The 60,948-nt window shown below is 52.6% G+C and overlaps 4 protein-coding genes across 5 annotated transcripts; 2 read left to right on the top strand and 2 right to left on the bottom strand.

Moving 5' to 3' along the window:
• The first annotated feature begins 22,163 nt into the window (after positions 1 to 22,163).
• On the top strand, positions 22,164 to 27,420 carry MEX3A (mex-3 RNA binding family member A). The gene is made up of 2 exons (XM_037132519.2): positions 22,164 to 22,617; positions 26,163 to 27,420. The coding sequence occupies exons 1-2, from the start codon at positions 22,164 to 22,166 to the stop codon at positions 27,266 to 27,268; spliced, it is 1,560 nt and encodes a 519-aa protein (XP_036988414.1). The 3' UTR covers positions 27,269 to 27,420.
• Positions 27,421 to 32,193: 4,773 nt separating this feature from the next.
• RAB25 (RAB25, member RAS oncogene family) lies at positions 32,194 to 38,947 on the bottom strand. The gene is made up of 5 exons (XM_037132520.2): positions 38,655 to 38,947; positions 35,555 to 35,750; positions 34,101 to 34,294; positions 32,946 to 33,026; positions 32,194 to 32,541 (listed from the first exon to the last, which is right to left on the bottom strand). Exons 1-5 carry the CDS (start codon positions 38,695 to 38,697, stop codon positions 32,414 to 32,416), a joined length of 642 nt encoding a protein of 213 aa, XP_036988415.1. The 5' UTR covers positions 38,698 to 38,947; the 3' UTR covers positions 32,194 to 32,413.
• Positions 38,948 to 40,068: 1,121 nt separating this feature from the next.
• Positions 40,069 to 43,012, bottom strand: LAMTOR2 (late endosomal/lysosomal adaptor, MAPK and MTOR activator 2). 2 transcript variants are annotated; one of them, XM_037132682.2, is made up of 4 exons: positions 42,860 to 43,012; positions 42,401 to 42,563; positions 40,477 to 40,566; positions 40,069 to 40,264 (listed from the first exon to the last, which is right to left on the bottom strand). In XM_037132682.2, the coding sequence occupies exons 1-4, from the start codon at positions 42,925 to 42,927 to the stop codon at positions 40,208 to 40,210; spliced, it is 378 nt and encodes a 125-aa protein (XP_036988577.1). In that variant the 5' UTR covers positions 42,928 to 43,012; the 3' UTR covers positions 40,069 to 40,207. The 2 variants fall into 2 exon arrangements, with proteins under 2 accessions (XP_036988577.1, XP_053522178.1); XM_053666203.1 differs by having other exon boundaries at positions 40,477 to 40,635.
• Positions 43,013 to 43,986: 974 nt separating this feature from the next.
• UBQLN4 (ubiquilin 4) lies at positions 43,987 to 58,847 on the top strand. The gene is made up of 11 exons (XM_037132607.2): positions 43,987 to 44,149; positions 45,633 to 45,784; positions 46,174 to 46,391; positions 46,883 to 47,145; positions 48,739 to 48,897; positions 52,845 to 53,070; positions 54,083 to 54,222; positions 54,729 to 54,812; positions 54,968 to 55,083; positions 55,278 to 55,464; positions 57,049 to 58,847. Exons 1-11 carry the CDS (start codon positions 44,042 to 44,044, stop codon positions 57,199 to 57,201), a joined length of 1,806 nt encoding a protein of 601 aa, XP_036988502.2. The 5' UTR covers positions 43,987 to 44,041; the 3' UTR covers positions 57,202 to 58,847.
• Positions 58,848 to 60,948: the final 2,101 nt, after the last annotated feature.

The raw sequence follows: 60,948 nt of genomic DNA on the forward strand, positions 1-60,948 counted from the left end.
GCAAAGGAAGGAGAGCTGGATAGGCCCTCCGTTCTGGGCTCTAGAGCTGGCCTCCCACGGACAAAGGGCTGGGCTGGGCTGGGCTGGGCCGGAGTCGGACTACGGCAAAGGTTCCGAGTGCTCAGAGAGGTCACGTGGGAGGGTGGGGCTACTCTGGTTCCTATCTCTAGGAGAGTGCTGGATAGTGTGAGCATCCAGGATGCATCCAGGTGAGGGATCCAGGTGAGGGACCCAGGATACAGCTTCCCCTCCTGGCAGACCCCTCCCCCAGGGTATAGGACCCACTCTTGGCTTCCCAGACAAAACAAAAAGTCTTGTTCTGCTTCTCCCTCCCCATTCCCCAAACCAGGAATGGAGGAGGGGTGGATGAGCCAATGAAATGTGAGGGCACCCCCTGGCACTGAGCACCAGCTCTGCCCCACCCAGTCCCCACCTCCCCCACCCCCCTGTCCAGCACTGTCTGGCTTCCTCTCCTGACTGGGGAAGCAAAACCACACTTAACTCTTCCTATCCTGGACCTTCCTATCTTTGGGGAAAAGAGAAAGGAGGGAGGAACCTCACCCAAAATTTCACTCTAGGCTCTTTCCAAAGAATCCCCTGCCTCGCCATCACCAAAATGACCTCAGTCATAAATCTGAACTCCAAAGTGGGCTTTCATCCTAAATATTCAATCCCAGCTCTGGACCCCAGGTGCCATCAGTCTGCTCCCCTCCTGCCAGGGCACACACAGATCGTCAGTCTCAGAAGAAGCCGAAGAAAGCCGGGAAGGCAAGCCAGGTGCGGAGCAGCCCTTCTCTGTTCCCATAGCATCCTATGCTTCCCCCATGACCCTTCCTCTCAAAGGTACTGTGGGGAACAGGAGGACCAAGTCTTGGCTATCTGTGTCCCTGGCACCTGGTACAGTGCCTAGAACACAGGAGGTGCTTGGTGTTTTAAAATAAACCAATGGCCCTGGCCAGTTTTGCTCACTTGGTTGGAGCACTGTCCTGTACACCAAAAGGTCTGGAGTTCCACGAGAGGCTGGGCAGGCCCAGTCAGGTCTGCCCTGGTCGGGGCAGCCAATCAATGTTTCTCTTCTCTCTCTCTCTTCCCCTTCCTCTCTCTCTAAAAGCAATGAAAAAAATGTCCTCAGGTGAGGAGAAAAAAAATTAAAATGAACAAATGCATCTGGCCCTGCCACTTTCGAGAAATTAACTCTGGGCAAGTCTCCTTATCTACAAAACAGAAACACTACAATGATTAAGTTATTGCAATACAAGCATCTGAAGGGAGGCTTCTTGGAGGCAGTAAAGTTAGGGGCTTTACCGAAGTGCGTTACATACAGATAAAGAATTCATTCACCCAACACATGTTTTTGAACACCTACTGCTCTAGACACTAGGGATACGGCAGTGAATACAACAGACAAAATCTCTGCCTTCATGGAGCCTACATACTAGCAGAGGAAGACAGTCAATAAGAGACAAAATTATAGCTTCTTAGAAGATGATACATTTATAAAACAAAAACTTTCATATTATGCTAATAAAATGTTTTCAAATCCAAAAAAAAAAAAAAAGACAGTGTGGTATTGGCCTAAAGATGAACAAATAGAACAATGAATTAGGATAGAGATTCCGGAAATAGACCTACGTAAATGTGGCCAATAGAATATTGACCAGGGTGCGCAGTTTGAAAACGAGCAGTGTTGTAATCATTGTGCACTAATGAGAAAAGATGAGTCCGGCCCACCTCACACCTGGTACTACGGAGAACTCAGAATGAATCACAGCTCTACATGTAAAACATAAACTATAAAGCTTTAAGAAGAAAAATAAACTGTTAACATTTTGGTATATTATATCTTTTGTAGTATTTTATTCGTATAAAATTTGTCAGACTGTATACACTGTGCTTATTACCAGATTTTGTTACTCAACATTACATAACATTTTTCCTTCTTTTTAAAAAAAGAAGACAGTAAACACTATGAAAATAAAAATATAAAGCAGGACAATGCCCAGCAAATGAAGTAACTTACACTTTTATAATCTACAGTTGTATGTTTTCACCTGCATTCTCAACTTGGTCCATGAAACCACTTCATGGACTAGAGTTTATTTTGTTATTTTACAGGTGAGGCTGACTTTCCTCAAACTGGACAGCATCCTGGTCCAAATCTGAGATGTGCTCCACTATCTTACACCACTGTGGGCAGAGGTGTCAGAGGTGATGGGTAGAGTAGGGCAGGAAGGAAGTCTGTGCAGAGGAGAAAGTGTGGGAGGAGGTGCAGGCTGGGAGAAGTGGGAGGGGAGGCAGGACCCGGTGCAGGGATGGCGTCTGAGGGACAGGATCTGGCTGATGGATAAGGCAGGGTGAAGACGCAGAGGAGGGGGGCATGGGGACCAGCAAGGGAGGAGTCAGAGGCACTGGCCTGGCAACAGGTACACAGAGTGGGCCTAGAAGGATGAAACCAGGAGGGATTCCAAAGCCTAATGATGGCTTGCGCAGGGAGCATTTGTAAGGACCTACTGTTATTAGATACTAGACACACATATTACCTAGTCAAACCTACACACTAACTCTATAAGATAGATACTAAGCCTTATTCTGCAGACGAGGAAACATCTTTACCCATTAAATGCCAGTAACACCTTTGCCCGTAGGTTGTGACAGTAGAAAATGTTCAGACATTGCCAGTGTCCCCTGTGAGGCAAAACCTTCCCCAGTTGAGAACCACTTGTCTAAGATCACAGGATTAGCAGCAGAACTGGAATTTTAAAATAGGCTGGCCTGAGTCAATGCCAAGATCTCATTGGCCTATAATCCTGGACAGGTGGGGTGAGAGAGAGAATTCAAATGCATCCCAGGCTGTTGGGGAGACACTTATTGTCCCCCATAGGGGTGGGGAGAGGTGATTCTTTGGAGGAGAATCTAGGATAGGGGAGTGATTTTGAGAGGCAAGGCCATGGTTTGGAAATCCCTCTTCAGCAAGTTCTTGAGGGAGGGTGCCTGTCTCGTTCACCCTTTGATCATCATGGTCTGATACAACACCACACAACTGTTAAACTGCCGAGTCACTTGTGCTACATGCACAGGTGATTGTTTTAACCTTGAGACATAAAAACTTGCTTGTTCTCTCACTGGCTGCCAAGTACCAGGCAGCGGCGCAGGGTGTCCAACCCGCGGCCCAGGATGGCTGTGAATGTGGCCCAACACAAAATCGTAAATTTACTTAAAACATTATGAGACTTTTTGTTTTTATTAGTGTTTGTGTATTTAATGTGTGGCCCGAAACAAGTCTTCTTCCAGTGTGGCCCAGAGATGCCAAAAGGTTAAACACCCCCGGCTGGGGGCTGTCTGAAACTGATCCCATTTATCACCTCAGCCTTATGAGGTAGGTATTGACTACGTTTTGTATCCCAAGAACCCAAAACTCCACTGATAGGTTGAGTAATTGGCCTGAGGTAGCAAAGCTGAATAGACTACTTTATTTCCTCCCGAGCTCAGCCGGGAGAAATGATGCAGGTTTACAGAGGATTCGCTCAGTTTAGTTGCAGGATGTCCAACCTTTTGACACTGGAAGAAGAGTTGTCTTGGACCACGCATTAAATACATTGTGTCGCATAATCACACAAAAAGAAACAACTCATGTTTTAAGTAAATTTACAGCTTCACGTTGGGCTGCACTCACCGCCATCCTGGGCTGCAAGTGGCCTGCAGGCCTTAGGTTGGACACCCCTGGTAGCGGGTAAGGCTCTTAGAAGGAGTGATCGACAGCCCAGAGAACTCTCCTTTGAAGGAAATCTCACCCATAAAGCCCAATATACTAAAGAGTCAAAGGCTGTCTAACAGGGGAGTTTGGGGGCTCCTGCCTGGTGATATTTTACCCCTCCACCCCCACCCAGAAGGCTCCCAGGGGGAATAAGCCCCACCCTCTCTTTACAAGTGGGGTTCTGAGGCCAGGGGAGGAAAGATTTGCCTAAAGTCACACAGCCAGGCCTGCTCAGAATCCCCCAAATAACGCTTTGACCTCCATCTCACTCTATCACAAGAGACAGGCCGTCTCTCTGGACAGATCTGAAGGGGCTGATCCACCTTGAGGGACCGGCACTAACATTTCTACCATGTGCAGAGGCTGGCTGCTCAGCCCAAGCTGCTCCAGCCTGACAGGAAATGGCTGGGTAGGTCTCCCTGGTAACAGCCTATACAGCCTTTCACAATCGAGATTACTACCTTGATCCTCTGAAGTCTGTTTGAGGTGCACAGAGCAAGCACCATTACGCCCATCATACAGATGGGGAGACTGAGATTTGGGCAGGTTAACTGATTTGCCCAAGGCCATGTAGCTGACCAGTGCCAGCAGCAAGCCCCAACCTCTATGTCTGCCTCCAGATTAACTACACCCCACCGCTCTTCTGCCTGGACCTCAAGGAGACCAATCTGGTAGCAAAATCTTGGAGTCTGCCCGGGAGCTCCCTCCCATCGTTTCAAAGCAACCCCACCTGCTGTTATCAAGCACTAGTTAGGTTAGGCCAAGACAGCGGCCCCTGCCCGGAGTCATAGGCTCAGAACTGTCACAGTACACAGTACCACCACAATACACACCAGGCCAGAGGCAGTGGGACGAATTCAGCATTGCTATCTCCTTCTCCCCTTCCATCCCCCTGCTTTGGCCCTGTCTCACCTGGGCGGGTGGGGGAAGGGGGTAGGCGTGGTTAGGGGCAGGGTCTGAGGACTGGCGAGTCGCTGGCACGTGGGCTCACTCGGCACTTGGGCCCAGTCGGGATTGCCCTGCCCTAGCCGCGGGCGGGTGGGCGGGGCTGTCGCGGCTGCTGACGCAGGCTTCTGCGTGTGGGCGGCTGCCTGCTAATCTGTGTGTGTGTCTGTGTGTGTGGTTGCTGGGGCCTCCCTGGTCTCCTAAATAGGGATTTCCTCCCTCTGTTGCCAAGGAAACAAACAGAAGCGCCACAACTCGTGGAAAGGGGCTGGAGGAAAGGGCCCTCAAGTTCTACACCCCTACACACTTCCAGGAAGTGAGGCAGAGGGGGACTCCCTTACACCTTCCCCTCCTCCAGGTGCTCACCTACCATCTGTGGGGCCAGGAATGAGAGCAGCCCATTGCCTGGGTCTGCAGAGCGCTGAGGAGGTCCCTAGGTTTGGGTGCTACACCGGGGCAATCCCTGGTGAATCCTAACAGTTGGTCTCCCTGCATGTTCGTCCAATTTTTGTAGGGAGGCGTCTTTAAAAAATATGAGAATATCTTTTTACAAATGTCACACGGATATCTGACCATGTGGAAACGTAGGCAGGCTCCTCTCATGGTCTGGGAAGGACCTGCACAACTCAGAAGCTCTGAAGCTTCCCCTTTGTCAGCTCTATAGTAAATCTCACCCTGTCCCCAGTAGCTGGAGCCCCTGAAGCCCCCAAGCTCCTCAGAGTCTCCCTGGGACTCAAGCCGCTGAAGTCAACTGGGAAAGTGAACCCTCATGAAGAGAATGGTGGTTAATCAGCTGGTGTCCTTGTTGGGAGGCAGAGTTGGCGCAAGGGGCACTTTCTGGAGAAGTGGCAGAGGATGACAGGTGGGGCAGGTGGATGGGCTGGGTCTCTGCCAGGTCAGAAGCTCCTGGAGGGAGGGCCTACGGGACGGGGAAGGGACTGCCTTGGGCCAGAGTTTTGTCATCAATTGCCTAGAAACCAGAACTTCTGAGCTAGGAGGAGTCTGAGGGCATCGTGCTGGCCAACCCCTTCATTTCTAAACCTGCCTCCGCCCAGCTCCCCAGGTCCTCTGTCCCTCTGTCCCTGAGACAGCCCAAAGGCCTGCCTTGGAGCGGCACCCCATTAGTCATCTTTGCCCAACAAGTCCAAAGCTTACGGGGCCCCGCTGACTTTGGTCCTCCACCCCTGACAGGTAATGGGGACCCACTGGAGTGGCGGGGGCAGCAGGGGCCTGGCTGGGAGGGGCAGGATGCACAGGCCGAGGCTGTCTGCTCTCAGGCTGCCCAGGGAGAGGCCACGGGGGCATCTGTTTCCTGTTGGCCATGCTTCCCTCAATCCTACCCCCAAAGGAGGTAAAAATGGTGCTGGCTTCCTGAAGCAGAGCTTCCTGGACAGATAGGGTGTCCATCAAAACATCCCACATCCCCTCACCCCTCTCCTGGAGCTTCAGGGGGCTGAGGTAAGGCTTAGGTGAGGGCGTATTTCCTCTTGAAACAGAGAGGTGAGGTCCTGGGTGCAATGAGTTCCAGTGATTATCCAGATCGATAGCTAGGCTGGGTCCCAGTGGGATGCGGCTGGGGAGAGGCAGGGGTGCTCATCTCACTCAGGCACCTCAGTGGGTCACGGGTGGAGGGTGGACCAGAAACCGTTGAGCAAAGAGGGGAAGTGGGATGAAGAGAGAGATGGTGGGTAAAAGGAGGAGGCTGGGGGGAATCTACCCCGTGAGAGAGGAAGAACTGAGTTTTGAAGTGAGGGGGGTGGGAATCACATTTGGAGTCTGGGCATGGGTTTGCGGAGCAGGGCAGAGGAGAGGCCCAGGACTGGGGAGCAGGACAGAGGAGATGCCTAGGAATTGAGGAGAGGGGCAGCTCCCCAGGCTGACACCACAGCTCCAGGCCGAGATCCTGGTGGGGCAAATATTTACCCAGCAACAGTTGCTAAGCAGGGAAGGAGGAGGGAGGCCAGTAGCCAGAGGGCCTTTGAAGCTCCACCCCATCCCTCACAAAAGACAGCTTAGAGAGAGGGAGCCACACTACTCTCCCACCCTGAAGGCTCATCTCTCCAAACACACATATCTTGGGGTCACCTCTACCCACCTCCCAACCCCAACCTGGCAACAGGCCAGAGGGCTGGGTCAGGGGAATTTAATCCCTGGGCTGCCGGGCCTTCCCCCCAGCCTGGGACAGCCCTGGGGACAAACCTTAGAAAATGCTCTGTTCCCAACCTGCTGTTCAGTAGAGGCTGGAAGGAGGGGTGGCCCAAGGAGTCAGGACACAGAGAGGAAGGAGATGTTAAAGAATGGAGACAAGATGTCCAGGGGATGGAGACTGGAAGAGAGGATGAGGAGGCTGAAGAGTGGGAGAGCAGTGACTCCATCAGAGGCTGTGAAGGTGCAGGTGGGGGATGTGGATGGGCCCAGAGAAGAGGGTCCTCAGCACTCCCTGCACTGGCCCCTGGCCGCGGGGGACAAAAGGAGGGACAGTGTGCTCAAATGGAGCCAGATGTGGCCCATGTGATGTGGGCTGTCGCTGGCATGGGCAGAGTGGTGGCAGGAAACACCACCGTTGCCAGGAAGGATTAGTCAGAAGCTGGGAGGGGGCAGGGGAGAAGGACAGCTAGTCCAGGACCCCCAAGGAAGCAGACGGGAGCTTTGGGGAGGTTGGAAAGGCTCACGGCCTGTGAGGAGGAGCCAGCTAGGGGCAAGGCTGCCCTCCCCATCCACCACCATCCTCAAGGTTCCCATCTATTCCCCTGGCTGATACCCACTTTCCATATATAGAATGATACCCCCTCCCAGGGCCCAAGATGTGTCCGGCACACAGGAGGGACAGATAGTTCTCTTTCTTATCTACCTCCCAGGGTGAGGTTTCTGTTCTACAGGGCTTCTTCCCGGGGTTGATAGGTTCTCACCTCTGCCACAGGCCCTCTGGAAACGAGCACAGGGTTGGGAGGGAAGGGTGCGGAGAGGACGCTGCTGTCTGAATGGGGCCGAGAGCAGGTCCCTGATGCTAATAGAGGTTCTTAAAGTTCGAACAGCGGGCAGAGCGGGCGCAGGCCCCACGAGTTCACCCTGGAAGGGGGTAAATGGGGGCGGGGGCGGTGGTCACTGTGAAATGACGCTGAGGAAAGACTGAAATTCTACCCCAGGAGGGACTTTGGGAGGCCCCTACAACAGCATGAGCTGGTCCAGAGGGGGCCCCCCAGGAAACACAGCATATCTAAAGGGTGGGTCAGGACACAACAGTTAAGACAAAACCTCCAGAAAGAGAACAAGGGACCCCTGGAGAGGCAGGTCCAAGCTGGCAACCAAAAGACTGTTGTTTTCCAAAGTCCCATCGGAAAGTTTGAAAAATACTCATGGAAACATGACTCACTGCCCCCTCCCCATGGCCCCACTTTCCTGGTTTCTGTGATTTTTCTCCCAAGAGTTAATTCAAATCACATTCTCACAGTAACCAAGCTTAATGAGGGAGGGCAAAGAGCTGCTGAAGGAGGCCAGGAGGCGCCAAGGGAGGGGCTAGAGATGAAGGGCTGGGCTGGGCAGGCCAGGCTCTGGTGACTGTCCACCGCAGTCACCTTGGGGGGCAGGGTACTCATTCACACCAGTGCCTCCGAATCTGTGGTGTGACCACCATACCCTATCGCCCTGTGTACCCCGGGACCAGAGGCTTGGCTTCTGGCCTTCTTTGGAACCCTTCCCAAGGCCACAACTGAGACCAGAGGCTGGGAGGTGGGGGTAGGGAGATCCCTGAAATCACCTGTCTCCACTGCTCCTTCCCTCCACAACGAGTCCTGGAGCATCCTCCCCTTGGGCTGGAGAGGGTCCCACCCCTGATGGTGTCTCTGAGCCAGGAATTCCCAGCCTCTCCCGAAGATGGGGAGCATGGCGCTTGGCCAAGGGTGAGTGGCCCTTGCAGAGAGTTCCTGGAAGAAGACTCTAAGCACTCCCAGGTCAGGGCTGATCCCCTGAGCTTGCATACTTGCCACCCCTCCTTGGATGTCTCAGATGTTTTCCATGTCCTCCCCCAGCACCCACAGCCCCAGTCTGTTCCTCCTTCCTCAGCCTCCCCTGCCCTGATTTTCCTTTGGCCAGTGAGTCCCCAAGTCGTGTAGATCCTACCTGCAAAGTCTGTCTCCGTTCTGAGTGCTGCCTCCAGCTCCGTGTTCCGGTGGCCCTCACCCCTGGCCAGGGTATCTGCAGGGCACCCCCAGCCAGCTTTCCTGCCCCAACTCTTGCCTCCATTCGGATCCTTTCTCCTCACTGAACAGTCACCTTTCCAAAAATGTCAACCTTGGCACGTTCCCACAAGACTTCAAACTAACCGTGCATTCCATTGTATTAGGGATAAAGTCCAAACACCTCAAGCAGGCTTAGAAGCCCTCCATGACCCAGCTCTGCTTGTATCTCCAGCCTCATGGTTTGCCCTCTAGGCTCCAGCAATCCTGACCTGTCTTCTTACACCTAAGGTAACCTGCTTGAAGTCGGCACATGCTTTGCTCTCTGACCAACTCCTACTCATTCTCCAGCTACAAGCGCCACTAAGACGGAGCTAGGTGTACCCACTAAGCCCCCAACATCTCTCATCATACTGTAGTGACGCCGTCTGCACACCTCTGTCTTCCCTCATTAGGGAAAATCCTTGAGGGTAGATGCTGGAGGAGGGGTGGGGGGTCTGGTCCTCTCCTGTATTCCCAGCCCCTAGAAAAGTGCCTGGGACATGGAAGGGGCTCTGTTCACACTTGAGCTGATGATCCTACCATAGTTCCATCATGAACCAGTGCTCTCAAAGTGTTCGCCTTCTCCCTTTACTTTTCCCACACACCCTGCTCTTTAATACCCCAGTCTAGCCTTACTTTCCTTCCATGTGCCCCTCACTGCCTTCCTTCATCAGAGCTCCCTGCATGCCCTGCATCTAGGCCTCTCCCACACCCACCCGGGGCATACTCACCACACCGCCTGCCTGTAGTAACAGCAGCCACTGTTTATAGAGGCTCACCCTGTGTCCGGGCCTGTCCTCCATTCTTTCCAGTCATTGGCTCGTTCGATGCCCAGCAGGAGCTAAACAGAGGTTGGCCCAAGAATCTGACTTGTCTGCAGCTTCAGGACAGATCTCTCCAAGAGCTCACATCTCAGTAGTCACTGTGGAAAGGAGATAGGGTATATGCTAGGCACTTAATAAATGTTTATTGAGGAAATTAACAATACAATTGCCTGCCTTTATAGCAGGTCCTATCACTACTGAAACATCTCCAGGCAGTTCTGGGAGGTGAGCATATCAAGTACATTATTCTCATTTTATAAAGGAAGACTCACTCAGTTCAGGTGAGTGAGGAGGGACCTACTTCCAGACACACCATAGTAATGGCTCTTAAATTTTAGCACCTTCAGGGCGATGCAGAGTGCCACGTGGTATGGGACAGGGAGCCACTGTGCCAGGGGGTGGATTATTGGAGTTTTCAGGGCTCAGGGCTGGGGGGAACCTTCGAGACCACATATCCAGTGGTCTCAACTCTCACTGGAAATCATAATGGATTGGGGGAAGGAGCTTTCAAACTGCCAATGCCCAAAATCTCAGATATCTTGATTCATTAATTGCTCTAGGGTGGGACCTGGGCATTTTTCAGCAAATACCACTTCAGTTCGTCATCTTTCAGATGAAGAAGCTGAGGTTTGGAGTGAGAATTACAATAACAGCTAGTATGTATTAAGTGCTTACAATGCCACACTCACCCACCCGATCCTCATCAGACCCTGCACGGAAGGGACTGTTATTATCCGTTCCATTCTGCAGTGAGAAAACAAGGCACAATGGTCCCCAAGGTCACACAAACAATAAGTGGTGGAGCTGGCTTTGAAGCCTTCACTCAACCTTGACCCCACAGCTGTCAACTCCAAAGTGGCAAAAGAGCCCACGGAGGAGCCGGGCCCAGAGCCCATGAGTCTGAGCAGAAAAGTCTAGAAGCTGGTGAGAGTGGGTAAACTGAGGTCAGAGAAGCCACAGTCCAGGTCGGAGGCCAGGAGGGTCCGGGGGGACTGCAGGAAGAGGGGCGGGGCAGCACAGCGACTTCCCCTGAGTCCACCCTTTGTGGGCCCGCCACTCCCCACCCCAGGGCTCTGACCAACTCCAAAAGAGTTGTCACCCTCCCAGTGCTGATGCAGCCTCCTAATTGCTGATCATGAGGAGGCAATTAGTTCCAATTAGGGAGCAAGAGCTAATTAGTGCTCAGCTTCCCTGTCCTCTGGGTCTGCAGGAAACTGCTGCCCTTCTCCCACCCCCAGGGAAGAGAATGGCTGCTTGTACTGAGCACACCAGAAGTTCACATTTCTTCCTTGTTCTTCCAGGGATCAAGGATCGAGCACTTCGGTTTGTCCCCCACCTCTGCACTGAGAGGCAGCTCTGTCTCCCAGGCTCACTGGACAAGAACATTCATGTCAAACCATAATTTGCACCTGCTGCCCACCATCCATCTCTCCTCCCCACACTCCTGGAGGTAGGGGACCCCTCTTTATCGCTGGGGCCCAGAGAGGATAAGTGATTTTCCAGAATCAGTCCACTCTGACCCCAGATCTTGTACTCCTGATGCACGTTTGTAATTAAGTCTTTCCGATGACCTCACCTCCATATTCCTGGTGTAACTGATCGAGATGGGACAGGAACTGCACACCTTCTTTCTACTGCTACACTGTGCGGGGACCCCATTTAATCTGCTGTCTCCCCTGTTCATCTGCTGACTGTTCCCAAGAACCCAGTGCCAAATTCAAGAGCCTGGAGACAAGGGATCTAGTTCTCCCTTCTGCTAGTTCACCCAGTAACCTTGGAGAAATTGCCTTTCTTTTTTGGGCCTTAGTTTCTTTACCTACAAAACAAACAGACTGAACTGGAAGATTTCCAAGGCCCTGCAAACCTCCATCCCTCTGCTGCAGGGTGAGAGATGGGGAAGGGCTGGGTTTCCCTCTTGCAGGCCATCAAAGTCCAGGGGTGGAATGGGGATACCCCTTTCATACTGAAACTGTGGGGGCCCCACAGCTAAATAAGAATGAAACTGTCCTGAGGATGACTGGGGCATACGGGGAACTCCCAGGCTCTCGAAGGGCTGCGAGTGGGGAGGGGAGGGTGAGTGGGCAGGGCAGACGTGATGCTCACAGCTGTACACACGCACGCACACACACATACATGCACTCCTGCACCCAGAACTAGAACCGGAGGAGAGTGAGAGGCAGGGGGGATCCCAGTTCTGGTCCACATGGGGCCATGCATTTTGCCAGCCTTCCTCCCCATCAGTGCTGGGCACAGAGGGCAGGGCAGGCAGGCATATGGGGTGGGGTAGGCCCCTGCACATCTATTCCAGAGTCGTATCCACACTCTAACTTCCATACCCCTGCTCTTACTTTCCTGTTTTCTGGGTCCTCACAAGCATGGTTAGAGTTACGCAGCCTGGGTTCAAATTCTGGCTTTGCCATCCATGTCCTGTCCTATCTGTGCCACCCTGGGCTAGGGCGACAGTTTCCTCTTCTATAAAAGGGGGTAACAGTAATTCCACAAGGCCGTTGTGAGCAATAAGTGAGACTCCAAATACAGTGAGAGCAGAGGGTGCAGTTCCCCTCCTAGCACCTGGTAGAGCACAGGCCCTGGGGCTGAGGCTGGAGGAACACGTGCTGATCAGGGAGAAGGAGCCCCAGGGCATCCGGTCCCCAGCACCCAGTCCCTCCGCAGCCTTCCCTTTCCTGTGGTGAGTCACAGTCCACAGACCCTGGGGACTCGGGAGTCCCCGGCTTGCCACAAACACTACCATTGCCATAGAAACCAGACCTCCCCTTCCTTTCCTGCTGATTGATTTCGGCACACCGTCCCCCACATGCTGTGTCTGGTTCCTAGATCTCAGCTTTTGACTCACTGATCAAACTGTCTCTTACTTCATGTCCCCAAGATTCTGTCAGCCTCACTGCCACTCCATGATCTGTGCGCCCCCACAGCCCCTCTGCCAGGGCCTTTCCCCAGCAGCCTCACACTCCCAGGCCAAGTTAGCCTGGGCACTCCCAAGGAAAACATCTGTCCGTGAGTGGTGAGCACGTGTCAGTGCCGCACGCCAGGGGCCTGGAGCCCCCTCAGGCCTCTGGAGCCCAGCTCTCCAGCCCAGCTGACTCCTCAGCTCTGGGACCTGAGACCAGCAGGGGCCAGGGAGGTGGCCACCAGCTGAGACTGACAGGCGCCGGCGCCATCTGCTGGCCTGGGGGAGACCAGCCCCACCCTCCCCCGGTGGCCATGTCCAGGCTAGCCCTGAGTGGCGGAAGGCCCTGGCTCTGCCCCCTGGGGAGAGACAGGCATCGCACCATTTGTTCATTCATCCTCTCACAGGTATTTACCATCTGTGTGCCCCAAATGGTCCTTTTTCTCGTGGAACAAGCAATTAAATTACAGCGAGTGCCTCAAAAGGGGCAGCTCGGGACGCCCAGGGGCAGAGACCAGCCGCCTAACCCGGGCTATGGCTCTGGAGCAGGCCTCCCTGGGGGAGAGGTGACTAAGTCCAGAATAATGATGACAACATCTGTTAAGCACTTTCTGTGTAGTCGGTGCTCTATCGGTACTGTACATGCCTCTTCCTGCTAATTAGACAACAATCCTATGAGGTAATTTCTACTATTATCTTCATTTTACTAAGGGAAACTTGTCCAGAGACACCGAGTAACTTGCACAGGTAGTGGGCAGAGCACCACCCACATCCCCGTAGCCCAGGTTTGGAGGGCACCCACACCGCTGCACACAGGGACAGGCCTGTGCGCGCCAGACGGGACAGACTACAGGCGTGGGCACCACTGGCCACGTGGACAGAGGAGAGAAGGGCCAAGGAGACTGAAACGGAGCAGGAAGGCAGAAGAAACAGCAGGGGGGAAATGGTGTGGAGAAGGTGGGGCGGGGCCAGCAGTCCAGCAGGGTCAGAAGTCGAGGTCAATCAAGAAAAAAACTGAGACCAGACACAGCCCCTGCTCTGAAGAACCCTGGTCAGCACAGGAAGGCGGGACACAGAAGCACAGGGAGTAGACGGTCTCTCTGCACAAGTGTGATGTCAGGGCTTGGGCCAGCCAACAGGCCTTGAGTAACCTGCGAAGGCTGCCTGGAAGAAGAGTTACCCGCCTGGAAGGCACAGAAGTACTTCTAGAAAACTGGAAATAAGTGGTACTGGGGAAGCCTGGGCACCAGGCAGCCTGGCACACAGAGTTCCTCCTCTCTTTAGTACCTCATCCGAACTTGTGCACAGCGGGAACTCGGTACTGGTGCGAATCACCAGTGCGCCCCCACAGGACTTCTGACTGATGGCTCCGGAGGGGTTTCTACCACGTGAACCCCTTCCCTGAATCACCACTGGTAACAGGAGTCTTGCATGTGGTACGCCCTTGAGAGGGTGAAGGGGTAGATATGCACAGGTCAGTTGCTCCTGCCAGGCCCCTCGGCCTTTGCAGGTGCTGTTTCTTCTGCCAGGAACCCTCTCCGCTCCGCTCCTCTTGGCAACCTCCTCGTCGTCCTTCAGAGGCGAGCTTAGGAGTTATGTCCTCTGGGAGGCCCCTGACCGTGCTGACGGCCTTCGGTGCTCCTCTTGCGTCTGCTGGGGCACCTGGTATTTACCTTTCACATATACTCAGCCCACAGTGCTGTCGAAGCTGGTTTACATGTTCTGCATGCTACACCATATTGGAAGCTCCCCCAGGACAGGGGGAATGTCTCTCCAAAATCCATCATAGGGGAGGCACTCAAAAATTTTTTGAGTGAAGGAATAATCAAATGAATAAAGGGAAGAAAATTACTGCGTGATACTGAACAAGTCACTTTCCATCTTTGGGACTCAGTTTCCTCTTCCATAAAGTTGGGGCAGGAGAGTGTGAAACAGTGATGTGCTTATACTTGTTTAGTAACTATGGTGGGGAAAGCCCTGGCTTGTGGCAGTTGCCAGTTTCCACTGTATAAATTCTCTCACTGTGGCTCATTTCAAGTTGAACAACAAGGTCTCACCAGCAGGTGCAAGGCGCCTCTAGCTCACCACTACGCGTGGGGCGGCTTGGGCCAGAGGGCCTCCAAGGCACTTTCTCTAGCTCAAGAGCCCCTACCAGGAGCCCGAGGGTCCGAGGTCAGGCTGCTCCGCACTCTCAGGGCCTCCCTAGTCCCCTCTGATTATCTCTTGTATCCAGGTCCAGGACCTGATGTCCTGTATTCCCACGGTGGGCTCAAAGCCCTGAAAGAAGATGCACGTGGCTAGAGTGGAAAGTGGGAGGAGAGCAGTCAGCTGGACAGGTGCGCAGGTCCCAGAACATGAAGGTCCCAGGTTTTAAACCACACGGGGGAGTTTGCTTGTGAATCTAATGGCAGTGGGGAGTTAATACAAGGTTTTAAAGAAGAGAGTTTCACGAATATATTTTTTTAAAGTGACCTCTCTGGCCACTATGTGGAGAATTGATTGCAGGGGCAGAGGAGACAACAGCAGAGGAGGGGGACCAGCCAGGGGCTACTGCAGACAGGGGACATGTCGGCTTGGGTCACGAAGGTCGCAGTGGTGGCCAGGAGTTGATGGATTTAGAAAATGTCCTGAGGTATAGTTGAGAGGTCTGACTGACGGCCTGGATGGGAGGAGTTCCAGAAAAGGCAGAAATCACAGGTGGCTCCAGATTCCTGGCTCGAGCAACCACGTGGATGGTGGTCCTTTACTAGAAGCTGGGGAAGGAGCAGGTCTGGACAGTTTCAGCAGTGCCAGGACTAGAAACTCAGGGCTCCTGGTTCCAAGCCAGGGAAATGGAAGCACCTGCCTTCCCTGTGGGGGCCAACGGGACCAAATGTGGAAAAAATGGGGACAGAGAAAGGGGAACATGGCAAAGTAGAGGGACAGAAGCAAGGGCACAAAATAACGGTGACAATAGCCAACACAACGCCAAGCACTGTGCTGGATGTGTGTCCAGTTAAATTCCCACCACAACATGACCGTCTTTTCACCACCTCATGTCTTTTTGCCCCCATATCCCGCTTTAGGTTTCTTCACAATGAGTGTCATGCCCAGAAACTGCATGAGCTACTTCTGTCCCGCGTGCCTGCCCCACCACAGACTACGGGCTCTGGGAGAGCAGACTTTGTGTGTCTCGCTCAGTCGTGTTATCTCCAGTGCTTAGAGCAGTGCCTGATGCAGCAAGTGATCAATATATATTTATTTTGACTGCTTATGAGGGAGGGATTATTACCACTGTCCTTCAGACCAAGACCAGTTGGACTCAGTGCCTGTTTCCTTAGCCTGTCCCCTGAACAGTGTCCCCCCCGGACCCGATGACAGTCTTAGGGAGGTGGAGGGGGCTCAGGAGAACCTGGGGAGCTCCTCTCACCACAGCAACATCCAAGTCTCAGCCACCTGGGTTTTGGTCCTGAGTCAGGAATGACTGGTAGCCTCTCTTTGTCCCCTACGTGTTGGATGCCCCGCCAGAAAAGGGCAAGGTGGGAGCTTGAGATGACAGCTGAGGAGGCAGGGCTAGGCACGGAGCCCCGGCTGGGCAGAAAAGAACATCTGGTCCCTGGTGTCAGGCCCAGAGGGTAGCCGCTTCCAGTAGTTGGTCTGCAATGCCACCTTGTGGCCGAGGTTCAAAGACCCTTTTCTTCCAACTGTCTCCTGCCCCTCAGGGTCCACGCAAACTGCCACCTGTCCAACCAGCAAGTTTTCCCTGGGAACTTCTGGCACCAACCTCTGGTCATCCCTCCAGTTTTCTTCCTTAAAATGAACCTCATTCATCCTTTAGGGACTCTAAATCTACTTCACCCAGGAAGCCTCTCCAAACTCCTCCAGCTTTAGTGGTCCCTCCCTTCTCAGCCCCCAGAAACTCACTGGGTGTTACTGTTTACCTCTGGGGTTCCAGGATCTGGGGTCAGACAGATCTGACTTTGAACACTGGAGTGTCCAGGTACCAGCTGTGTGACCTGAGCAAGTTACTTAATCTTTTGAGCCATAGGTCCCTGATGTTAAGCAGAGATGGCAATTCAAGCCTCACATAGTGATGAAGAGGATCAGATGAAGTCAGGTCTGGAGAGGCCCAGAGAGCCTGACAATAAGTAGGCACTTAGGAAAGGGCAAGTCCTCTCCCGTCCCTCTCTCTGGCTTCCTCTTCCTTCTCCTGAAAAAGGAAGCATGATGGTCGCAGGACCTGGGTTCTCTGGGCCTCAGTCTCCTCTGTAAAACAAGGCCATTAGGTAGGTGATGGACCTATTCATTCGTTCAACTTCAGTTTCACCTATGACATTCTATACTTAATTCATCTGTGCCAGAGTGTCTCATGCTTCAGTGCCCCCTGTTATTATCAAGCACAGTGCCTGGCCCAGAGAGGGCCCTGGAAAAATCCCTCAACAACCTACCAAGGGGATGTTTAATGCACCCCCCTCCCTGCCCCGAGAGAGCACCCAGCCCTGGCTGGCACCAGGAACCCCTCCCCCTCCCTCGCCCTGGCCCGAAACCAGAGCTGGCACCACTGGGTGAGGAATCTGGGGACCAACTGTCACAGCTCCAGTATCACTTGCCTCCTGGACGCCTGGGACCAGCCCTGAGTCCCAGAGGGGCCCTGTCAGCCAGCTGTCCGGGGGGACCCCAGCTCTGCCCCAGCCCCTCCGAGCTGCTCTCCCGGGGGAAATCAGAGAGTGCAGCAGAGCTGGTGGGGGGTGTTGGAGTGGAGGGGCAGAGGCGTTTTTCTGTACAGGCCCAAACCTCGGGCTGGGCTTCAAAGGAGATCGGGCACAACGACAAAAGGACCCGAATCTCTTCTCCAATCTCTGAGCCCTCTCAGTCCCAAGGACTGTTTTGCTCTCACATTTACTCCTATTTCTCCATGTTAACTGGGTCACACAGACTAGTTTCTGTGTCCTGCTGAGAGCAAAGATCAAGTTTGATGTTTCTTTTGTGTGTCATACAGAATTTTCCTAGGTATAGTCTCACTGATTGGAATTAATGAGTTGGGTGTATTCCAGGAACTGAGAGAGAACTGGCTGCGCTCTCAGCAGGAAGGATGGTGTTTAGATAGCAAGGTGGACTTCCCATAGGGAGGGGTATTAACAAAAGAAAACAGAAGCCCCATAAAGCATAGAAGAGCCCCCCCCAGGACAGATGGAGAAGGCATCCTGAGAGGAGCAGGGAGATGGGAGAGATGACCCCTACAAGGGCCAACCAGCTGGGCAGGGCAGCCTTGGGGGTGCCTTTGCCCTCCCTAGGGGCTCTCAGAACAGGGCAGAGGGTGGCGGGCATTAAGTGTGCGCCCCCTTCCCTTGGGACTTGGTGTGTAGATGGTGATAACAGGTGCCCAGGTTTGCTCAGAAAAGAGAACATATACAGATACACAGACAAGCAGTCCGGATCACCCACCCAGCTCCTGTCCTCTAGCCTCCACAGGAGCCTACGGTCACCCTCTCAACTGGGTCACCTTTCCTGCCTTGCAGCCAGGCCTCCCTACACCCACACACACTTGCACACAAACACATGCAGCACATACAACCAACTCAACAACTCCACAGGGTCCTTTGTTCCTCAGCAGCCTGGTGTGTGTGTGTGTGTGTGTGTGTGTGTGTGTGTGTGTGTGTGTGTGTGTGAAAGAGAGAGAGTTCACCTGCATTCTGGTGCTCAACAGGAACTATTCTTGGAATCATCTACTCTTTGTTTAGGATGATCTTATTTCTGCAAGTCTGCTAGATCTAGAACTGACTCCAGGTGACTCTTGGTGGGTTAGGATCCAGTGCCTGGTACATCCTAAGAGTTCAATAGGAAGTAGTTAGCTGAACAAATGAATTCATATTAATTAGTGAAGACCACAGTCTAGCCAAAATCACCTGCAAGGGGAGCACGACCAAGGGCCAGGAAACTGACATTGATTAAACACCTACAAGGGGCCGAGCACTGTGCTAGGAAGTGGGCTTATTATTTCCACCTTAGAGATGAGGACATTGAGGCTCAGCAGTAAATAAATGCCCAAGGGGCAGAACTAACAGCCAGTAGTTTGACTCCAGAAGCCTGCTGCTTCCTCTTGCACCATGAAGCTTCAAATGCGCAGTTACACTCAACACACTCTTACTGAGCTCCTTCTCTGGGCAAGGCCAGGGTACTGGCTAGATGCTGGGAGGTCAGGATGGGGGACAATAACAAAGATGAGAGACAGTCCTGTTCTCCAATGTCCTAAAGAGGAGAGATATGCCACTTACACACCTTTCTGGTCATAAGGCAGAGAGTAAGGAGTAGGATGCGGTGTGGGGAGCAAAGCCATCTAGCAAAACAGTTTAAGTAAGGCCTTGAGCCCTTATCACGATTCTATACTGAGCAGGCAGCAGAAGGGAAGAAAAGCAGGGCCATAGAGAGAAACCTAGCTTGGCCAGCACAGCTGTCAGTGGGAGAGAGGTGTCCGCCAAACACAGGAGGCCACCAGACTCTGGGAGAAAGGGAAAGACTCATCAACACCTTGCCCTAGAACAGGCTCCTCAAGGTGCCCACCCTTGGGCTCCTCTGCAGTTCGGACACTCTGGTGGTCCCCAGTGTGGATGGACACGGCCTGCAGGCACACATTCCCGTGTGTACGCCGGAGCCACAGACCTAAGCACACTCACACAGGTCCTGCCCTCCGGGGCCAGGTTCACAGTTGCCTCTCCCACCTTGGATATCTGGAGCCTCACAAGACACCTGAGGTGGACATATGAAGCATTAACACACTGATCTGTCCTGGCTGGACCAGGGAGGTAGGTCCAGCAGGGAGGACCACCTCCCCTGACCCATGCTTCTGTTTACCCTTTCCCATCCAGCAGCTGTCCCCCTCCTCACTCATACACACAAGTTTCTGTCCTTTGTTTTTTCTCCCTAGCCAAATCCCCAGGGGTTCTTTGGTCATTAACCTCCTGCTTTAATTAGCTTAGTGGGGAGGAAAGTGCAAGCGGGGCCAATTCAGTGATGGGTGTCTAGAGGGAAATCTCATTTGGGTGGGGACAGGAAGGCTCAGACCAGCTGATGACAAAAATGCCTGGCACACAGTAAGTCCTATGCAACTGCTTGCTATTCTATTAATGTGAAAAACAGTCACCTAGTCCACAGAGTAGGCATCTTCCTCCCAGTGAGAGCCCCAGAGCCCCCAGTACCACAGCTCCCCCCATTCAGGGTCCTGGGGCAAAAGGAGAAGGGACAAGAGTAGAGGACAGCCTACTCCCACTCTTTGTGTCTGTATTTCTTCCTCTCCCACTCTTGCTTGGAGGCAGTGGCGCCCAATCCCACAATGAGGTTTGTTGTTAATCTTATATGTTAAGTCCCTGATCTGGGGGTCACCCCTCCCCAACTCCAAGGTTTCCCAGGGGTTCTTCAGTCATGTCTCTCCTTCCCTGAATCCTCTGCCTTGCAAAGGAACAAGAGCCCCAGTATGCCAGTCCCTAACCCTCCCGAGATCCTCCACTCTGGCTCCCATCCTCCCTTGGTGTGCAAAGTCACTCTTTCCAACAATCAATTTAGGGACCTGGTTTGGTGGCTCAGCCCTCCCTCAGGGCCTCACAGTGCCAGGTCTACAAAGTCATCTCATCTGTCCCCCTGCTTCCAGCAGTACTTCAACCTCACAAACTAGTTCAGATTTTTTGTTTCCAAGATGTTCCAGAAAAAAGACACCTTACTACTGTAATTCACCACCCATTCTTATACAACTCTTGTAGGAAGTTCTATGTAAAGTCTGACCTCAAGACCTCATGGTGTAGTGTCATTCCTTCTCCTCTTGGGAGACTCGGGCATAAAAGGGGTGACAAAAGAAATGCTAAAGATGTAAGGTGAGAGGAGAAGAAAAGATTGCATTATACTTCAATTTTCCCAAACTCCCACTAAAAGTTCCATTTATGCCTTAAAAACGGTCAATTCGTGCCTTAAAAACTTATTTTTACTTTCACCAAATTTCCAGAGTCAAAGCATCTGAATTAATGAGTTTTCAATGGGGGAAGAGGTGAGTAAGTGGAATGATGGTGGAAGGTAACGAACAGATCACCTTCAAACTGTTTGCATGACCCAGACCTTAAGGAAGTCTGGGTCCCCAGTCCATCGAGTCTCTCTTCTCTCCTTCGGTGGCACCCAAAGCTCACGGCTCTCACTTGAAACTGTTCAGTCACATCATGTCTTTAAGTCTACTTCTGCCCCCGCAACTCTCTGCCCCCCACATCTCTCCTCTCCCTCCACCCTCTCATCCGCCCCACCGCCTCACTTCCACAGCCCTCCAGGCTCCCCTCCAATGATCTGAACGCGGTGAACTAACTCACCTCCCAGTAGGTGCCTCTCGGATCTCCGAGACTGGGGGGCGATTGGGGTAAAGGATGAGTGGGGAGGGCTTGCGGCTTGGGAATGAGGGGACCCCTTCTTTTGCCTGGGGGGTCCCACATTCGAGCTCGGCACCCCATCCTTGCCCCTACTGCGCGCAGAGCCGGGTTCTCCCTGCATCGCGGCTGCGGGCTTTGTCTGCTCTGCGGAGAACCTCTCCCAGCGGCCCGGAGCCGGATCGACTCTGGAAGAGCGGGAGGGGGAGCGGAGAGGGAGCACAGCAGGGAGGAGTAGAGGGGGGAGAGAGGGAGAGAGAGAGAGAGGGAGAGAGAGGGAGAGCCGCAGTGACCCAGACAGGACCGCTCCCCGCCCTCTGTCCCCCCCTCATTACCATAAGAAAGAGGGACCCGAGACCCGCCGGGACCGCGTGGGAGCCAGGCTTGGGAGAGGGGCGCGCTCCATTAGCCTTTTTTCAACCATTCAGTTTCTGTACACTGACTCCTCTATCCTAGCTCACAAAAAATTAGGGACCTTGACTTTCATCCCACCACCAGCTTTGCCTCCGAGCCCCGGGTAAAGACCGAAGGCACATCCAGATCCTCCTCGGGTCAAGAATTCGTCCCCGCGCCCCAAGGGCGGGAAACTACAACTCCCGGCATGCCCCGGGCGCCCCCGGCGCGCCCCCCTCCCGTCAGTTCCACGCTGCTCCATCCAGTTCATTTAAAACAAAAGAGTTTGAGCGCTGGAAGGGGCTGGGCTCTATTGGGGGCCACTGAGCGCTGCTCCTGGACTGAGGCTCGGTGCGGAAGCCTAAAGGGGGCGTCTGGACGGCGGGGTCTAGAGACTCCCGGGTCCGAGGAGGGAGGGGTGGGGGCAGAGATCCTGCAGCCCCCCGCCCCCCGTCACCCCCGGAGAGGAGAGGAGATCCGCTTTCTGGGTTTTGTTTCTTTTTCCCCCCCACCCCCACCCCGGGGGCTTGGGCGAGGGGAGTCGGGTTACAGGGTGTTTGGGGAGGGGGGCTTAGGGGGAGGGTCTATCTTTCTATCTCAACGTCTTTCCCCCTCCCCAGTTCTTTGTTCCCCCCTCCCCACACACCCCCTCCTCTCCTCTCCCCTCCCCTCCTCTCTCCTCTTTTCCCTTCCACCACCTCTCTCTCTCTCTCCCCCTCTCTCTCCCCCAGCTTTTGTTTCGCCATGCCTAGTCTAGTGGTATCTGGAATAATGGAAAGAAATGGGGGCTTTGGAGAACTAGGATGTTTCGGGGGAAGCGCTAAGGACCGAGGGCTGCTGGAAGACGAGCGCGCCCTTCAGCTGGCTCTCGATCAACTCTGCCTCCTGGGTTTGGGGGAGCCCCCCGCCCCCACGGCAGGCGAGGACGGGGGAGGTGGGGGGGGCGGCGCCCCTGCGCAGCCGGCTGCTCCCCCGCAGCCGGCCCCACCGCCGCCGCCCGCGGCGCCCCCGGCCGCCCCGACGGCGGCCCCCGCGGCGCAGACGCCTCAGCCCCCCACCGCCCCCAAAGGGGCCAGCGACGCCAAGCTCTGCGCCCTCTACAAAGAGGCCGAGCTGCGGCTGAAGGGCAGCAGCAACACCACCGAGTGTGTACCCGTGCCCACCTCCGAGCACGTGGCCGAGATCGTGGGCAGGCAAGGTAAGCGGGCGCTCGGATCGCGGAGACAGACTGGATGGGGGGCACCCCATCTCTAGCGTGGAAAGTTCATTTCCTTTCTTGTCCACCTCTGTCTCTGAACCTTAACCCACAAAGGGGGACCCGCCCCCTACCTGATTTCCTAGCGCCACAAAGTTCCCTGCTACCCCCAGTTGGGACTGTTCTCCAGATCCTTCCTCCCCCCACGGCTCTGCCCTTAGACAAAGAAATATCTTCTCTTAGAGAGAGGAAAAAGGGGAGGGGGATTGGATTCCCAATCTAGACAGGCTGTCCTGAGGGGGTGTCCACTCAAAGCCAGAAGAACTGGCAGAATGTGCTCAGAGTTACTCAGAAGCCTTTACTCTGACATCTGTGAGTAAGTTGGGGAGGGAGGACCCCTGGGGCCCCCACCCTCCTGGAGTTACAGACTTTGGGGGAGACCTGGCCCAGGGGGAGCCAGTCTGAGTATCTGTCTCTTTGTTGGGCTAAGTGTTGGAATGGAAGGGGGTGTGGCTCATGGGAGGGTCCCAGCCTAAGGGAGAGATGGGGAGGGGGCTCCGGGAAGAGGGAGGCCTGTGGTCACCCGCACACCGAAGTTGAATGGTCTGTGGGGTTTTGGAAGGGGGACCTCCGAGGAAGTGCCACATCCTGGTGTGGACCTCTTCTCCCTTTCAGGCTTTTGTTCTGGGATGGCCAAGGCCAGGGGCCAGAGGCCTGGAGAGGGGTCTCTGGTAGTCAGAGAGTAGGACAGGGTGGGAGGGGGCATGCTGAGAGGGGTGGGGGGAGGGGTTGAGAAACCCTCACCTGGAGGTTAGAGGCAGGGCGTGTGTCTGGTTGTGTGTGTGGGGGAGGGATGTAGAATTAATTCAGTGTAGACTGTCTGATACCACACCCTCCTCCGCTCCAGCATCCCTGGGCGGGTGGGGGTGGGAGTGTTGGTGACTGTCCAGGTTGAGCAGACGGGATCTTGGGGACCCTTCCCTCTCCTGATTTCCCAAAGGGGATGGGGGGGCCAGGATTTGGAAACTGTGAGGGGCTGGACTGGGGAGGTGGGGGTGGGGGAGGAGCAAGGGAGGAGCTGTCCCACCGTAGGAACAATAGAGGAGCTGCGTTCAGGCTGGGGAGTGAGGGAAGAGGCCTGCTGCTGGCAGGGAGGAGGGGAAGCGAAGCCGGGGGCCCTGCTCTTCATCCCACCTCACCCCCTTGTAGTGCTGGGGGCTGGGGGGATTTTGCTGGGAGGTCCTGAATGGAGGAGGGGAAGATGCCACTGGCTTGCACAGCCCTTGTCCTCTCGGCCCCTGCCTGCACCCATGCACTTAATCTCTTTCGATTTCTGGTTTAAAAACTTGGGTTTCCTCTTGCCAGAAACTAGGGACCCAGAGCACCCTGGAATTGGGTGGAGACACCAATATATTTTCATGGGTGTGGGGGTAGTCTTGGGAGGGTCCAGAATTTCATGGAGTCATTCTTTCCTCTTCTGCCTCCGCATCTGATGGAGCTATCGTAAAAGTAGGGGGATTTCTCTCTTCCTCCTCATTCCTTAAATATATGGAAGTCCTCCTCATTGTCTAATCTCCCTTCTCCTGTTGCAGTGTCAGTGCCCCTATATTTGACCTCTAAGAAGGTGAAGCCCAGTGGGTCTTCCCTTCAAGAGATGCTTCTTCAGGCTTGCAAAAGTCAGGGTCAGGTCCACCATCATTTCTGCATCCCCAGGCCAATAGCTTTTCTTCTTACTCTTATGCTCTGGCCTTTCCTTTCCAACCCATCCCCAGCCTCCAAAGGTACATACATAACTGTCACTTCAGGTTATGGACCCAAAAGTTAGAGCCAGAGCTCAGGTGCCTATCGGACACTATTGTGAGAAGAAGTTGTATGAGAGAGGATATCACTGTTCCTCCACAATCCATGCCCCACAAATAGAACAACATTTACTGGCATTAAAGCAACGAGGATATGAGCTTGACAACAGGTAGGACTTCTCAACTGCCAAGAGGGTTGAAGACAAAAAGGGATGGGTAAATTCTCCTTCCTAAAGTGAGAAGAGCCACCCCCAACCCATATGTCAATCTGGTAGGATTGCAGAAGCCATATGGAGTGGAGGAAGGAGACAAAATAATAACAATAATAATAAGAGTAATAAGCTCACCTCAGGCCTGTGGTGGGAGAGTTGGGGCAGAGTCAGAAAGCTAGAACTACTAGTGTTCATTTTAGAATGGATAGGTAGTGTGGTGGGGGTGAGGAAGGGAATGGTGAATATGTGCCTGAAGAGGGGTGTGAATGTGTCTGTAATAATTGGGTGAAAGTTGTGGGCATGTGCTGTCTGTGTGTCGGTGATGATAGGGATCGAAGAGTGGGAGGTAGCAGAGGTTGAGACAGGGAATCCGTGTGAGTGGGAGGGATGTATGAACGTGTCCCACGGCTGTTGTTTAGAGAAAGGCACGTAGTGAGTGCATCACGGTTCTCGAGTCCCTGCGTCTGCAAACACACACTGTAGCATGTGCACTTGGAGAAAGAATGTGAGTTTCTGTAAAGCTTGGGGCAGGGAGAGGAAATGTGGGAGAGGAGGGAGAGACTTGTTCCATCGGCCATTGAGGTACACAACCTTCAGAGATGATGTTGCTGTCCCACCCTGCCTCCCTCCCTCTTCTTTTTCCCTTCTCCCTCTTTGTCTCTTTGTCACAGCTTTCGTTTTCTTCCTGCCTCTCTCCTCAAACTCCCAGCTTTCATTCTTTCCCACTTCAGAGTGGGAGTGTGAGTCCAGAACACCTACTTCCTCCCCCTACTCGGCCCCCAGCCTGTCTCAGCTCTGCCCCCTGGGGACAGTGTGGCAGGAGTGTCCATGGGGTACAGTGCTGTTCCTCACATGTCATTGTCTTTATCTTCATACTCCTCTTTTCCCTATTCAGACTGATTGTCAGGCCCTTCCCCGTCTCCCGCACTCTACTAATTGCTTCGAACTTGCTGTGAATTGGAGACACTGAGAGACGCTGACGGAGGGAGGGGCCCATAGCACAGATGGGGTCATCGGATTCTGAGTAGGTTGTGGGACACTTTTAATGAACAGACGTCAAGTGAGGAGTACATTGTGTGGTTGTGAGTACATTGGAGTTCTGTGGAAAGATCAGGGTCAGTGACAGATATTGAGGGGTGGGGAGTGATTGATTGATTTGGAAGTTTGAGTAGCAAGGAATCAGTAGAGAAATTGAGGGAAAGGAACATGGTTGGGGAGGAATTATTGTGTAGATTTGGGGTTAGCAGCTTATCTGGTTATTTTGGGGTTTCAAAGAATAAATGAATTTGGAGGGTCCTGGGTGGAATTCCAGGGAAAGTTGTTACATTTTGAAAACTGTTGTTGATAGAGACATTGGATAGATCTGTGATGAGTGGATTGTTCAAGTTAGGGTAATTTATGGAGCGTGGTTAAAAGGTAGATTGAGAGGTTCCTGGGGGCGGGGGTATCTGAATAAGGATCAGGAGCTTATCGGTGCCCCCACCGATCTTCTCGTCCAGTGAGTGTCTTTCTCTGTTCCCTCCCCTACTTAACCCAGGTTGCAAGATTAAGGCTCTGAGGGCCAAGACCAACACCTACATCAAGACTCCAGTGCGGGGCGAGGAGCCAGTGTTCATGGTGACTGGGCGGCGGGAGGACGTGGCCACAGCCAGAAGGGAAATCATCTCAGCGGCGGAGCACTTCTCCATGATCCGAGCGTCACGCAACAAGTCCGGTGCTGCGTTTGGTGTGGCTCCTGCCCTGCCTGGCCAGGTGACCATTCGCGTGCGAGTGCCCTACCGCGTGGTGGGGCTGGTGGTGGGCCCCAAGGGGGCCACCATCAAGCGCATCCAGCAGCAGACCAACACTTACATTATCACGCCGAGCCGTGACCGCGACCCAGTGTTCGAGATCACGGGTGCCCCAGGCAACGTGGAGCGTGCACGCGAGGAGATTGAGACACACATCGCAGTGCGCACTGGCAAGATCCTCGAGTACAACAATGAAAATGATTTCCTGGCAGGGAGCCCCGACACTGCCCTGGACAGCCGCTATTCTGAGGCTTGGCGGGTGCACCCGCCTGCCTGCAAGCCTCTCTCCACCTTCCGGCAGAACAGCTTGGGCTGCATTGGAGAGTGCACCGCGGACTCTGGCTTTGAGACCCCACGCTTGGGTGAGCAGGGCGGGGACTTTGGCTACAGCGGGTACTTGTTTCCTGGCTACAGTGTGGGCAAGCAGGATGTGTACTACGGGGTAGCAGAGACCAGCCCCCCGCTATGGGCGGGCCAGGAGAATGCCACGCCCACCTCAGTGCTCTTCTCCTCTGCCTCCTCCTCCTCCTCTTCTTCTGCCAAGACGCGTGCTGGTCCCCCAGGAGTGAACCGCTCTCCTGCCACCTCCTCCTCAGAGCTGGCAGGACTCCCAAGACGCCCACCTGGAGAACCACTTCAGGGCTTCTCCAAACTTGGGGGTGGAGGCCTGCGGAGCCCTGGTGGCGGAAGGGATTGCATGGTGTGCTTCGAGAGTGAGGTGACTGCGGCCCTTGTGCCCTGTGGACACAACCTGTTTTGCATGGAGTGTGCCGTACGCATCTGCGAGAGGACGGACCCTGAGTGCCCTGTCTGCCACATCACAGCCACGCAAGCCATCAGAATATTCTCCTAAGCCTCCTGCCCCGTGCCCACTGGGGCCACTCCCCGCGGGCCTGCCCCCGGGGCTGTTTTCCACCAGAGCCTTTTGGAAATCAGTAATTTGAGGGGCAAGGTGCTTAGAGATACTTGCTGGGAGAGGGGAGGGAAGGCTATGGTGGCTGGAGGGTGGGCCACTTTCAGACCCTCTGGTTACCCTGTCCGTGAAAGTTTGGGAGGGGACCAGATGGGAAATTTTACTAGAGTTACAACTCTGATACCTCAACACACCCTTCAGTCTAGAAGCAGCTACGAGAAACTCGTTTTGCCGGAGGTGGCAGCTAAGACACTCCGACCCACCTTGCCCACCACCCCCTACGTGGCATACTACCCCTTCCCCTTGGGAGGGGCAGGGCTGGGGGGGGGGAACCGCCACCTGTATGCAGAGGTGCTGTCTCCACTTCCCAAGTCCTCTGGTCCTGGCTTCCGACCTCCTAATCCCTGATGTGACCCTTCGGACCCTGCATGGCCATGTTCTGGGTGAGAACCTGGTTCTGGATGTCCAGCAGGGGAGGGGGAGGGGCCCCTTCAGAAGCCCACATGGATCGTGGGGAAAGGGAGAAGCATGGCAGTCAGTTAGGGGCTCAGACCCGTCTGTCCTCGCAAAGCTGGGCTAGAGGAAACTGGACGGAGGTCCCTCTGTCCCCTTCAGCTTTGCCCTCCCCTCTCCTACCATATTTCCTCCCTCTGGGTTCTCCTTTCCTCTTTCCCAGCTCTTCTCTTTACTTCCTCTTGGTGGCTGTCACTCCCCCCTCGTGTTGTCCTTTCTGTGTCTTCCTTTCTCCCCTTCCCTCCTGCCTCGACTAGCCCAGCTTTGGGAGCACCATCTCCCTGCGGAGAAGTATGGGGGAGGACATTTTGGGGGTCCTCCTAATGCCTCTTTTGGCATCTAGAAGCTCTCCCCACTCCTCCAGAGAAACACCTCAAATTCCTGATGAAATAGATCTCTGTTCTCAGTGAAAATTTGAGGAGGGGATTAATACTGGGGAACATAATGGTCCAACTCTCCACCTTTATCAGCTTTGGGTATCACATTTAGGTAGCACTCCTAGGGCTGGATTTCATGGCAGTAGAAGGAGAGGAGCCAGGTAGTGGGTCTGCTGTTTGAAGGGTCAGGAGAGGCTGCTCCTTCTTCCCTGCATTGCCCCACTCTCTGCTCCCCTCTCTGGACCTCATTCTAACCCTTATTAGCCAGCAAATCATGAAGTGTCTGTCTTACCCATCATGTCTGAGGAGAGAGGGCAGGTTTCAGAGAGGGGTCATTCCAGGGCTAAGCAGGATTGGGATGTGGCTGATCCTCTGAGAATCATGTTACAGGCCTCACACACCCTTTGCTGCTTCCCTGCTGCTCACTTGGGGTTGCCACCAGCTTCCCACCCTCCTGGTTCTGCTGGCCGGGCCAGGGGAGGACAGGGATCGGAGTCCCTGGAGGTCCCAGGAGTTTCTTGTATATAAGTGGGGTGGGACTGTTGTAAGTGCTCTCTGAGCACTTGAGCTCTGGAGTCCCATTCCTGGACGGAGAGAGGGCGTGGGGATGGGGGTGCAGAGGGGACCCCACCTCTTCTTCCTCCTGTTGTGAATTAACTCGCCTCTCTCGCCTCTCCTCGAGCCTTCCCCTCCAGACCACCAGCCAGGGAGGGGAGAGGAGGGAGGTCACAGCCAGGAAAACCGGCCTGTGACAGCTTCCCTCCTTCCCGCCAATGTGAGCCATCCTGAGATGTCTGTACAATAGAAACCAAACTAAATGGGCACCCTTGGTTGCCCTGGGGAGGTGGGAGGGGGATGGGCTGTCTGTCTGTCAATTACCCTCCCCCTCTCTACTCCTTACCCACAAAGGCAGAAGACTGTTATACTGGGGGGGCTCAGAAAATTCAATCCCACCCTTACTAACTGAGCCAAACCTAGAGACAAACACAAACATACATAGTGAGAGACAAAATAGGTGAGAAAGAGCGTGAGAGGGAGCGAGACAGGCGACCAACACAGAGAAAACAAATAGCAAAAAAAGAAAAGCAGTTCTTTATAATTTAATATTCTATTTTAATAAAGGCGTTTATTACCATATAAATGTAGCAAAGAACCTGGGCTAATATGAAAAAAAAAAGACTTTTTATTAGGTAATTTATTATATGAAAAGGATATTTTATTTTATGATAAAGTGATCCTTAAAAAAAATAAAAAAACTTTAGAAGGTTTAGAATATATGTAGGGAGAGAAGAAAAAAATACATTTGTATTCAGAGTTAAATCTTTAAAAAGTGTTTTTAATATATGTTCAGGTTTACGTTCCTTTTTCCCCCACTTTTTTTTGGGGAGGAATGTCACTTGCTTTTGGGGAGAGGGACCTGGTCCCTCTGGGGCCCTGCAAGTGGATTGGATTTCATTCCATGGGCTCCCCTCTCCTCTCCCCGTCCCCCCTCTGGGGAGCGGGCAGAGCCAAACAAAGAAAGAAATTAACAAGAAAGGGAGGAGCTAGAGGACTGAGGACCCTGGGGTGCCCCCCCTTCTCCCGCCCTGTCCCAGGGGCGAGTGAGGAGGGGAAGTCTGGAACCGAGGCCTAGCAGGCTTATGGGACCCTCAGAGAGGTGTGAGATTTAAGAGAAATAGTTTTTGTTTTTAACCAAAAATGAGAAGAAAAACCGAGGGGTTTAAAAGAAAATACTACAAAATAATTATTAATAATAATTCAAATTTATTTCATATAATCCTAGAGAAAAAGTTACTAGTTACTTAGTAGATGGTATTCAGATAGCTTAAAGGTTAGTAGCATCGCGGGCCTCTGGGTCCGGTAGAATGTATAAAAGTCGTAACAAAAGGAAGACAGGAGGGCAGTGGCCGAGCCGCCCATCTCCAGACATCAGGGTGGAAGCAGATTGCTAGTTAAGGTTGGGAGCTTTTAGTCTGCTGGGGTCAGTTCTGAGAATCCTTGGGTTTTTAACTTCTAGGACAAATTGAAGAGGGCCAGCTCCCAGCATCTTTGAAAGGATAGGCATTGATCATTTCAACCGGGCGGGGGCAGCAGAGGAGGGTGAGCACGTCCGCCTGCACCCCTGCACTGCAGGTACGGAGAGACGCACATGCACACACTTCCACCTCAGCTTCAGGAGACTGAGGGGACCCAGACCCCAGCCCTCTTCCCGCCCAGTCTCCTACTTAGCTTGTGGAGATGGGTGGGGGGGTAACAGACTCAGTTCTGTAAAGCTGCACCTCTTTACAGTTTGTAAGGTGCTTTAGTGTCTCATAGAAGTTAGATTCCAAGAAGAACTTCCCACCCACTGGAGACACTGTCCCTGAAAGGCCTGGGAGAAGGGGCTCCAAGGGTACAGAGACCGGGGAAGGGCAGCAGAGACTTGGGGTGACCCTGACCCCACCCCTCTGCTCCAGTCCACCTCTGTGTGTTCAGGTAGGGGTCATCCACTGTGTTCTGGCCTGGGGGCATATCATCACCCTTCCCACTGACAACTGGGGAGTTTGGCTTTTGCATGTGAGAAATCAATTTTCTAGGCACTTGCCTTCTACCAACGGTGGCTTGCAGTCAGGTCAGGCCCCATCCTCCAGGTGATTGATCCAGGAGGGTGTGGGACCCGGTGGCCCACCTGTGACTGTCACGCCCCTCCTGGCCTTGACCCCAAACACATCTCCCTCTCCCCAATTTACTCTTCTCGCCCCACTTAGGGACAGATTACCCCCTGCTCTTTTTGTCCTAGAAACCCCCATAGTTTGGGAAGATAGCGTCTGTGGTGGGGAGGGCGTCCCCTTCCCCACCCAAGGGTGCGGGTAGGGTAGGGTGGGTGGGGGGAGACAGCCCTGGGGCAGGGGGGATGGTCTCTCCACTGTAGAAAGTAGAGTAGGATTGTGGTCAGACTTAATTTGAGGCATCTAGTAAGGACATGTACAAGTTCACCAAGGAAAAGGAGTTAAAAAGCAAAATAAAAGGCGGGAAACAAAACGGACCCATGAGTAATCGAGTCAAAGTGATGTTGCACAAAATGCAGAGAAACCAAGAAGGGGAGGGTTAATGTATTAAATGTGCTATTAAGAAGTTAATTTTATTAAAAGTATTATTACTTAAGGCTCTGACTGCTTTCTCTGAATGTGGGGGTTTTGGCTGGGGGTTTTCCCTGGTGATTCTGGGTGCCCCTGCCCACCTTTGGGGTGCCCCTGCCCGCCTTTGGGAAGTGGGTGGCCCCTGTCTGCTCTCTACAGCGTCCTGCCAGAGTCTCCAAGCACTCAATCCCTTCTCTTCTACCCATTCAACTCCCTTCCTTTCCTTGAGGGTACAGTCAGACCTTCTCCTACTGTGCTCTGCAGAACAGGAAAACCAGAGAACCTGCCTGCACAGCCAGCTCCTGGGCTGATGGAGAAGTGGCAGAGAGCTGGGAGCCAGACCCTTCCCACTCACCCCCACCAGATTCAATGTGCCCCTACACACCACTCCCCCTCACTGGGGTCAGGCAGAAACCTGGGTGAAAGACTTGGACCTTCCACCTCCGTCTTACACTCCGTTTCTCCAGCACACATGAACAGGCTGGCTCTGACTCCCCCGCTGCTCTCTCACCTCCCCTGCCTCCGCCCTTTACCCCTGGCATCGGAATGACCTCAGTTCTTGGCACCAGGGCCCTGGGCAACAGATGGTACCTGCTGATGGTCTCCTTTGTCTTGCCTTCCAGATACTCCCTCTCCGCCATGCTGTCCTCCCTCCCACTTCTGCCTTGGGGGTTGGCAGAGGGAAAGACAGGTACCTCTCACCCCCTTGGCACCTTCCCCAGACTACAGGACTCCAGGGGCAGCTGGCCCTGGGGGGCAGTAGGGAGAATGAAGGGAGGGCTGAGGGAAGGGGAGCAGGGGCTCAAAGGAGGAGGAGCCAGGTTTGAAGGGGAGGCAGCAGCAGGATGGCCAAGCATTGATACAAAACAGCTTTATTTGAGGGCCTCAGTCTGTGAAGGGTGGCAGGTAACAGAAAGGACAGAATGGTAGGACATGAAGAACTTTGAGCTCTGGGGGGCTGTGAACAGAGAACTGGCCACTCTGGCACCTGGAGCCACAGGGCGGGGAAAGGTCCTGGAGCCTGAGGCTGGGGAGCACCGGAAAGCTCGTAGGCGCGGGGCTGGTGCCAGCTAAGGTCAGAGGCCGATGCAACAGGCCCTCTTCTCACCAGGGCCAGGCTCCTGCCCAGCCTGGGCACTGCTCAGGGTGATGGCATTGGTCCGTGTGCTGTTCTGCCTCTGCTTGGACACCTTCGCGAAAATCTCTGAGAGGGCAGACGGGAGTGGTTAGGTCAGAAGAAGCCCACGCTCCCTATTCTCACACCGCGTGCCCCTTCCTGAGCACTGGGGGTGGTCGCACTTACAGGGGGCTTTGCTGGAAGGAAATGGCATTTGTGTCCCTTCTACTTACCTGGGTGGAGAAGGGCTAAGACACAGCTCCCTGGGGAGTGCGGCCTTCTGGGTCCTTCCCTAAGCTCCAGGCTGGGTTGCAGGGAGGAGGGCAGCACTGGGGAATGACTGGGAAGGGGGGCTCTGAGGAGGTCGGGGGTGCACAGAGGGACTGAGGAACCGGCTGGGGTGGAGAGGGCTGCGTGCCTTGCCTTCTTACCACTGCCCACAGAAGCCTCAGGGTGGGAGTGGGGTGCCAAATAGAGGCAGGGACTCTAACCTTTGAGGACAGTCTCAAAGGCCAGCTCCACGTTGGTGGAATCCAGGGCTGAAGTCTCCAGGAACAGCAGCCCATTGTTTTCTGACAGTAAAGGAAACATACCATCAATTGTGGGGTCAAAGGCAATAGTAACAATATTTACTTAATGTTTACTATGTGCTAAAACCTTGAGATATGTAGCTCATTTAATTCTTTTTTAAGGTTATTTACTTATTCTTTAAAAAAAGATTTTAATTTTTAGAGAGCGAAGAAGTGGGCACTGGGGGAGAGAGGGAGAGAAGCAGGGCTCGGCAATAGGCCACCTCGCGCGCCCCCGTCAGGGGCCAGGCCCTCAGCCCAGGCAGTGCCCTGACCTGGAACTGAACTGGCAACTTTTTGGCTTTGTGGGCCAGTGCCCACCAACTGAGCCACACCAGTCAGTGCTCATTTAATTCTTTTTTTTTTAATTAAAAAAATCGTTTTTAAAGAATTTTTAAATAAAATATTCTTTTTCTTTATTGCTTAGACAGAGAGGAACACACACACATTAACCTGTCCTGCTTATTGACGCATTCATTGGTTCTTATGTGTGTCCTGACTAGGGATCCAACCTGCAGCCTTAGCGTGTCGGGATGATGCTCTAAACAAATGAGCTACGCAGCCAAGGCATTTAAGCCGTAAAACAACCTGTGAGGTAGGTTTGAATACTATCCTATTTTATAGAAGAGGAAACTGCAGTCCAGAAACAGAGAGAGAACGAGAGCTTGCTCGGGGCCCCACTTGCTAAGAGATGTCAGGCTGGGCCATGGGACTCCCGTGTCTGCACCCTTAACCGGTACATCTGACTGTCTTTAGACCCCAGAGGGCTCCGGGGGAAAGTGTGACTGGCAACAGTCAAGGGAAGCCCACCTACTACGCTTAGAATCTTTGAACACTGCAGGGTGGGGCTGTCTTAAAATCAACTATAAATGACTGCCTATAAAGACAATCTCGGGGCAGGTGGTGAGACATCAGGAGAAACACAGGGTCACAGTGGGGAAGGGCTGATCCTGAGGAAGAGGAAATGGAGGGAGGGGGCCTTGTGGAGGAAGTCCAGGCTGCAGCCCCGGGCCGGGAGCAGGGCTGGGACTGTGCGGGTGGGGGGGGAGGTAAGAACACATCTTGGCTGGCTCTTACCAGCGAACATGCGGGCTTCATCAGTGGGCACCTCCCGGGCCTGGCTAAGGTCACTCTTGTTGCCCACGAGCATGACGACAATAGTGGCCTCAGCGTGGTCATAGAGCTCCTTCAGCCAGCGCTCCACCACGGCATAGGTCTGGTGCTTGGTTAGGTCAAACACCAGGAGGGCCCCCACTGCACCGCGATAGTACCTGGGAAGGGAGAGAGGGGTGGACAGAGACAGAGGCAAGGTCAAGGCGGTCGGGCCCAGGCTCAGAGAAGAGCCCTCAAGCCAAAAGGCCAGAGATGAGTCCCAGAGACTGGGAAATGTGAAAACTAGAGTCCAGGGACCCGAACCCAAACAGAGCGGGTGAAGGCGCTGATGCCTGGCACAAAGCTGTCAGAAATGTTCATCTCAGAGCCTCTGAAGAGTCCTCTCCCCGCTCTAAAGCCACTGGCTCTCTCCTCCCTCCGCAGCCCCTCTGCTTCCTTAGGCCCTTTGTTCTGATTTCGGCCCCGCTGTCAAGTCTGTGTCTCCTGGATGCCCCTCCGCTGAGACCTTCGTCACATGGCTCCATGACCCACTGCACCCTCTTCTCTCTTGCGACCATCTTTCTAGGAACCGCTAATGCCTACACCACACGCCAGTCCCCAAATTGACTATCTGATGCATCCTCGCAAGCATCTAGCCTTGCTCCTAGAGTTAGATGGAGCTTCTTCGGACTGGTGACACATAACTACTCCCATTTTATTGATGAGCCAACTGAGGGCCACAAGGGTCAGGTGACCAGATGAGTGTGTGTAACCAAAGCCCTGGACTCCTGCTTCCTACCCCTGGCAGGTGCTGGCCCCCACCATACACACAGAACACCTTCCCCACATTTCACCTGCTACTGGCTGGGAGACACTCTGCTTGTGGTATCAGGCGGCCTAACTTCTGAGACTTTGTTTTCAGAGCCTTTGTAAAATGTGGCTGCAGGATCCAGCCCTTCGCTTGTGTTATTGGATGGTGAAGGTTGCCGAGTGCAAGGCAGTGTGTGGAAGTGAGGGGTGCTATCAGTCCCTGCGGCCTGCTGCCATCCGAGCTCCAGCTGGACTTCACATGCTTAACCTCGAGCTTGTGCTAAACCGGGATTAAGGACAGTACCGTGGCCCTGTGGTGCCTTGGAGATTGCATAAAATGCCAATGTGAGGTGCCCGTCCCTTCCTGGGCACACAGCAAAGGCCTAGGAAGTGGTGGCAGTGACTCGAGGCTTTAGTCCTAGTAGTCAGCGTCACTATATCCTGTCTCAGACTGTGTGTGGCTCCCAGTGCTTGTGTCTCCTCCCCCTGGCCGTGGCATCCTGCGATCCCTCCAGGGAGCATACCGCGGAGTGCCCCTGCCTCCTCCCTGCCCTCCTTCTCCCCTCCAGCAGTTTTCCCTGACTTTCCCAGCACCCCCACACCGCAGCAACCCCCAGCCCCGGGCTCACGCTGAGGTGATGGCTCGGTATCGCTCCAGGCCAGCCGTGTCCCAGATCTGAGCCTTGACAGCAGCGGTGCCCAGCATGACAGTGCGGGTGGAGAACTCAACCCCAATTGTGGTGCGGCTGTCGTGGCTGAATTCATTGCGTGTGAATCGGGACAGCAGATTGGTCTTCCCCACGCCTGACTCTCCGATCAGCACCACTGGAGGAGTGGAGAGATAAGGGCTGAGCAGGGCAGAGCAGCCCCAAGTCCACCTGTGCCTGGAGGGTTTGCCCAGCAGCAAAGGGGAGCTGGGCTCAGAAAACCGAGGAGGGAGCCCAAGCTCATGGTGGAGACAGGTGCGCGGCTCCACATGTCATGTCTGTTCGAGGCAGAAGGGCCAAGAGCTGCACCCAGTTAAAGGGCTTTCAGAGTCCCAGGCCTGGTCTGATGAGACAGGTCTGTAGAATCAGCCTGCAGATCTGGTGATGGGTGATGTCTATGGGCTGTTTGTAGATGTTGGTGCTCAGGGACTATGGGGAGAGGCTGGCAGGCTGTGAATGTGGACAGACAGTAGGAGGCCTGGGGGAGGGTGCGCTTTCCTGGAGTAGGGAGTATGAGCACTTGTGTGTGTCACTGTGTATGTGAGTTGGGAGGACGAGTGGGAGGGGTGGTGTGTGTGTTTGCATGAGAGCAGAGGTGTGAGTATAAGTGTAGGTGAGGAGGAAGTTTGGCAATGGCACATCTGGGTGGGGGTGGCAGTATGGGTGCGTGTAAGAAGGCAGGACCCATTTGTCCCCAAAGAGGGTCGTTCCTGCACGGGGCCCGGCGTTGGGCCCGTGTGTCCTTCAGCAAGTTAGCCTCTCAGACTTTCTTTTTTTTTACAAAAAGTGGGAGTAAGAATAGTACCTGCCTTATGGGTTATTGTTAGAAGTAAATGAGATATTGCTCAGGATACGGTGCGTGTGTAAGACTGTTACTCTCATGCCTATTGCTGGTAGTCCAGTGCTTTACCTCCAGGTTTTCAGGGGCCAGGGGCCCGCGGAGCCCTGGCTGCAGGGTTCAGTCCGGGGCCCGCCTCACCCACCGTGGGTCAGCAGCTAGGGGCTGGGGCAGAGTGCAGGAGGCTGATGTAAATAAGACTCACACATCGCAGAGGCGCTAAGCTGAACGCACAGGATCAGAGGAGGCCGCCCACAGTGGTTTAGGAAGGTGGGCTGGTGCCCAAGGGCTGTGAGCTGCGTGCTTTGGGGCTCTGGTCCCCACCCAGCCTCTGAGTAGCTACGTGATCTCAAACAACTGACTGACCTTCCCGGAATCTCAATTTCCTTATTTATGAAATCTTAAAAAGCCCCCTCCATCTTTAAAGATTCCTTCTTTGTAGAGGGTAGGAAAGATCTGGGAGCCGTGTGGGTGTGTGTGGTACGAGGATGTGTGTGTCCCTGACACTCCCTTACTGGGGACCCAGTCTGTGCTCCATGTGTCCAGTGCACGGGCACCTCGCCCGGCCCTCGGGCCCCGACGATGCTTCGGATGAGGGCTTTGGAACCAGACAGACTCGGGTTTGTGCCCACATTGTTATGTTTTGTACGCCACTTTGTTTCTCAGCCTCCTCTGAGAAATGGAGATACTAATTGTTAAAGTTTATGGAGTGCCTGCAGACTGCCCAGCACTGTCCTAAAGCCTTTACACATATTAGCTCAACCCTCGCAAAAGTGCCATAAGGCATGTGCTATCATCATCATCATCTTCATCTTCATTACCATCATATTTTTACAGATGAAGAAAGGAGGCACTTGAGGGGTTAAATACCTTGAGCGAGAGAACACAGCCAGTGTGATAAACACAGGTGTGCTGCCCGGGGGGCCTTCCAGAAAGAACCTGCCCCAGCCGCGGGCAGGGCAGTCAGCAGCCTGAGCGGCCTCCCCTGGAGCCGTGCTGCTCCCGGGCAGTCTCCATCCACTGCCCAGGCGAGGTCGGGGTAGCGCAGAGCTCCCTGCCTTTGGCTGGGGCTTGGTGATCCTGCCTTGAAGTTTAACTTCTCTCTCTGCCCAACCCTGTTTCCTCCCCCTTCCTTTCACTGATGTTGATTCATAATAAACATCTTGTACCCCAAACTTCTGAGAGATCCCAACCTGCAATAAGGAGTAAGTGGCAGGGCTGAGATCTGAACTCTGTCTGGCTCCTGGCTACTTTCAAAATGAAAGGTAACTTTCTGGGGTTGTTATGATGATCGATAAGCTAGTGGCTGGCACATAGTACGAGCTCAATAAATGGTAGTTACTAGTAGTATTATTGCCCCAGACTATTGTTAGCTCTCACCCAGTCTCCTCTTCCTGGGAAAGATGTTGAGAATACAGGTTCCCCAACACCTGGTCGCCTGAGTCCCAAGTGAGGGCGGGGCTCAGGCTGGGAAAGGCAGTGGGGTAGGGTGGCTGGACAAGGAATCTGAGCTCTGCCAGTCCAACCTGCCCTGAAGGAGGTGTGGAGGTGAGGGTGGTGTGGGGGTGGAGAAAAATGAGGGGACCAAACAGAGGCTTAGAATAAAGAGCAGAAAGGTATGTGCACACTTCCAGGGACAGCCAAGTTGGACCCGGTGCCTGGTATTTGGTCCTGGCCCTAGGAGTCCTCTGAGCTCCAATAGACCCTGCTCCCAATGTGTCACACCTTCCTTGCGTCTTCACCCAGCCCGACCACAGGACAGACCTCTCCTCTTTCCTCTTCTGTGCACCTGCCCAGAAAGACGCCTTTCTTCCTCTTAAGTCTGCCTGTTTCCCCTTCCTCCCAGGAGGGAAGCCCTCTTGGAAGTCTGACCTCTATCTCTCATGCTGCTGCAGCTGCCTATTCCTAGGGATTTGACCTTCCATTAGGAGCAGGGCATAGGAGCCTAACTCGGCGCCATTGGAGAGAGACAGCAACACCATTGTTTACAATGACACAGCCTTCCAGCTCTCACTCCAGTAACCAGACCCTCCCCCATCCTTGTAGCTTTCTTTCTTATACAAAGAAATGATGAGCCCTGGGGGTCCTGATAAGAGAGAAACAACAAGGTAGGAGGGGCCGGCTCTGTGGGTCTCTTTCTGGGTCTGTGCCAGGCTCCCTCTTTCTTTATGAACTCCAACTTACCCTTGAAGACAAAGTTATAATCTTCCTCAGTTCCGTTCCCCATCTTGGCTCCACATGGAGGGTGCAAGTGTCTTCGGAGACAGAGGTGCCGGGTCTGTGTGTTGGCCCAGTGCCCTCAACTCCCAGCTCTTAAGAGACCTGGATCCACCCCTTCTCGCATTGGGGATAAAGAACCTTCTACAACCAAAGGAACTGAGGGCTCACTTCAGGTTAGGCAAGGCCCGGGAGGCTCAGCTCAGGCAGGTGGGGTGTTGCAAGGAAGCGGAGGACGGAACAGGAAGAGCGGGGCAGCTAGAGACCTGGGGCCCAGGTGGGTGGAGACAATGACGTCAGACAGGTTAGACAGGTTGGGTGTCTGCTCTCCGCTTGGGCTCCCACGATAGGCGAGCAGGCGCCAGAGGGTGACAGTTGGGGAAGCAGGGACAGGGCCTTCAGAGAGCCAGCCGAGGACTAAGTACATTTTGCTAGGCTCCTGGAACCTCTGGCCAAGAGGCCCCACTGCCAGTGAGAATCAGTCCCTCAGGGAGCAGAAATCTACTTGGCCTTCTGCTTTTCCTTTGGAGCCTCTGGTTGCGGGTAACTGGGGTACCTGAGGAAGGGCTGATAGGACTGCAGTCACCCTGCTGTGATGCAGAGCTCTAGGAGTTGTATCTCGGGTACAGCAACTTCTACCCCTCCCTAACTGCCCAGGGCTTGGGAGGGGCAGCAGTTTCTTACCCTGGGTGGAGCTGGAACTTGCAACCTACCTACTTTCCTAGGATGGGTCCCTTCCTGCCACACTGGGCAAGGGGCTGGTAACTCCCTGCTCAGACCTGCTCTTCGGGACACTAGGTAGGGGGAGAGCTGGGGCAGAACCAGCCAGACAGGGTGAGGGGTCTGAGTGTAGGGGCAGGACCTGGAGATGAAAGCTTTTGACAGGTCTCCTGGGTTTCTTCAGATCACCACCCAGGCCCTGAAGCCCCACAGCAAAGCCATCCTGCCTGCAAAGGGCTTTAGAATCTGGAGTCTGGGTGAGCGTGTGAGTACCTGGGAGAAGAGGAAGGGGTGATCCCTCCCAACCCAAGAGTAGAAAAAGCACTGTACCAAAGTTGGGACTGAAGGACAATGAACTCACAGGCCCCATATTATTTTTGTCCAACAGGACCCCCGTTAACCCCCTGCTCCTTGGAATTTACTTCCAAGGTTTTGCCAACCAGGTGAGTAAAATTCTGTTCTGAGTGGTGTGGGCCAAGTGAGGCCACACCACTGGAGAGGCTGAGGGAGCTCAGGCGCCACTGCCCAGAACCATTTGGCTGCTGGAGGTCCTGGTGCAGAGGCGGGTGGAACTGCCCCTGCAGGACATGAGGAAACCTGAATGCCATGCCTGCTCCTCCCCATCTCCTGATTCCTCCCAGCCGAGAAAGCAGCCAAAGCGTAAAGACAGAAGTGAAATTTATTCTTGGAAAAAAACAAAGTCCCACCCTTCCCCACAGTCCAGGAAGGTTTCTTCAGGGGTCCTCACCCATCCAAATGGTCATCTCTCTGGTCTGGCCCCCTACTTCCACCAGTGCCCATTATGATGCTGCTACCTGGGTGAGGGGCTCCTCCAGGTACTGCACCAAGGCCTGGGCCTGCGAGAGGGGAGGAGAAATCAGTGCCACACATGGCCTGCCGTAAGAGGGATCCCAAATCCAGATCAACTCTCAATGCTGAGCACCCAGCCCCTGGCCCCACCAGAAGTGGACTGACATAAGGATTCCAGGAAGGCGGTGGGGATGGGAGAGGATAGTGAGGAAGAACAAACGCTGGGCTCAGGGTTGTAGAGGGATGGGCACATACACACCTTTGCCTTGAGCATTCCGAAGCCAACAGTCTCCTTGGCATACATACACAGCAGAAGGTTGGCCACTCGAGTGATGGCTACGCGGCCCTCCTGGAGGGGTAATATCACAGGATGGGATGTTCTGCTTGGCACCCTTAGCCCCTCTTTCTTCAAGGGATCCTTTTGAGAGAGACTGTATCTTCTTTCCATGCCCTGAGCATGGCAGGAACTTCAACTGGGGGTGGGGGGCTGGGGCTATAACCACAGCCCTGGACATGGGGTCCTATGCCCCAATTCCAGCCTCAGCACAGCTGTCTATAACCAAGTTACCCTGGGAAACTCGACCTCCCAGAAACTTGGTTTCTCTTTCTGTAACCCATGTCTTTCCCCAGTTGGTGAGGGTGTTAGTGTGCACAGGAAGGAGTTTTACTTCTGCAAAGGGCTATCCTAACGGGTGATGTTATTATGGGTTCACCCCAAAGATACTGTAAAGGGCTTGAAAGCAATAACCCAACTTACATTTATTGTCTTTTCCCATGGTAATACTTTCAAACTGTAGGTTTGACCCCAGGGTTAGATCAGTTAGGAAGGTTGATCAATATTAAGAGAAAAAATAAAGAAATGAAGTACATTGCATGTCATAAAGTTAGTGCTGTTTCACAAGACTTGTCTTTGTAGGTGTATGTGTATCCTGGGCTCTGACCTGAAATGCACCTCCTGGGGCTGGGTTGTGGTCAGATGTGTGAAAGCTACTGTCCCATAGCACCAGCGCTAGGCTAGGTTCCCAATAGGAGTCATTAGTTAAGTTGAAATGCACTCTCGGTTGTGCAGGGGGTGAGAAAGTGGCAGGCAGCTGAGTTACAGTAGAAATCCTTCATTCTTGGGGCCTTTTCAGTTTGGTTCAGGAAACTGTCACCAGGCATCCACCTGCACCAGGAAGGTGGTGTGGACCCCCTACATCTGCAGACTCATCTCCCAACAACCTGCCCCATTCTCATGCCACACCCCGTACAACGATCTTGAGGGTCATGGACCAGGCTCCCTCTGGCTTCAGGGCTTTTACACCTGCTGTTCTCTCTATCGCAAATGCTTTTCCTCTAGACAGCCACACGGCTTGCCAACTTTCTTCAAATCTGTGATGAAATACCAACTTTTCAGTGAGACTCCGCTGGAACGTGCTCCCCTCTATCTCACTTCATTACTTCATTGTTCTCATAGTGTTTTCAACACTCGATGTACTATGTTTCAAACTTACATGTTGTACAAAACATATTTACAAACTTAGTTAACAAAACATACACATCTTATTTATCTTAAAACAGGTAAACTGTAAACTTCACTAGGTCTGCAGATTTTGTCTGTTCTGTTTGCTATTCCCCCCCCCCCCCAGTCCTGAGAATACTGCAGAGACCTACACGTTGAATGAACAAAAGTGGTTTTCAATTTCCGTTCCCAGGAAGTCCCCAACCTCATGGTCACCTCCCCTTTCTGAACCTAATCTTTCTCTGTCAAATGAAGGAATTAGGGAAGGGTCTGCAGACTGTCATGGTTCCGTAAGTCAGTGAATCTGGGATGCCAACGCTCTGTGCACACCTCACTCTACACTTTCTAGTCTCTCTTCCATTTACCTTCACAACGACACTGTGAGGTGGGGAGGAGGTATTGGTTCTGCCTTAGAGCTCTAGTAAGAAAGCTCAGAGAGGTTAAATGACTTAAGCAAGTTTCCACAGATGGTAAGTGGCTGGCTGAGACCAGAACCCCAGGCAGATACAGGGTCCAGAGCTGCTTCCTCACCACCACTTGATGCACAGGTCCTGCCTATTATAAATGCTGTTGGGACCAACTTTTAGCAATCTTCCACAGATCCCAACCATCCCTGACAGGGTACAGTTCACCCCCTGGGGATCCCTTTAGAGGACAGAGGAAGTGGCTCCTCTCTCCATACCATGCAGTCCATTAGGATGAATTTGAGATTGTCTTCATTAAACGCTTGGTTCCCGTTTCGGTCGTAAGCCGCCCAGATGTTACTGGCGATGGCTGCGGTGACCCGGGCGTCGGTATCCCCGTAACCAGAGTAGGCCAGCAGAGATCCTTCGTTATTCAGCAGCCTGGTGAGGGACAGGGAGGGATAGTGACGAGCTCAGCATGAGGAGTAAAAGGCCTGGGTTCCCAATACAGCCCCACCACTGACGCTTCCAGAAAGCAAAGGTCTGGGTTGAGTGTGTCCTGGAACGTGACCCGAGCAACCAGCTCGTTAATTTTCGTTTCCCAGAGACGCCGTCCACGCTGATATTCCCAGTGGCTGCCCCCTCCCTTCCCGGACATCCTTCCCCACTCCTCCCTCAGAGAGCCGCGCGCTGCCCCACTCCTGTGCTCGCCGCTAGGGTCCTCGGTCCGAACTCACAAGGTGCTCTGGACACCTCCAGTGTTGGCCTGGCTTAGCACCTGGGTCAAAGCCTTGGGACGCAGCATGCCTGCGTCTCCTATACCTGGGCTTCACCACGCAGACCCTCGACCAGCCTCCTGCTCAGCTCCGCCTGCAGCTTCCGGTACTGCCCAGCTCCGGAGCTTTCTGGGAGTTGTAGTTTCCCTGACCCGGCTTTGTGGTTCTGGCTCAACCCCGCCCCACATAGGGGGGGCCGCTGGGAATTGTAGTTCCTCGAGGGCTCGCGAGGCACCTGGGAAGTATAGTTTGCCTTTCCGCTCAGACCAAGCAGTTGTGGCGGAGTGGCACAGGGAGCGGAATAAAAGGACTGGGAGGACATTCAATTTCTTCGGGGAGGGAAAAGTTATCGTGTCCGCTTAACAATACACGATTCAGTGATTTAAAAAATTTTCTGTATTTGTCAGACACCCCTTTCAAAGCAATTTTCTACACTATGCGCAATTCTGTGTGATGGGATAGATGCTGTTGAGGAAATCAAGGCTTGGGAAGGCCACGCAGGCAAAACCGAGGGCTCTAGAACCGTACTTCATAGAGTTCATTCAGGATACAACCCTCGGAGGAGTGAAGTCAATCCTAGAGATGAAATGTTAGGTAGACGTCCAGAAGTGGGAAAATTCAACCTCCAAGTCGGCAGAGGCCCCAGGCCTGGAAAGGATTTGGACCAGCTATCTCGGAACGGAGAGAAAGCGGCGACACAGAGAGTCCTTTGTCCCGCAGCGAGAATGACCTGGGGAGGGGGCTGGGGCAGCTTTGGGCCGGAGGGGACCTCGGGTCCGCTCAGACCCTCTAGGATGGGCCCTGGTCTCCCGCGGGGAGCCGGTCCCCGCCCCACATGTGAGCGACACGCCGTCCCTGCCCGGAGTACCCCCAGGGGCCGTCACCGTGCGAGGTTCTGTCGCCCCTGCCGGACCTGGGGCTCAGCCCCGGGCAGACTCCGCTGCAGTGGCCCCCCCAGTCCGCCCGGGGCGCTGTGGCTGCAGATGGTTCAAAGCTGGTGGCGAAGTCTTAGGGAAGAGAGGGGAGGGCCGGGGAGGGGAGAGGAGAGTGTTGGAGACACCCGAGCCGTGTGGGGTCAGCCGGGCGGGCGGGGAGGAGGAGGAGCCCGGGCGGGCTGGCGGGCGGCCGGGTGGTGGTGGCGGCATGGCGGAGCCGAGCGGGGCTGAGACGAGGCCCCCAATTCGGGTCACCGTCAAAACCCCCAAAGACAAGGAGGAAATTGTGATTTGCGATCGAGCCTCGGTCAAGGAGGTAGTTTGGTGGGGAGTGGGCAGGGAGGAGGGGTCTGCGAAGAGAGGGGGTGGTTCTGGACGGTTGGGCGTACGGGAGGGCCTAGAAGAGGAGGGCGGGGGCCCAGCTGGCACTCGGAGGAGCGGGAAGGAAGAAAGGCGAGTAGGGGGCGTTCTGCGAGTGTAATCTGGTGGAGCTTTGGCGCGTGTTGGGGAAAGGAGGCCGAGGTTAGCCTTGTGGCCTGGACTGGGGGCGTGGTGGAGAGTGGGGTGGGGCCACTTTGCGCAGGGAAGGGGGAAGGACCCTGGATTTGAGGGGAGTGTGCGCCCGGGTCGGGGTTCGAGGCGTGGAGGCTGAGTGGGAGTCGGGCAAGGTATTGAGTCCAGAGAGCAGGTGGGGGGGGGGGCGCAGCGGAGAGCTCGCGGCGCCTACGGTGCACCTGGGAGAGCGCCCAGCTTGCTCTACCTGCGGGCGTTATGGGGAGGATTTCTCTGCCCAGTTTCTTCTTGCTTTCAAGTCCAGGCGGTTCCGTTTGGTTCTCATCCCCACTGGGATTTACCCAGTGTGCAGATGTTCAGGAAAATCGTATTGAATGAGGGAATATTACCTATGTTCGTCACCGCCCTGTGGTTGCTCCAGAATTTCACAAAGGCGGGGCTTAAGATAGGCCTTCTGGTTGGAAGGGAGAATCTGGAAGCTGCCTTTGCTTAGCAAGTGCACTATTTTTACTTGAGTGTCTGTTTGGTTTGGTTGGATTTTTTGGGGGGGGTGATAGATTTAGTAGTCTAATTTCCCAAACCAGACTTTAGTATCATCACTTCCCGCCCCCAATCTCATTAAATGGTTACATCCAGAATTTAAATCCATCTCCCAGCAAAGTTGGATTTGAAATCAGTTCCAACTGAGAGGCAATGTTTTGGTTAAGAGCCTGGCCTTTGGTGTGTGAGTCCAGTCTACCGTGGCAAGTTGCCTAACCTCTCTGATCCTCTTTTTTTCTCATCTTTAAAATGGAAATAATAATGTGTATTTCATGAGTCTTAGATTTGTAACTCATGACTAATTAGTACCATTATAAATAACTGGGATCTCTGTGTTGTAGTTGTTACTAGTAGACTGGGAATAAAGAGGGGAGAGAAAATTGGGGTTTGAGAAGAGGAGGCTGAGGGAGACAGGGCCTCGGTCCAGGGCTGTTCTAGGAACTGAGGTGGAAAGTGCTGCCCATTCAGGACCCTTGCAGGGAGCTGGGCAGAGGGACTGAAGAGGGAGGGTCAGGTAGCAGCAAGGCCTTCCTGGGGTGGGAGACCCTGGAGGAGAGTTGAAAGAAGAGCCTCTCATGAGTCTATCTCCTTGATTAAGAAAGGAGCTGCTTATTGCAGCTGGAGGGATGGAGTCAAGACTGTAGAAAGGACTTCCCACAACTAGAGATGGGAGCAAAAGAATGCCTGGGTCTCTGGTGGATGGAGTCCACACAACCTTTGCAGTGACCTCTGCCTCTTGATCACAGTTCAAAGAGGAAATCTCCCGGAGGTTTAAGGCTCAGCAGGATCAGCTGGTCCTGATCTTCGCAGGCAAGATCCTCAAGGATGGGGACACACTGAACCAGCATGGGATCAAAGATGGGCTCACTGTCCATCTGGTCATCAAGACCCCTCAGAAGTAAGTTTAGGAGAGTAGCAGGTCCAGCTTCTGATTGGATCACTTTTTCCCGTCTGATACTTTCTAAACCATCATCACTCAGCTGTGCCTAGAGGGCCTGTGCCAAGGCCCAGGAAGGTGGCTCTTGGATGGGTTGCCAAGCAGGCTTATCATCCTCACCTACAGGGGAAGGGATCCTGACGTACATCTCCCAGAATGCCCTGAGGACAGATGATACTAGCTCCTCCTTCTCTCTGATTTTCTGACTACCCCCTAGCATCACCCTATCCCAGCTTCAGTGTTTCGTAGGATGTGGCCTGGGTTGGGGCAGTAGCTTCACAGCAAACACAGAGATGATTATCTCCCCTCTTGAGTTCACGTACTCTAGGATTTTCTTTCTCTGTCCTCAGGGCTCAAGATCCGGCTGCTGCCACTGCTTCTTCCCCCTCCACTCCAGACCCTGCCTCAGCACCCTCCACCACGCCTGCTTCACCTGCCACCCCTGCCCAGCCCTCCACCTCTGGCAGCGCCACTTCGGATGCTGGCAGTGGAAGCCGGAGGAGCAGTGGGGGGGGTCCCTCCTCAGGGGCTGGGGAGGGCCCTTCCAATGCTACAGCATCCATACTCTGTAAGCCCATAGGGAGAAGGGCACTGTCCTGTTTGGGACTGGGGATTGGTGGAGAGCCAAGAGAAGGGAGAAACATGGTTCCCACTCAAGGTCTGATGGGGATAGAGGACCCAGATCAGGGCTTCCCAGATAAGGGGAGCATGGACCAATGTTAGAGTGAGGGGAGAGATGGGGCTGGAGATATGGGGAACCCTGGGTGAGGACAGAAGTGGCCAGGTGAGGAATATTGATTTACTCATTAAACAGGCCTTCAGTGGTTGCCCTCTCTGTGCTCAGGACTGTGCCCTGCTCCCAGCCTCTGCCACCAAAGAGGGCTCAGTCTAGTAGGCTGACATCTCTGCCAACAGTGGATCAGGGCTGGGGCTGTGGGAATGACTGGAAAAGGGAGATGCAAGAAGCACTGGGGCCCATCCTGGAGACCTGAACTCAATGGCTCTGACTAGGTGGGGAGGGGCTCCTGCGGCAGACTGTGACTCTGCCCCTCCCTGCAGCTGGCTTTGGGGGCATCCTGGGCCTGGGCAGCCTGGGTCTGGGCTCCGCCAACTTCATGGAGCTTCAGCAACAGATGCAGAGGCAGCTGATGTCCAATCCCGAGATGCTGTCACAGATCATGGAGAACCCACTGGTCCAAGACATGATGTCTAACCCTGACCTGATGCGCCACATGATCATGGCCAACCCCCAGATGCAGCAGCTGATGGAGCGGAACCCTGAGATTAGCCACATGCTCAACAACCCTGAGCTCATGAGACAGGTGGGTGTGAGAGAGGTTGAGGCAAGAGTGTGGAAGGCACGTGGCACCCAGCCATGCCTGCCTGGCTTTTCCTCACCTTGTCCTACCTTGATTTGTTCATTTGTTTGCTTAGCAGCCATGTTTTGCACATGTGGGATACATAGGGATGAAAAGACATAGGCCTAACTTTCCGGGAACTCCTTATGTTAAAGGGAAATGGGATAAGAAGGCAGGCAATTGTAATATAGTGTGATCAGTACTATCGTAGAGGTAGTCACAGAATCCCCCAGGAGCACAGAGAGTGGGTCTTGACCCTATCCTGAGGCTCCAAGGAGGCTTCCCAGAGGGAAAAAAACCCAAGCTGAGACCCCAGGGAGGAAGAAGAAAGGAGGAAAAAAGGAGTGTTTAGGGTCAAGGAACAGCGAGTGCAAGGGCCTGGCAGTAAAAGATAGTAGGGTGTTCAGGGAGTATCACGGCTGGGCTGAGCCAGGCAGGTAAGGGAGACCCAGGGGAGGCAGTTTTGTGTTTGTCTCAGTAGCTCTGTCTCATGGCCTAGTCCACCAGGGGACAAGGAAAGACAGCAGACCTGTGGACACTAGTGCTGGACTCAGCAGTAGATAAGCTCCATTAGGGCAAGGATTTGCAGTTGTTTTGTTCACTGTCTAGACTATTGCATGGTATGGAGTCACTCAGTAAATACATATTGAATGACTGGATTATGGAATAAGATCGTGTCTTAGATATAAGAGTATCTAAGAAGATGCAAGTGTGGAGCAGATTTGGGGAGAAGGACAGGGAAGGCGTTGGATGGGAATGAGAAGTAGCCATACTCGTTTTCTCTGTCCTGTACTGCTGTCCCCTGGAGTTGACACAGGCCTCCTCTTACTGAGAGTGAGCCTTTGGCTCTAAAGAGAAAGCCTCCATTATGTTCCTCAAATTTAGGTGAAAGACCCAGGGATGAGGGATAGGTAGTATTGGCAGCATTGTCCCAGCGTGAATCCTTTCCCTTCTCAACATCCTTTACCACGAAGCACGGGGTGGTGTTGGTCAGATAGACTAACCCGGCCTTGAAACTTGGCTCCGTCACTAACTGTCTCCAGGCAGTGAGTCTGAGCCTATTTTTTCATCTGCAAAATAGGGGCTGAAATACCCACCTGAGACTATTGTTGTGGGGGTTAAGAGACTTGAAGTCTGTAAATTATTGGAACTGGTGCCTGTATATAGTAGGAGCTCAGAAAATGTTAACTTTCTCTTCTGCCTCCTCTCCTTTCTCATGTTTATTCTTACTCAATTTTCTTGTGCTCCCTGATCACCAACACTTCCCCAAACCCCCTGAACCTGAGGGAGGAAAGCTGCCGCCCTCACTGCTTCTGGGATCATAGTACCTCACTAGAAAAAGCCAACCAGAATGAATGCCCACAGGGAAGCAGGGTTGGAGCCAAGGTGACAGTACAGGAAGGAAGTCTAGTTTGCCCTACTCTCCACCACTGTGGGGCAGATCATGGGCTCTGGACCCTGGCCCTGATTCAGGCCTCCCCCTCGGGCCCATCCTTGGCCAGGCTTGGTGCTCCCCTTGTTCCAAGGCCGGTTCTTTCTCTCTTCCTTCTATACCAGACGATGGAGCTTGCTCGGAATCCAGCCATGATGCAGGAGATGATGCGGAATCAGGACCGGGCCCTCAGCAACCTGGAGAGCATCCCCGGAGGGTATAACGCCCTCCGCCGCATGTACACAGACATTCAGGAGCCCATGTTCAGTGCTGCTCGGGAACAGGTGGGGCCTGGGGCAGGGGCAGTGGGTGGGGGCTGCCTGGGCCCGATATTCCCTACCCCAGAACAACGCAAGCCTGGGGTGCTGTCTGCTCCTCATTCCTTCCCCTGCCCCATCCCCTCCCCCTGAGGGCGGGCCTTGGCTTCAAAATGGTTCTCACAATGCATAGCCAGGGACGGTCCCACTCATCACAGGACTGAAGCACTAAGGCAGATGGTAGCAGAGCTCCCCAGGAAAGTGGCTGAGGTGTGGAGTCCAAGGGATCTGATGTTGCTCTGACAAACTTCTTGCACCAGGAGCTCAAAGGTGGTGGGGCAGGCCTGGGGTCAAGACCTAGCTGACCCCAGCAGTGTCTCAGGCGCAGTCCACAGATCACCCGAGGCTTGCTAGTGATAAGATTCCTGGACCCCACCTTTGAGCTACTTATTGTCTCTGTCTCTGGAGTCAGCCTCTGGGAATATGTACTTTTAAAAATGCTCTGTGAACTCTTTCCAATTATGCAAGGAGTATAGATAAAAACAGAGCATTCTTTTGTATCTAAGTTGCCCTAACATGTTGCCATATATAGTTTCAGTGCCTTTCTTGGTTCTTTTTTTTTAAGGTTAATTTACATTAAATATATTGCACATTTATATGTTTCAAAAATCCAAATGTAAATAAAATAAACAAAAAGTTATTTTAAAAGTGTGGAAGGGAATAGAAGCTCAATAAATCATGTATAAGGGATCCCTCTATTTTCTTCCAATCACCTTTTTTCTACCCTGGGTTAGAGAATATTGTTAATATTTTGCGTATTTTCCTACACATCTTTAATATTTGCAAATACGACATTACAGATAGAATAGCAGCCTTCATTCAGCCCTCCCTGGCTTAGGCCTTTTCGCTTCTCTAGAGTGAACTAGTGCCCTGAAGTTGGCATTTGTCATTTTGATTCTCTTATTACCTATATAGGTATCCATAAATAATCTATAGTTTTGTTTTGCATATTTTTCAGCCCTATAGAAGTAGTATCATGCTGTTCACAATAGCTTAAACTTGCTTTTTAAACATTTAAAATTTTTATTGTATTTTTTCCCATTACCATTTAGTCCACTTATACTATTTAAACATTTAAAAAATGTTCTATTGAAGGATAATATATAGTGATAGAAAAGTACACATAAGTGTACAGCTTGATGGACTTTTGCAAACAGAACACACCCACTAACCAGTGCTCAGGTGGGAGAGTGAGGTCTTGCGTTATTTTTAACTTGGAAAGGAAAAAAGTACCACAACCTTGAGTGGCCCATGATATCCCAGCGGATTCCCTGTTCACGCTGCTTCTGCCTTGCACCAGGTCTGCACAAATGAGTGTGTCCTTCTGAGCCTGCTCAGACCCCCCTGGCCTGGTTTTCTGCCCCTGTGGGGCTGCCACGTTGTCTTATTTGTGTCTGGGTGTCCAGTGGAGTGAGTGTCCCACCTTACCCTTTAACATCTTGGTTATTTTGGGGATTGCTCTTTCAAATATTAGAAACTGCTTGTAGGGATCAAGTATGACTTTTAAAAAAAATATTTTTATCTATTATCTTTAGAGGGGAAGGGAAGGAGAGAGGGAGAGAAATATCAATGTATGGTTGCCTCTCATGTGTCCCCTGCTGGGAACTGGCCTGCAACCCAGGCATGTGCCCTGACTGGGAATCGAACCACGATCCTTTGGTTCACAGGCCCACGCTCAATCCACTGAGCTACACCAGCCAGGGCCAAGTATGACTTTTTGAAGAGACTTATTTGTTTATTTTACATTTTACTTAAGTTTTTCATTTAAAATGTATACCAAAGGAATGCTTTCACCTAGTTTAAAAAAATCAAGTAGTGGATAGAGGCTTATAATGAGCACATGAGCCAATTCTGACGCACACTGAGACGTGAGAGCGCTGGGTTGGCTAAAAGAACGTGGCGTCTGGCATCCACAGACCTGCTCCACTGTCTCCGAGTGATGTGGTTTTAAGTGTGTTTCCTGACCTTCCCAAAGCCTTGGCTTGCTCATTTTCAAAGTGGAGGCGACATATCAGAGTCTTGGTTCTCAGTCACTTTGGTCACAGGGCCCCTTTCACCCTTAAAGGTTATTGGGGATCCTGGAAAGCTTTTGTTTTTGTGGGCTAGATCTATTAATATTCACTGGACCTGAAATGAAAACTAAGAAATTAAAAAATATATTTATTAATTCACTTAAAAGTAACAATAAATTCATTATACATTGACATAAATAGCATATTTTAAAAAAGTAACTGTTTCCCAAAACAAAATTTTAGAGGAAAGAGTGACCTTGTTTTACATTTTTGTGGATCTCTTTAATGTCTGCCTACAAGACAGCTGGAGTCTCAGATCTGCTCCTGGGTTCAGTCTGCTACAATGTCACCTGTTACGTATGTAGCCTGTGGAAACCTCACTCAATACTCATGAGAAAATGAAAGTAGAAAAAAGCAAATAATGTCTTAGAATTATATACGTAGTTTTGAACCTCACAGGGGTCCTAGGACCACACTTTGAGAACTGTCATATTGGAGGAATATTGTAAACATTATAGTAAGTGTAGCAGGCACATAGTAGATGTTCAATAAACAGCAGCTGTTATCATGATAGGGAGTTCAGGAAAAGAGATCAGTCCTTAGGGTGTACCACGAAGAACAAGGTAAGGCCCAGAACGAGGCAGGCTTGTGTGCCAGGCAACTTACCAGATCGGGAAATCTCAAATGGGCGGGAACTGACTCCGTGATGCACGAACCCTGGCCGGCAAACCCTGTTCCGTAAATAGGCATCTGGGACGGTGAAGGAACCACAGCTAGAGCACAGGTCCTTGGGCAGCCCTAGTCCCCATGGCCAACTTGTTGTTCATTTTTTTATTTATTGAATTTAGAGAGAGAGAGCAAGCAACATCAATTTGTAGTTCCACTTATTTCTGCACTCATTGTTGATTCTTGTGTGTGTGTCCTGACTGGGGACTGAACCTGCAACCTCAGCATATGGGGATGACACTCTAACCAACTGAGCTACCTGGCCAGGGCCTATGACCCACTTTGAAAAAATAGTAAAAGTAACTGGATGTGAAATCACATGATGGGGAGGGACTAAGCTTCTCAGAGATCTGCTTAGGTCAGCACTGCCTAGGAATTCAGGAGAGGCTGAGCAAGGAGAACAGGGTCTGGGACTTCGGCAAGCACACCTTTTGGACGGAGCTCTTTCCTGGGTGCCGGCGGGTCCAGAGGGAGGAGGTTCTGGTGCTCCCTTGGCAGCATACCATATGGTAGGTCTCTGAGATAGTCCTGAGTGACACAGTGGGAACTGGGTGTGCAGAGGAACTGTGTAGCTGCAGCAGCCTCTCTGAAGAGGGAGGCTGGGGAATTAGGGAAAGGAGGAGATAGAAGACCTAGGGAGGACCTGCCACCCAGGATGTGCTCCACTGTGCACCTGGAGGGATAGAACCCACTTAGGAGACTGAGGCTGTGAGGGAGAGGCCTCTGGGGAGTTAGTATTAGGCTCAGGTGGTTGGAAAGGGTGAGGCTAGAGGCAAATCGGCATTGAGTGTCAGGAGCAGGGTGTGAAGGTGAGTCCGATGCACCTGAAGAGCCAAGGAGCACAGTTGCCTCTCCGCATACCAGGAGTGGCATGTGGAGTACCGTGAAACACAGAGGGAGTGAGAGGCCAGATGTTAAGAGCCACCAGAACAGATGGGACATTTCCAGTTATTGAGGGGTTCAGTTATCCAGTCATTGGCATCTGCCAGCTCCCACCCTGCAGAATCAGGGAGGAGCTGCCTATTGCGGGGCTAACAATTGAGCTAAGGACTTCTAATGTTTTAGATCTCTCTCCCTTTCCTGGGGAAGGGGAGGCTACTAGATGAGAAAGAAAGGGCATAGCCCTTGTCCCCGATTTGTTTCCGTCCTTAACCCGAAACCTTTCCCTCCTCCCAGTTTGGCAACAATCCCTTCTCTTCCCTGGCCGGGAACTCCGACAGCTCGTCTTCCCAGCCTCTGCGGACTGAGAATCGAGAGCCCCTCCCTAACCCCTGGAGCCCCTCGCCCCCCACCTCCCAGGCCCCCGGGTCCGGTGGGGAGGGCAACGGAGGATCGGGGACCAGCCAGGTGCACCCGACAGTCTCGAACCCCTTTGGGATCAATGCGGCTAGCCTGGGGTCAGGTATGTCCTGGGGTGGAAGGAGCTCAGTGGGGTCACCAGGGCATTCCCTCTGGCCCAGTACTGAATGGGGTTCCCACTGTTCCAGAATATTAAAGACAGAGGTGAGACTGTGGAAGCCATAGAGGGGCCTCTGCAGCCTGAGTATTAGCCCAGAGGGCTCAGGGTTGTCTGCCCCTGCCCTGCTGTCACTTGGAGTGGTCTAATAAACCAGGCCCCAACTTCTAAGCACTTTCAGCAGGGGTGAAGTACCCAGGGCAAATGGGTCACCTGGGCGGGGGTGTGGGAGAGGAATCGGCAGACCCGGGACAGGCACATGTGAGGCCGGGGAAGAGGGAGGTGCAGAGCTGCCGTGCACAGGGGTGCGAGTTACGGACTGTGTGCCCCTGGGGTGCTCTGCTCGCCTGGGCTCTTACTACCTGTGGCCCTGGGCGTGTCTTTAGTAGCCCTGATTTTTAGTAGCCCCAGGGGAATGTCTTGATTGGGAAAGTCTCTTCCCTTCTATGTGCTTCAGTTCCCTTATTTATAAAATAAGGGACTTGAACCTGACCACGGTTTTAAAAGCGTGCTTCTGAGTCCTGGGGGATCTGGGCCTTCTCTAGGATAAGGAAGGACCAATGGGGAGAGGCTCCAGGCCTCCCACCCCAGCTCATTGACATGCTTGGGTTTTATACAAGATTGAGTTTGAGGGAAGGGTCTCTGCTGCCAAGACAAGTTAGAAAGCCATTGACTTTGGGGATCTTTAGTCACATCCTTTCCGGTTCTGACATTGTGTGAGCTTGTGGAAGCAACAGACCAGAGTGAATCAGACCCAGTTTCCATCTGACTTGTTTTCAGCAGAGTAGTTGGGAAAGGGATTTAGACCGGGCCCCAGTACCTGGGTGCCCATGTTACTGTTCCCTTTCTCAGTTTTGTAACCACTTGGTGTCTAAACTAAGGTAGATTGACATGAGGCATTTGGTTTCCATCTGGACCCCTTTTCTCCTGTTTGGTTGCTTTCTTCTCTTTGCCTTAGGGATGTTCAACAGCCCAGAAATGCAGGCCCTGCTTCAGCAGATCTCAGAGAACCCCCAGCTGATGCAGAACGTAATCTCCGCCCCCTACATGCGCAGCATGATGCAGACGCTTGCCCAGAACCCTGACTTTGCCGCTCAGGTACGGAGCTGGTCCTGGGGCAGTGTATTGGGGATGGTTCCTTGTGGTTAAAACACTCTGGAGCCAGACTGCCTGGGTTTGTATCTGAATCTTCATGACTTCCTAGCTGTGTAAGTTAAGCAAGTAGTTTAACTTCCTAGTTTCCTCATCTGTAAACTGGTAAAAACCATAGTTCCACATAGACTTGTGAGGATTAAATGAGATAATGTGTATAAAGTGCTTTGAACTTGGCATGACACATCGTAGGCACTGTGTACTTGGGAGCGTTGGCTCTCGTCATCATCAGACTGAGGGCTGAGCAGCCTGGCTTCTGATACTCATCATTGACCAGAGTATAGTTCCATTTCCTCTCACTGTCCCACTTAGGCCTTCAGGATACTTTGAGATCCTTGGAAAAGCTGGCCAGATTTCCTGCAGTGGTAGGGGTGCCAAGGGAGACTGAGGCTGTGGGGGAATTCTTAGGGTGGGTAGGCCTACGCCTCCTCCTACTACCTTGACCATGGCAGATGATGGTGAATGTGCCGCTCTTCGCGGGGAACCCCCAGCTTCAGGAGCAGCTCCGCCTGCAGCTCCCGGTCTTCCTGCAGCAGGTGAGTGAGATAGAGGGGATGGAGGCTGAGGGCAACAGCTGGACCCTGAAGCCCAAGGGGTGGAACTTAAGGGAGCTTGGCTCCTGACTTGGAGTTCAGGCTGCTTCCTGTCTCCTGCCACCTCCCATTGCCTTTCTCTGTTCATTTCCCACCAGATGCAGAACCCGGAGTCGCTCTCCATTCTTACCAATCCCCGTGCCATGCAGGCACTGCTGCAGATCCAGCAGGGCTTGCAGACCTTGCAGACCGAGGCCCCCGGGCTGATACCCAGGTGAGGGTGGTGGGCAGGTGAGCAGCAAAGTTTGGCTACTTCTCCCCTCAACCCCTCTCTCTGCCACTCTGGCAGCCATCATGTCTCTCGGGGCCTGTTTTCCTATTTCCTTCAACTGCTTTTCCTTCTACACCTCACCTGCCCATCCCTTTCCCAGAGGCCATCTCCCACCTTTCGGTCTCTCTTGTTTGCAGCCTCGGCTCCTTTGGGATGCCCCGGACCCCCACACCCTCAGCAGGCAGCAACTCCGGGCCTGCGCCTGAAGCCCCCACCTCCTCACCAACCCTACCAGCCACTTCTTCTCCAGCTGGGGCCTCTAGTGCTCAGCAGCAGCTCATGCAGCAGATGATCCAGCTGTTAGCAGGAAGTGGAAGCTCACAGGTACACGGGGCAGCGGGGCTAGTGCTGGAACCACTACTTCCATCCTGTGGTGTCAGGGTCACGGTAGGATGCAGGCAGCAGAGCAGGCTTCGGTCTCCGCCAGACCTGCCTTTAGACCCTGGTCTCCCACTTTCTAGCCTCAGGCAAGTTACTGATCTTCTCTAAATTCAGTTTCCACAGCTATAAAATGAAGATGAGAATAGTAATATCACTTACCATGTCTTATTTACTTTAGTCTTCCCGACAGTCTTGTGAGGAAGCTGGTATTATAATTTCTTTTACAAAAGGGGAAAACTGAAGTCCAGGGAGAGTGAGAGGCACGCTTAGTCAAAAGCTATTAAATAATGCCTCCAAGATTCAAACCGAGCGTGGCAGGCTGGCTCCAGTGTTCACGTTTTAACTGCTGTGTTATGCCTACCACTTCTGCTTATGTCATGGGATTCTTTTGATAATTAAAGCACCTTCCACCTCTGAGACCTGAGAGGAGGATTATGGGAGATGAGGTAACTAAAGCCCTGGGCTACAAAGTCAAGGCTAGAGGTTTGGCAGGGTTCGGGGTAGTGGGGAAGACCTTGGGTGAGTCCCTTCACCTTTGTGACTCGTCTGGGAAAGGCCTTTCAACAGAAATGTGAGTACACACAGCTCTGTGCAAGTGCTGAACCAAGTGATCCCCAAGGTTCAGCCCAGCTTACATTCTGTGCATGGCGTGGAGCCCTGTGTGGGCCTTTTGTGTCATGGCAGGGGGTCTCTGTGACCTTTGAGGGGTCCTTTCCTTCTATTTCTTCCTGTCAACAGTCAGGTGTCCTACGACTGCTGGGCTTGTCTCAGCTCTGAGAGTCTTCTGTTCATGACCTAGGCTAGTGCTTCTTTCTTAAGAAAGAGAGGGAGAGAAACATCGATCAGTTGCTTCTCTCACACCCCCAACTAGGTACCTGGTCCACAACCCAGGCTTGTGCCCTGACCAGGAATCAAACTGTCGACCTTTTGGTTCACAGGCTGGTGCTCAATCTACTGAGCCACACCAGCCAGGGCAAGGTCAGTGCTTCTTAAGCATCCCTTGGGAGATTAATTCCAGGAGATGTTTACAGGAGTGTCAAATATGAAAAGCCTTCTCTTTGTAAATAACGGTTGGTTGGGTGGTTGGTTGGTTGGTTGGTTGGTTAAAATTAAACAGGTTCTTTCCTTCCTGGGCCATTGTCTGGCCTCTAATATGGTTGGATGATGGCTAGGGGTGGGGTATAGAGTGGTGTTTAGCATGCATCTTACCGGTCAGAGTGTTTGGCAGTTTTGAGCACCTGTTAACATCTCCAGATTGTTGATGGAAAGCAGTTAGGAATATAGGCTGACCGAACCCTATATTTTACTTTGAAATTTTAAGAAAGACACCCCTGACTTATTATTGTATATTTGTTTAGTGACTTGGGGCCCAGGCTCCTTGGTCCCCATTTGCAGCTCACTGCATCCTGCTCCATGGTTGAACTCTGAGGATATTGGAGAAGACCTACAAATTGTCTTCTCTCCATTATAAACCCCCAGCTTCCGAAGCTGGTCCTCTGCCCACTTCACAAGGCCTGTCCTCTGTAGGTGCAGACGCCGGAAGTGAGATTCCAGCAGCAGCTAGAGCAGCTCAACGCCATGGGCTTCATCAACCGCGAGGCTAACCTGCAGGCCCTGATTGCCACAGGCGGGGACATCAATGCGGCTATTGAGAGACTCCTGGGCTCTCAACTTTCCTAATCCTGTGGCTTGTACCTCCTGCGTCTCCCTTCCCTGGATGCCAGCCTTTGGTTCCTGTCAGCTTCTTCCCTCTGCAGCTTGTCATCCTTTTTGTCTTCTCCTTGTCCTCTTCAGGCAGCAGGGTGGCTTTAGAGGCGTGGACCCCAACCCTGTAGCTCTGTCTGAGAATTTTGGTTCTACTTCTGCATCTCTTACAGAATCTTCTCTACTGGTCCTGCTTGAGCAGAACTATTTGAATGGTTTTCACAGTTTTGTTGGTTAGTCCCACAACTACCTTTGCAGTCTTCAGACTTCTCAGTGGCTATGCAGAGCTGAAGGTGGAGCCAGCTCTTTGGCTCCTTGGAACAGGGTCTTTATCTGTACCGCCAGGGTTTTGCTTGTCTTATGTTTGCTTTTGGTAACTCCCTTCCCTCTTTCTTTCCCTGACCCCTCTCATCTCCAGCCTAACCAGTGGTAGAAGGAGGGGCAAGTGAAGCAGGCTGGGATTTTCCACTTCACCCAGCACTTTTTAATGGGGCTTGTTGGGACTTCCAGGGGGAGGAAGATAGCTCTCCTGCCTGTCTGAAGGAGGAGAGGAGACAGCCCTCTGAACCAGGAATTAACGAGCCCTGGACCAGCCCAAAGGAGACCAGTGCAGGGGAGGAGGGCACGAGATTTCCGGAGGAGGGGAGTGGGCAAAACAGCCTGAGCAAAAGGCTTGGAAGTTGGAATGGACAATTAGGGAATAAAGCATTAATTGCTCTTTTAAGTCAGGAGAGTCCAGGCTCTGGCCTGGCAGAGGAGACGTAGACATGCTAATGGAACTCAAGTGAAAGGGGCTCAGTGAAGCTAAGCCTTATGGCTCACAAGGGGCCATATTGGCCCCATTTCCTCAAACACACATGCTTATGTACTCACTCACTCACTCACACTCACACATGTCCATGCACCCAGGACTGCCCGTAATCCCAAGTTCCAGTGATTTGAGCCCCCTCAAATGACATGAAGTGGTTTGGGGTCTGTCTCAGCAGTGGCTGTATAAGTGGGTGGGTGCAGGTGGGTTGAATGGAAGGGGAGATTCTTTGCTGATTTCTGGTTCGGAGCTCCCACCACCAGAGAAGTAGGCAAAAGGGCTAGTCTGGGGCAGGAATATATGTAGTCTGGGGAAGCTAGGTCCCTTGGGCCTCTGGATGCTGGATTACTCATGGGTAGTGTGGGTACCCCTTCTGAAGTTGCCAGGGCTGTGACCAACAGCCTTACAACTCTCTGCTTATTGCTTTCAGGGAATGGTGGAAGGGTCTTTCCCTCCAGAACCCCTGGCCTTGGCATCCTAGCCCCTGCCCTTTGAGTTCTTCACTATTTCCCTCCAGGCCAGAAAGTTCCATTTGAGGAAGGAAAGGAGAGGGTGGCAATACTGCCCTTGATCTGGAAGTGGACATTACTCGATTGGAGCATGGAGGAGGCCCCTGTCGCCTCCCCTCTCTGCTACTTCACCCAGCTGCTTGGAGGAATCGTGGTTGAGAATATGGAGGGATGAGAAACAGAATTTTCTCCAAGTAGGAAAGGGCCCTGAGCAATCCAGAGAGGATGTTTGCTGGCTTCCCTTCCATCCTTCCCTCAGGCCCCATGGTGGCCTTTGTAAATAAATGGTGTGGTCTTTGTTGTGAGTGTGTCTTGGTGTTTGTTTTCTGGGGAAGGAGGCTGGATGAAAACAATTTGCTTTTAGAGGGTTTTTATAAAGTGGATCTAGAGGAATTTGAAGTCAGGTTCAGTTACCACAGATGTGGAGAGGCATTGAAGGTTAAGGGATAACTGGTCACAGGGGTGTCTGTAATCTGCGGTTTAGGTGTTAGAGGGATTGCATTCTTCCCTCCCTGACCCCCAGACCACAGAACATCAGGTTCCCTCCCCCACCCGTCAGCCTGGGAGGAACGTATGAAGGTGTTGGGAAGATTGTTAGGTCATTACTTCACGCTCTGATCTTTTGGCAAGACTGCTCTCCTTACCACAGGTTAAAAGGTCAAAACAAAACAAACACTTGCATCCAGATCTTTTGTAGGTAGATCTTAATAGTTCTTAGTCTTGACGTCTGAGACTAGACCTGGCTCTACTACTAATTGTGTGAACCTAAGTCTTTTCCTGGCTGTGAGGTTTTATTGTATGGTGAGGTCATGGCCCAGAGTTCTGTCACATATGAACCTCACGTTGTGGGAGGTTCCACTTCTGAACATGGTCGTCTGGAAGTTTCAGACCAACATTCACACTAGAAATTTTAAAAATTGGGTGCAATATATATTTTAAAAATCCAAAAGCATCAATGGGCCAATAAGATTGGCTGGGAATCAAGAGGAAAAATGGCCCTAAAGGCTGATTTTGACCCTGGGGGTGTTTGCCACTTTAGAAATGTTGCTGAGGGGATTTGAGGGCTTTGAAGGATATGGAGCAAGAGGAACAAAAAGTTGGAATCTGGGGACAGCTAAAGACAGGGTTACTGGTAAAGAGCCAGCATCAGGACTAGGACCCCTAAGGATGAATTGGTGGAAGTAAGCCAGTCCTCATTTTGCAGCCTAGCCTCACGCTATTCTGGGTGGTCCAGAAATTCACAAGGCTCAGATTTAGGAATAAGATGATCCCAGATTGATGGCATATCCAGATGCTTGGTAGAGGCAAGCAGAAATTTCAAGAAACATAACATCAACCTAGACTTCAAAAGTATTATAATAAAAATAATTTTTTCATTATAACATCAAATACAATAAAAATTAAGCAGTTAAGGAGATGAGGTAATGTAAGTGAAACCAAACAAATGACAGAGAATAAACAGACCCACACCAATTTATATAAGTGAAAATTGCTTAGTATTTCAAGAAGAGAAAAGCCAAGCTTCGAAATTTTCAGCAGAGACCTGAAACTACAAAAATGGACATAGTGCATTTGGAAAAGAACCAAATAGAAATTTTAGCTGGAAAACTATAGTAAATGGCCCTGGCCAGGTGGCTCAGTTGGTTAGAGCATCAGCTCAATGTGTCACGGTTGCAGGTTCACTTCTGGTCAGGCACATACCAGAAGCAATCAGTGAATGCATAAATATAAAAAGTGGTTTAATAAATCTCTCCTGCCCCATTTTCTCTCTAAAATAAATGAATAAAAATTTTAAAATGTAATAAACAAGGTCTCAGTAGATGAGGTTAATAGCAGCTTAGACATAGCTGAGGAAGGAATTGGTAGACTATAGAAACAGGTCCAAAAAACTATACAGCATGAAACCTGGAACAATAAGAGGATGGAAAATCCTGAAGAGACAAAATAAGTTGAGCTAACCTGTTTAATTGGAATCCTAGGAGAGGAGAAAGGAAAAGAAGCAATTTGAAGAAATAATGCCAGGATTATCTAGACTTGATGAAAACCATTGATTCACAAATTTAAGAAATCCAGTGAATTAAAATAAACTTGCACTCTGCAAAAAGGCAAAAAGAAAATGTTTTAAAATAACTAGAGAATAAAGACAGCTTAAGTTCAGAGAAGCAACAAACTCCCACTTACAACTCAACAGCAAAACTGGAAGCCAGAAGAGAGGAATGCCACCCTCCCTGTGTTTAAAGAAGATCCCTGCAATCTAGAATACAAAGCCCAGTGGAAATATCTTTCAAAAATGAAGGTAAAGCCCTGACCAGCACAGCTCAGTTGGTTGGGCATCATCCTTCAAAGAGAAAGGTCATAGGTTCGATTCCTGTTCAGGGCACATGCCTGGATTGTAGGTTCAGTCCC

Source organism: Artibeus jamaicensis, unplaced genomic scaffold (assembly GCF_021234435.1).
Source record: "Artibeus jamaicensis isolate MK-2021 breed Jamaican fruit bat unplaced genomic scaffold, CSHL_Jam_final contig_447, whole genome shotgun sequence".
NCBI classification, from domain to species: Eukaryota; Metazoa; Chordata; class Mammalia; order Chiroptera; family Phyllostomidae; genus Artibeus; species Artibeus jamaicensis.

Bases quoted from the DNA above. Each gene is read 5' to 3' on its own strand.
- MEX3A (XM_037132519.2), top strand. From the start codon at position 22,164: ATGCCTAGTCTAGTGGTATCTGGAATAATGGAAAGAAATGGGGGCTTT. The intron at 22,618-26,162 runs GTAAGCGGGCGC...TACTTAACCCAG, and splicing joins CGAGATCGTGGGCAGGCAAG to GTTGCAAGATTAAGGCTCTG.
- RAB25 (XM_037132520.2), bottom strand. From the start codon at position 38,697: ATGGGGAACGGAACTGAGGAAGATTATAACTTTGTCTTCAAGG. The intron at 35,751-38,654 runs GTAAGTTGGAGT...CCACTCCTCCAG, and splicing joins TTATAACTTTGTCTTCAAGG to TGGTGCTGATCGGAGAGTCA. The intron at 34,295-35,554 runs GTGAGCCCGGGG...CTCCCTTCCCAG, and splicing joins TACCGAGCCATCACCTCAGC to GTACTATCGCGGTGCAGTGG.
- LAMTOR2 (XM_053666203.1), bottom strand. From the start codon at position 42,927: ATGCTGCGTCCCAAGGCTTTGACCCAGGTGCTAAGCCAGGCCAACACT. The intron at 40,636-42,400 runs GTATGGAGAGAG...CTCTCTCAAAAG, and splicing joins TCATCCTAATGGACTGCATG to GATCCCTTGAAGAAAGAGGG. The intron at 40,265-40,476 runs GTGTGTATGTGC...CCCCTCTCGCAG, and splicing joins TCGGAATGCTCAAGGCAAAG to GCCCAGGCCTTGGTGCAGTA.
- UBQLN4 (XM_037132607.2), top strand. From the start codon at position 44,042: ATGGCGGAGCCGAGCGGGGCTGAGACGAGGCCCCCAATTCGGGTCACC. The intron at 45,785-46,173 runs GTAAGTTTAGGA...CTCTGTCCTCAG, and splicing joins GTCATCAAGACCCCTCAGAA to GGCTCAAGATCCGGCTGCTG. The intron at 53,071-54,082 runs GTATGTCCTGGG...TCTTTGCCTTAG, and splicing joins TGCGGCTAGCCTGGGGTCAG to GGATGTTCAACAGCCCAGAA.